The sequence below is a fragment of the Bufo gargarizans genome, chromosome 3 (assembly GCF_014858855.1).
Source record: "Bufo gargarizans isolate SCDJY-AF-19 chromosome 3, ASM1485885v1, whole genome shotgun sequence".
NCBI lineage: Eukaryota > Metazoa > Chordata > Amphibia > Anura > Bufonidae > Bufo > Bufo gargarizans.
This window is the reverse complement of record NC_058082.1, coordinates 554,412,092-554,484,180: the sequence shown is the minus strand read 5'-3', so window position 1 is coordinate 554,484,180 and position 72,089 is coordinate 554,412,092. Positions and strand designations below refer to the sequence as shown.

General features: G+C 43.3%; 1 long non-coding RNA gene across 1 annotated transcript; it reads right to left on the bottom strand.

Annotated features, from left to right (window-relative positions):
- Positions 1-38,186: 38,186 nt before the first annotated feature.
- Positions 38,187-63,651, bottom strand: LOC122932789. The gene is made up of 3 exons (XR_006388343.1): positions 63,479-63,651; positions 42,096-42,188; positions 38,187-38,451 (listed from the first exon to the last, which is right to left on the bottom strand). It is a non-coding gene; the product is annotated as an uncharacterized LOC122932789 (long non-coding RNA).
- Between the last annotated feature and the right edge of the window lie 8,438 nt (positions 63,652-72,089).

The following is a 72,089-nucleotide window of genomic DNA, read 5'->3' as shown; positions in this document are numbered from 1 at the left end:
GACCGGTGTGGCTCTTGGCTTCCAGGCACAACAGCCGCAGCACAGCATGGCAACGTCTCACCTGGCACGTCGAATAGGTTCTGGGAAGCTGGGGGGGTGCAGCGGAAGAGGCTGTAGCAGTGGAAAAGGAGAAGTCAGCCGAAGAGCAGGATGGTGTAGGAGAAGAAGAGGCAGGCCTGCATGCAATCCGTGGCAGTAACACCAAATCCACATGGGTGCCACGGGTTACATGCTTGACAGCCGTCAGAAGGTTCACCCAGTGGGCAGTAAAAGTTATGTACCTTCCCTGGCCGTGTTTGCTAGACCACGTGTCTGTGGTCAGATGTATCTTGGCACCGACACTGTGTGCCAGAGATAGATTCACTTGCCGCTGAACATGGCCATATAGCGCAGGGATGCCCTTCTGGGAGAAATATTTCCTTTCGGGGCCCTTCCATTGCGGTGTGCCAATGGCCACAAATTTTCTAAAGGCCTCCGAGTCCATCAGTTTATATGGCTGTAGTTGGCGGGCTACCAGATCCGACAAGCCGGCGGTCAGCCATTGGGCAAGAGGGTTATCCGGCGTCATCAACTTTTTACGTTTGGACATTTGGGCCACGGAAGCCTGCCTTTTGCCAAATGAACGCAGCGATGGCACGATGGAAGGTGGTGTGGAGGACAAATGGGAGGAGAGAGGACAGCACAGGCTGCAGATGGCAACAGTATTGTCAGCAGCTGACAAGTAAAAATAAGCTGTGGAGCCATGTGCCGGCGTCCAGGGAGAGCAAGATGTGACCGTGCATGGTGGATGGCTCGTTCCAGATACATTTGCAGTCTGCTTTTTGCCTCCTGTGCATTGTAAGTTCTGCCTGCTTCTCCCCCCTATCTGCTGCTCCGTCTCTCCTTCTTAAATATCCTTCCTCTTCCTTTCTTGTGGGCTCCCACGTGACGTCCATCGACACGTCATCATCATCACCTTCTCCACCACTGACATTAGAGATCTCGGAGTAGGCAGCAACAGCGGGGACCACCATCCTTGGGCTGATCTGGGTACTATCATCAGACAGCTGGGTGGCGACCGTTGCTACCTCCTCTTCCTCGTCCGATGCCAAGAATGGCTATGCATTGGTAAGATCTGGAAATTGATAGGAAAATAATTCCTCTGACTCGAGTGGAGGGGCTATGGTGGTGGTGGTGTCTTTGGGGGTGCACACAGCAGAAAGTGAGGAGGGTGCTGATACAGAGGATGAGGAAGGTGCAGAAGCGGAAGGCTGAGTGAGCCACTCAACCAACTCTGGTGTGTCCTTTGACGTAATCGCACGCACCTTCTCCAACTTTCCACTTAGGCTCCAGCCTGGTGCACCTTCCAACCCCTACCACCCCTACGGAATGGTCTGCCTCTTCCTCTGCCTGTCATTTTCAAAATGACCCTGTGACAAAGTCCCTAGAGAAGAGCAGTATTTGTGGAAACAGGTATATAGAACCCCTTAATGAGTATTTGCTGGAAGCAGGTATATCAAGCCCCTTAATCAGTTTATTTTGGGGCAACAACAAGTATATCACACCTGTTGCAATTAGTTCTTCCAATAGCGTCTGTCCCTCTGTATAGCTGCGGTATCTCAGCAGAACCGCACACAACTGCTGCACAATACAAATGCACTATATAGAAATTATATTATAGGTATATCACACCCCTGCCTCAATCAGTGCTTTTTTGGGGCAACAGGTATATCACACCAGTTGCAATTAGTTGTTCCAGTAGAGTTTGTCCCTCTGTATAGCTGCAGTATCTCAGCCGAACCGCACACAAATGCTGCACATGCACTATATATAAATGATATTATAGGTAAATCACACCAGTTGCAATTAGTTATTCCAATAACGTTTGTCCCTCTATCTGGCTGCGGCATCGCAGCAGAACCGCACACAACTGCTGCACAAAACAATTGCACTATAATATACTTTCTATGTTAGAAAGTATAATATAAGTATATTGCACCCCTCTGTGTATCACACCTATCGATAGCACACCTATACTAGTCCTTAAAAGGACTTTTGTGGCCCTATTAGCTAGCGTTTGGTGTCCCTAACAGCCTGTCCCTGCTCCACACAGCAGCCTCTCCCTATACTGGCAAAACACAGAATGTAAAATGGCGGCCAGATCGGGTTCTGTTATAGGGTGGGGGGGTGTCCATGTGCTGAAACATCTCAATTGGCTGTCCTGTCCCACCTGATGGATGTGTCATGGGTCAAAGTTCGGCACAATGCAAAAGAATATGGTGCCGGTGGACATCGCCATATGTTCGCCTGTTCGGCGAACCGCAAATGAGCAAAGTTCACCGCGAAACGACCGCCGGGCGAACAGCAAGGCCATCTGTAATGGAGACTCAATGGTCCTTTTTATGACAGCAATTCTCTATAGACTTTAGCGCCACAAAAATTTTGTGGCCTGGCCCTGGCTGGCACCTAATCCAGGGCTGGCTTTTCTGTTAGCTATCCCATTTTGCCTCCTCTCTCTGCTGGATAGGTTTAAACAGTCTGATCTGTTTCTAGAATGTTCCTCCTCTCTATATAGAGAAGATAGGGAAGAAAAACTAACGAACCAGCACCTCCATAATAAGTAAATTTGAGAGCGCAGGTGCACGCTACCTTGGCTGAAACACAATTGGATTAGTAGAACTACAGGTAACAGCACACTGCTAGTCAATTGCACAAAGATATAAGCAAACACTGAAAAAATAATGGTGGCTTGGTGGCCATACTTACTGCAAGTGCAGTTAGAAGCTCTTTGCGCATATACAGACGTGGACAAAATTGTTGGTACCCTTTGGTCAATGAAAGAAAAAGTCACAATGGTCACAGAAATAACTTTAATCTGACAAAAGTAATAATAAATTAAAATTCTATAAATGTTAACCAATGAAAGTCAGACATTGTTTTTCAACCATGCTTCAACAGAATTATGTAAAAAAATAAACTCATGAAACAGGCATGGACAAAAATGATGGTACCCCTAACTTAATATTTTGTTGCGCAACCTTTTGAGGCAATCACTGCAATCAAACGCTTCCTGTAACTGTCAATGAGACATCTGCACCTCTCAGCAGGTATTTTGGCCCACTCCTCATGAGCAAACTGCTCCAGTTGTGTCCGGTTTGAAGGGTGCCTTTTCCAGACTGCATGTTTCAGCTCCTTCCAAAGATGCTCAATAGGATTGAGGTCAGGGCTCATAGAAGGCCACTTTAGAATAGTCCAATTTTTTCCTCTTAGCCATTCTTGGGTGTTTTTAGCGGTGTGTTTTGGGTCATTGTCCTGTTGCAAGACCCATGACCTGCGACTGAGACCAAGCTTTCTGACACTGGCTAGTACATTTCTCTCTAGAATTCCTTGATAGTCTTGAGATTTCATTGTACCCTGCACAGATTCAAGACACCCTGTGCCAGACGCAGCAAAGCAGCCCCAGAACATAACAGAGCCTCCTCCATGTTTCACAGTAGGGACAGTGTTCTTTTCTTGATATGCTTCATTTTTTCGTCTGTGAACATACAGCTGATGTGCCTTGGCAAAAACTTCGATTTTTGTCTCATCTGTCCACAGGACATTCTCCCAGAAGCTTTGTGGCTTGTCAACATGTAGTTTGGCATATTCCAGTCTTGCTTTTTTATGATTCGTTTTCAACAATGGTGTCCTCCTTGGTCGTCTCCCATGTAGTCCACTTTGGCTCAAACAACGACGGATGGTGCGATCTGACACTGATGTTCCTTGAGCATGAAGTTCACCTTGAATCTCTTTAGAAGTCTTTCTAGGCTCTTTTGTTACCATTCGGATTATCCGTCTCTTAGATTTGTCATCAATTTTCCTCCTGCGGCCACGTCCAGGGAGGTTGGCTACAGTCCCATGGATCTTAAACTTATGAATAATATGTGCAACTGTACTCACAGGAACATCTAGTTGCTTGGAGATGGTCTTATAGCCTTTACCTTTAACATGCTTGTCTATAATTTTCTTTCTGATCTCTTGAGACAGCTCTTTCCTTTGCTTCCTCTGGTCCATGTCGAGTGTGGTACACACCATATCACCAAACAACACAGTGATTACCTGGAGCCATATATATAGGCCCAATGGCTGATTACAAGGTTGTAGACACCTGTGATGCTAATTAGTGGACACACCTTGAATTAACATGTCCCTTTGGTCACATTATGTTCTGTGTTTTCTAGGGGTACCATCATTTTTGTCCATGCCTGTTTCATGAGTTTATTTTTTTACATAATTCTGTTGAAGCATGGTTGAAAAACAATGTCTGACTTTCATTGGTTAACATTTATAGAATTTTAATTTATTATTACTTTTGTCAGATTAAAGTTATTTCTGTGACCATTGTGACTTTTTCTTTCATTGACCAAAGGGTACCAACAATTTTGTCCACGTCTGTAATTGATCAATACATATGTCGAGCCCATCTACCAGACGTCAAGGTGGCTTCTAATCAGATGGGTCCTAATCTAACCCATCTGATTAGAAGCCACCTTGACGTCTGGTAGATGGGCTCGACATATGTATTGATCAATTATATGCGCAAAGAGCTTCTAACTGCACTTGCAGTAAGTATGGCCACCAAGCCGCCAAAATTTTTTCAGTGTTTGCTTATATCTTTGTGCAATTGACTAGCAGTGTGCTGTTACCTGTAGTTCTACTAATCCTATATAGAGAAGATGACACCAGCCCCATCTAGTGGTGGCTGTGAATATGGCCTATTAATACCTTGTGCATACATATACATGTATATGCATGTTATATGTGAACAAATCCCAACCCATGAACTATAAGTGAATAAGTCACTTCCCCAGAGCTATAAAGGAATAAGTCACTTCCCCAGAGATATAGGTGACCAAATCACCACCCCTGAGCTATAGGTGACCAAATCACCACCCCTGAGCTATAGGTGACCAAATCACCACCCCTGAGCTATAGGTGACCAAATCACCACCCCTGAGCTATAGGTGACCAAATCACCACCTCTTAGCTATAAGTGAACACCTCACCACCCCTGAATAAGTCATAACTCATGAACTATAAGTCAACAAGTCACCATTCCAGGGCACACTGTCAGCATTACTATATAACATGGTAGCAATTGTAATTATAGCGCTTTTTATTCAAAACCAATTTTTACCTTTTTTTCCCACTACAAATGAGCAGAAAAACATAATTAACAATGTTTGCAGATCAGTTCATTCTTATTCCTCAAAGAAGATGTGGATTATTAAAGTACAACACATGAAGCTAGCTGTAAGAAGCCAGCAAGTAGGTATAACCTGCAGAAATGACCCTGACACAAGATTCTACATTCACTTCTATAGAAATATGCAAAGCAGATGCCACCGCTCCATGAATAAATAAAGCACACGTTACTTTATTAAAGTGATTCAGCTCATAATTAAATGTATATTCTCTTCTCCAACAAGTCTTTTTTATTACGTCCACTTTCCTGCCAACTATCATCATCGATCCATTATTTTACATAAATGTATAATAATAAAGGCTTAGGGTCCCAGTGCCAGACTATATTATAGAGCATTGAGGAAACCTTCTGCCGGATCCTTCTAAAGGGGCTGTCAGCTTCTCACAAACTATTTTCAGATTTGGGGTCTCTGTTGCCGATAGCAAAATGCTACTGTTGGGACAAAAAATCACCACCCCTGAGCTATAGGTGAGCAAATCACCACCCCTGAGCTATAGGTGAGCAAATCACCACCCCTGAGCTATAGGTGAGCAAATCACCACCCCTGAGCTATGGGTGAGCAAATCACCACCCCTGAGCTATAGGTGAGCAAATCACCACCCCTGAACTATGGGTGAGCAAATCACCCCCCCTGAACTATGGGTGAGCAAATCACCACCCCTGAGCTATAGGTGAGCAAATCACCAACCCTGAACTATAGGTGAGCAAATCACCACCCCTGAGCTATAGGTGAGCAAATCACCACCCCTGAGCTATAGGTGAGCAAATCACCACCCCTGAGCTATAGGTGAGCAAATCACCACCCCTGAGCTATGGGTGAGCAAATCACCACCCCTGAGCTATAGGTGAGCAAATCCCCAACCCTGAGCTATAGGTGAGCAAATCGCCACCCCTGAGCTATAGGTGAGCAAATCGCCACCCCTGAGCTATAGGTGAGCAAATCGCCACCCCTGAGCTATAGGTGAGCAAATCACCACCCCTGAGCTATGGGTGAGCAAATCACCAACCCTGAGCTATAGGTGAGCAAATCCCCACCCCTGAGCTATAGGTGAGCAAATCACCACCCCTGAGCTATAGGTGAGCAAATCACCACTCCTGTGCTATAGGTGAGCAAATCACCACTCCTGAGCTATAGGTGAGCAAATCACCACTCCTGAGATATAGGTGAGCAAATCAACACTCCTGAGCTATAGGTGAGCAAATCAACACCCCTGAACTATAGGTGAGCAAATCACCACCCCTGAGCTATAGGTGAGAAAATCACCACCCCTGAGCTATAGGTGAGCAAATCACCAACCCTGAGCTATAGGTGAGCAAATCAGCACCCCTGAGCTATAGGTGAGCAAATCACCACCCCTGAGCTATAGGTGAGCAAATCACCACCCCTGAGCTATAAGTGAGCAAATCACCACCCCTGAGCTATAGGTGAGCAAATCACCACCGCTGAGCTATAGGTGAGCAAATCACCACCCCTGAGCTATAGGTGAGCAAATCACCAACCCTGAGCTATAGGTGAGCAAATCACCAACCCTGAGCTATAGGTTAGCAAATCACCACCCCTGAGCTATAGGTGAGCAAATCACCAACCCTGAGCTATAGGTGAGCAAATCACCACCCCTGAGCTATAGGTGAGCAAATCACCACCCCTTAGCTATAAGTGAGCAAATCACCACCCCTTAGCTATAAGTGAGCAAATCACCACCCCTGAGCTATAGGTGAGCAAATCACCAACCCTGAGCTATAAGTGAGCAAATCACCACCCCTGAGCTATAGGTGAGCAAATCACCACCCCTGAGCTATAGGTGAGCAAATCACCAACCCTGAGCTATAGGTGAGCAAATCACCAACCCTGAGCTATAGGTGAGCAAATCACCAACCCTGAGCTATAGGTGAGCAAATTAACACCCCTGAGCTATAGGTGAGCAAATCACCACCCTTGAGCTATAGGTGAGAAAATCACCACCCCTGAGCTATAGGTGATCAAATCACCAACCCTGAGCTATAGGTGAGCAAATCAACACCCCCTGAGCTATAGGTGAGCAAATCAACACCCCTGAGCTATAGGTGAACAAATCACCACCACTGAGCTATAGGTGAGCAAATCACCACCCCTGAGCTATAGGTGAGCAAATCACCACCCCTGAGCTATAGGTGAGCAAATCACCAACCCTGAGCTATAGGTGAGCAAATCAACACCCCCTGAGCTATAGGTGAGCAAATCAACACCCCTGAGCTATAGGTGAACAAATCACCACCACTGAGCTATAGGTGAGCAAATCACCACCCCTGAGCTATAGGTGAGCAAATCAACAACCCTGAGCTATAGGTGAGCAAATCAACAACCCTGAGCTATAGGTGAGCAAATCGCCACCCCTGAGATATAGGTGAGCAAATCACCAACCCTGAGCTATAGGTGAGCAAATCACCAACCCTGAGCTATAGGTGAGCAAATCACCAACCCTGAGCTATAGGTGAGAAAATCACCACCCCTGATCTATAGGTGAGCAAATCACCAACCCTGAGCTATAGGTGAGCAAATCACCACCCCTGAGCTATAGGTGAGCAAATCACCAACCCTGAGCTATAGGTCAGCAAATCACCAACCCTGAGCTATAGGTGATGGATGACGTGATGACGTAGTGGACGTCGCGCTCCCGGCTTTCCGCGCTGCTCAGCTACCCCGCTGCCGCTTCGATTATGCTGGCGTCTCCGTCCCGAATCCTCCAACCACCCTCTCTGTGACCGTGACCGTGTGATCAGCGTTGCTGAGCCGTGGCGCTGTTGCCTTTTGCCCAAGCCTCTCACGCTGCTGCTATCGACTGCTGGGTTCGGATGTGGGGGCTGCCTCCGGCTCTTTGCCGATTCTGCCATTCCTGATTCTGCCGCTCCTGCTGCTCCTGCCTCCTTCCTTGCCCTCCATGTCGCTGTGAACAGTTTGCTGTCTGGAGGTTTTTTTTTCCTTTACCCCCGTGGAGTGTGCCTCCGGTTCCTGCCTGATCTGCTACCCCCCTTTTGGTGTCAGTGAGTAACCTCTGTGTTCCCCCTACCTGTGTTCCCCCTACCTGATGGTTTGTTGGAGAAGACGATAAGCTTCTCTCCTTGATTCGTTATGTTTCCTTTTTGATGTCATAGTGACTAACCTCCCTACGACTGCTGATTCCAAGAGATTGACTAAGTTGCATATGAGTACAAGAAAGTGAACTTTAAAGTTTAAAGTATAGGGTGGAGAAGGGAAAAAAAAAAAAAAAAGAGGAGAAAAAGTATAAAGAAGAGTGGACACAAAAAAAAAAAAAAAAGAAAAAAAAAAAAAAGGGGGGAGTGAAAAAAAAAAAAAAAGAGGAAAAATAAAAAGAAGAAAAAAAGAACCAAGAAGAAGGCACTATAAAAAAAAAAAAAAGGAAAGGGGGATAAGGAAAAAGGAAAAAAGAAAAAGAAAAGGAACTAAAAAAAAAAAAAAAAAGAGAAAGAAGGAGAGCAAAGAAGAAAGAGATATATACATAAAGGAGAGAAGGAGGCGGAATAAGGGGAAAAAAAAACAAATAAATATACTAAAAAAAAAAAAAAAAAAATATTTAAAAAAAAATAAATAAAATTAATAAAAAGGAATAAAGAGGAATAAGATATGGGCCCTAAAGCCTTTAGGCGTTCGACCGATCTATCACGTCAGAAACATGGGTCCAAAACTGTTGAACCAACAAAACTGGACCAGTTCCTGAAGTCCCCAAGGGTCAATACGAGGGGCGGACAAAAGGAATTTTTTGAAAAAAAAAATTATGAATCAGAGGTAACTGAGCTAGAAATACAAAAAGGCGCTAGATACCCTGAAGAGGAAGACGGAATAATGGGGGAAGCTATCCCTAATGACAACTCTTCCCCGCTGGAAGAAATACTCCTAGCGGTTAAACAGAACGGGGATTTAATACAGGTGGTTACAACCCAACTTGGATTTATTCAAGTTGATGTGGGACTAATAAAAGATGAATTGTCCAAAATGCGAGACAGAGTCAACACCCTTGAAAGTTCCGTCACCCTTATACAGAATGAATCCAAAAAAATAAATACGGAAGTTTCTACACTTAAAGCGGAATATAATCTCTTGAAGAAAAAGGTAGTGGACCTTGAGGATAGGTCACGAAGATACAACGTGAGAATAATAGGGATTCCAGAGGGTGAGGAAGAGAAAAATCCAACTGAATTTGTACAGAAATTAATTCTTGAGAACTTTGGTAAAGAGTCATTTTCTCCTCTTTTTATGATCGAAAGAGCTCATCGGGTCCCAGGAGGAAAACCAATTCCAGGGAGACAACCTCGGACAATCCTTGCTAAGTCATTGACTACAGGGGACAGAGATGTCCTCCTGAGAAGGGCGAGGGAATCCTCACCGGTTGTGTATAATGGGATTAGACTGGCCTTTTTTCCTGATTTTTCGAAAGAAATACAAGAAAAGAGACGCACATTTATGACTGTTAAAAAGAAGCTAAGAGAAAGGGATATTAAATATTCTCTTATATTCCCGGCCAAATTGCGGATTGTTTTTGAAGATAAAACCCTTTTTTTTGATACCTCAGAAGAAGCCGTGGATTGGCTTGAGCGAAACAATCGTTGACTCAATTGGGTTATGATCTGACAGGAATAATTAGTATTATAAGGGGCTTATACCCCTAAATGTAGTTTTCTTTGCTTCTTAATGGCGGTGTGGGGGTGGCTGAGTGGGGGGAGGGTCGAGGGTTGGTCATAGGAAAGAAATCTACTACAATATGTGGTGGATTGCCTGTGGGAGGGGGGTGGGGGGGGGGTTGGGGGGGAGGGGGGGGGGGTTGGGCTGTGGTGCGTCAAAGTAGGTAGGGTTTCCCTTATTTTAGTTTTTTTTGTCTTGTTCTTCCTCTTTCTCCGGTTTTTCCATCTGACCACTGTTAATGACGCTGACTAGAATTCTTGCTTGGAATATACGTGGTCTGGGAGATAGAGGTAAGAGACAAGCGATTTTTGATTTAACTCAGGCCCACTTACCAGCAATAATTTGCTTGTTAGAAACCCACCTTACTGAGGAGAATACTAGAGTGCTCGACAGGGGATGGGCTGCGCACACGTTCCATTCCACCCTCTCCAATTACTCGAGAGGTGTCACGGTGTTGATACACAGACTTATTGATTTCGTTTGTGAGGCATCCTCTGTTGACCAACAGGGGAGATTTATTTTCCTATATTGTAGGATAGGGGGGAAGATATGTATCTTGGCTTTTGTCTATATCCCACCGCCGTTTTCTCTCTCGGTTCTTAACTCTCTTCTACTATTCATGGACAAATGGCCAGAATGTCCAACACTGATTATGGGTGACTTTAACTGTGTCATCGATCCTCTCTGTGACAGGGTTTCTATGAGAGCTAGGAGTGACAGTCCGCTCCGGGGGTCCCCCCTGGCACGGTTCTGCATGGAGACTGGATTTGAGGATGCTTGGGAACATCTGAGACAGGGGAAAAGGGCTTTTTCATGCTCTAGCAAAGCAGGTAAATCATTGTCCAGAATAGATCTTGTATTGATTAATAGTAAATATGTGAAACTCATAAAGCGAATGAAATATGAAACAAGGTCAATATCAGATCATTCTCCGATACTAATTGAACTATGTCTATCTCAGGAAAGATATATACCAAAATCTCCCTTTAGATTAAATCCCTATTGGTTATCAGTTATAAAGACACATGAAGCAATTCGAAATGATATAGGCCGATTCTGGGATATTAATTATGGTTCAGCAAAAATTCAAGTAGTATGGGATACCTATAAGGCGTATATGAGGGGATTGATGGTTAGTAATATCGCGAACCTTAGAAAGGAATATGGAAAAAAACAGAAAAATCTAGAAGAACACGTAGTGTTGGCGACAGAATCCTTCCATATGCACAAGACGGAGAAGAATAGGGAAAATATGCAAAGAGCCACACAAATATATGCTAAGTTTTTATTGGATAAGGCCCAACAGAACCTTTTTTTTAAGGGGCAAAAATACTTTACAGAGTCAGGGCGACCTGGTAAACTCCTCGCTAGAGTAATCTCCAATCAACAATCTAAAAAACATATAGATAAGGTCCGATTGAGTGATGGTAGGATAGTCACTTCACAGGGCCCGGTGGAGAAGGCCTTTCTTGACTATTTTGTTGATCTGTATAAAGCGGATTCCAACATTACAGATGATAAGATAGATCTCTATTTAGATAGGATCAAGTTTCCAACTATTACTGAGATGCAAAAGAAAGCACTAGAATTGGAGGTCTCAATTCAGGAACTTGAGGGAGCTATTAAACTATGCTCAACTAACTCCACCCCTGGCTCAGACGGGCTTCCATATGAATTCTATAAGAAATATGAGGACTGCATTCTTCCCAGACTGTTGGAGGTCTTTGCTGAATCATCAGAGGAGGGGATGCTTCCAGACTCAATGATGGAGGCCATAATAATATTAATTCCAAAAAAAGGCAAGGACCCTTTAGATTTAGAATCCTATAGACCAATTTCACTGCTTAATGCAGATGTTAAGCTTCTTGCGAGGGTCCTGGCTACAAGGCTCTCTAGGGTCATTTCCTCCATTGTCCATCCTGATCAGAGCGGCTTTATACAAAATAAGGGTACACACCATAATCTACACCGACTCTTTTCTAATATCCAGGCCCCGGGGGGGACTGCCCGCTCCATCCTGTCATTGGATGCCTCTAAGGCCTTTGACAGGGTGGAGTGGCGCTTCCTCTGGAAGGTTCTTGCTAAGATGGGCTTTGGGGAAAAATTTATACGTATTCTTAGGTTGCTGTATAGATCCCCAAGGGCAAAACTGAGTCTCAATGGAATTCTGAGTAGTAGTATTGATTTAAACAGAGGCACCCGACAGGGTTGCCCACTATCTCCCCTTGCGTTGGCCATCAGGCAGGATGACCAGATTAAAGGATTTGGTACCCTGGGAACACAGGACCGCATCTCATTATATGCAGATGATGTCCTGTTTTTTATAGACCATACGGAAACCATTCTTCCTAGGATTATTCAAATGGTTAACGCATTTGGTGAAGTATCTGGTCTCCGAATAAACTGGGCAAAAACTGGTCTGCTCCCAATAGATCCCCTGCCACAAAAGGAGGTTCCTGCTACACAGTTGGATATCGTTGATACTATTCAATACTTGGGTTTGACTATATCGCCTCGGGTTGAAAATTTTGTACAACTCAATCTGATCCCCATAATGGTAAAGATCAGAGCTAAAATAGGAATCTGGTTGAAACTTCCCCTATCCAGAGCTGATCGAGTTTCACTAGTTAAAATGGTGATATTACCACAATTTCTTTACGTGCTCAGGAATACACCTATTTGGATACAAGACAAACATTTTAAACTCATGGAAAGAATAATTAATGATTTAATATGGGGAAGAAAGCGAGTGCGAATTAAGCTGGAATACTTGTATAAATCAGTGGAGTGGGGGGGTTTAAATCTCCCCTACTTTAAAGGGTATTTTATTGCAGCCCAGCTATTGAGGTGCTATGAATCAGAGGACAGTGCACTCCTGGGGAAGTTGGTAACTAGCCACGCTCATAACAATATTTTTACCTTGTTGGAATCCGGGCTTTTGAAGAGCTACGAGCAAGGCTATAAAGAGACTATAAATCTACTCCTGAAAGTGTGGGGTACAACTAGGACATGGTTGAAGGTTAGGGGTTCACTCATATTTACGCCTCTTTGGCATAATTTCTATTTACAAAGGTTAGATGACATTGCAGCTGACACATTTTGGCAGAAGAATAAAATATTATATATTTCACAGGTAGTTAAAGATAGAGAAATTAAACCCTTTTACAGAAATGACACATAATATAAGAAATCTCTCATGGTTTAGGTATTTTCAATTGCGATCTGTACTATCCAGTTTGGACGATAAACGTCTGCTGGATATAGATAATTTATCTTTTCTGAATGATTGGGTAGGGGGTACACCTCTTAGAACTAAGATGTCCAATATATATAAGTTATTAATTAAGGCACGGTTTAGCGATACACAATCACCAGGACAAAAAGCATGGGAAGCGGACTGCCCGCATTTGCGAGTAGAAGGGTGGGAGAATATTTTTGGGAATCTGACTTCAGTATCCCAGAACTTTAACCATGTCCTAATACAATTTTACATTTCCCATAGACTATACATTACCCCCCTATGGATGAATAAATGCGGGTTGAGAGCCACGTCCAACTGCCCCAAATGTGATATTGTAGGAGCAGACTTCCTCCACATGATTTGGACTTGTCCAGAACTTGTAAAATACTGGAATAGCATTAATAATTGTATTATTCATAAACTAAAAATTCGAATTCCTTTTGAACTACACGTATTCGTGCTTAACGACTTTTCCAAATTAAAAAATCACAAGTATCAAAAGATCTTTCTGAGCAGAATATTGATGTTGGCTAGAGTTCTGATCAGTCGGACCTGGTTTGCTCGATCCACTCCAGATATAAATATATGGATAAATTTAACCGATAAGGTAAAAAACTACGAGGAAATTATATATAAATGGAGGGAAGTTGAGGACCAGTGGAATGGGATATGGGGTGGCTGGAAGATTGACTAACTGAGGTCATGTTGGGTTGTTTATGGGGGTCCTACTTTGACGCACCACAGATTAGGGGGGAGGGAGGGGAGGGTTTTTTCTAAATGCAACCAAAAGATGAACTGACTATATTTATATTTATCTACATTTGGTTGGGTCACTAAGAATTGAGGGGTTGTGAAAAAATTTGCTGTCAATGTTTTGTAATTTTCCCAATAAATTTTTTTTGGAACAAAAAAAAAAAACCCTGAGCTATAGGTCAGCAGATCACCAACCCTGAGCTATAGGTGAGAAAATCACCACCCCTGAGCTATAGGTGAGCAAATCACCAACCCTGAGCTATAGGTGAGCAAATCACCACCCCTGGGCTATAGGTGAATAAGTCACAACCCAGTGCCAGACTATATTATAGAATACTGAGGAAACCTGCTGGATCCTTCTAAAGGGGCTGTCATCTTCTCACAATCTATTTTCAGATTTGGGGTCTCTGTTGCCCTAAGCTGATAGGAAAATGGGGTAGGGGGTGCTATTTCTGGGACATAAATATCAATGTCTTATATCCCTGCAGGTATAAATATAACACAGCACTTAATGGGCGTCCATTATATTCCATAAATGCTCCGGTAGTCCCATGGTGACCAATGCTGTGTCAAAAGTGGGCTCTTCATTTAGGACAAAAAAAGGTTTTTTTTGTGCAGTGGACTCATCTGAAAGGAGTTGTCTAAAACATTCTCATAAATGTGTATGTGCATGCAAATTATAGCAAAATCTAAACTATATTTGATACATTTGCAAGATTGCCCAGGAGTCTCTTGGCAGAGCAAGAAAGTTACCTGCAAAAGCTACCACTAGGGGGAGCTTACTGCACTATATTGCTTCCATTGATAGGAGTTGAATGAATATGTATAGTAAGCGGTGAGCTCCCCCTTGTGGCAGAAGCAGGTATACAGAATTTTATCATTATATGCTTGCATAAAAGAATGCATTATCTGGGTCAATCCGCTAGGACTATTGTGTATGGGGGCAATCTATTGGCACCGTTGAAGTGGTTTTCCAGCCATATAAAAATGTGTCAGTGGTCTGCCAATGGTTTGAAAAATAAAATAGATTATACTCACCTCACTAATCCCCTGCCACAGCTGTTCCGATGGTGCCTGGTACCCACTACACTCCATTTCCCGCTCTTGCCACAACGCAGCAGGTAATGGCTGAGAATAGCGGTCAGGCAATCACTGACTGAGTCAGGTCATTGCTGCAGCTGGGGCATGTATAGAGTATCACACTGAACATCAGCATCACAGGATAACCCAAAAATAATTAATCCCATGTAGAGCTAGCAGTGCATGTACATCAGAATGACCGCACAGTTTGTAACTTATCATCACTGATAGTATGATACACTGGACCTGGTGAGAAAATTGCCTATGGTGGGTGCATAACACTGTAGCCACAGCTAGGTCCTCTTGCCTATGGTAAGCCCGTCTATCATATATAGTGCTAGATGGAGGTTTTGCCTTTACAGTACATGCCCCAGCTCTGCTGCGCAGCAGTATTTGTCCGGCTGATTCTCAGCATATTTGTCGGGTCGCAGCAGGATCTCCACCGGTCCCCATTATAGTAAAAGGGGCCAACGAAAATTCAGGTAGCATCTGACAATGGCGGATCCAGAGAGCTCTGGTAGGCTGTTCCTTGCTGGATCTTTTTAACGCTAGTTTAAAACTAACCTTATATGTTGGAGAAGTTGCCTAAGGCTAGGTTCACATCGACGTTTCATTTTCCATTCTTCTGATCCGTCATAACAGAAAACACAAAAAGAATACTTTATTTTGAGCATCTGTTATGCTTATTTTGCATCTGTTTTAGCCATTTCCATCTGAGATCCCTTTTTTTACACAGACAAAAAGTCCTTCACAAAGTACCGTATTTTTCGCCCCATAAGACGCATTTCCCCCCCAAAAAAAGTGTGTGTGGGGGGAGGAATTCCCCTGCGTCTTATGGGGTGAATACTAATGAGCGCTTTCATTATAGAAGCGCTTATTAGTACCGGAGGACCAGGAAGCGGTGAAGGCTCTGTACTCACCGCTTCCTGGTCCTCGGCTGTCGGCTGTGCAGTGGCTGCGCACAGCGTGAGGGCGCTCGTGGCCTCACGCTGTGCGCGTCGGTTCACAGCATAGCCGCCAGCAGGAGGGAGACAGAGCGCGGGCGGTGAGGAGCGGTGGCGTCCAGGAGCAGGAGAGGTAAGTGATTTATTTATTTTAACATGAGGCTGGGGGCCCATCTGAGACAATGAAGGCTAACATGAAAGGCAATGGGGGCTGCTGGGGCCAAAATGAGAGACAATGGGGGCTACAGAGGGCTGCTAAAAGAGGCAATGAGGGCTGATATAAGGCAATGGTGGCTGCTGGGGGCCAATATGAGAGGCAATGAGGGCTGATATAAGGCAATGGAGGCCAATATGAGAGGCAATGGGGGCTACTGAGGGCTGATACAAGGCAATGGGGGCTGCTGGGGGCCAAAATAAGAGGCAATGAGGGCTGATATAAGGCAATGGGGGTTGCTGGGGGCCAATATGAGAGGCAATGAGGGCTGATATAGGGCAATGGAGGCCAATATGAGAGGCAATGGGGGCTACTGAGGGCTGATATGAGGCAATGAAGGCTGCTGGGGGCTAATATGAGAGGCAGTGTGGGCTTATATGAGTTCTAATTGGGGTCTGAGGTCTGATTGGGGGTCATTAACATTGGGGTCTGAGCTGAGGTCTAATTGGGGGTCTGATCTGAGGTCTTGTTGGGGTCTTATTAACATTGGAGGTCTTATTGGGGCTGTTATCTGGGGTCTGATCTGAGGTCTAATGAAAAATATTTTTTTCTTATTGTCCTCCTCTAAAACCTAGGTGCGTCTTATGGGCCGGTGCATCTTATAGGGCGAAAAATACGGTACTTTTTTTCCGTCTAAAATAACAGATTTTTTCCGTCTAAAATAACAGATAAAACGGATGCAAAATATGAATAACTGAGCATAACGTAGGCTCAAAATAAAGGATCCATTTTTTTAATGTTTTGTTTTCTGTTCTTCTGATGGATCAGTGATGTGAACCCCACCTAATTCTGTTTGGTCCCCCCATCTTTGGAGCATGATGGGTTTTGCACACAGTAGAGAGCAAGAAAAGTAGTTTTGACAACCTGCTTCATTGAAACATGGTCTTGGGATGAAAGGTGGGAAGTTTGGGGGCATCGCTGTAAAAGGGGAGAGGACTGCAGCCGTGGCTGGCGCCAAGACCAATAGTGGGGAGTAGCCCCGGGAACATACAACTTCCAACGTGCACAGCCAGGATATGATGGGAGTTATATCAACATGGAAAAAATGCAGCATGACCTATCCTAAATGCCATGCATTTCAGACAACCCATAGCCTGATTGATTTATACTGAAGCTTTTATCCATGTAAGAAAATCTTCATTCTGTTGCAGCGCTGGGATTCTTGTCTGTTGGGTCATCTGTCTTTTGCTGGCAGAACTTTTGTCTAATTCAGCTTGGCATCTTCAGATCATTACCGAGCCTGCCCACAACAATCTATAGAGGAGGAACGAGCATATGGTATACAGGGCTGCCATGTCGGATACTTTACTGTCATATGTTACCTTTTATATACAATGTATCCAATAAATGATCAGTTTGTATCAAGGTACATGTAGCGTTCATCGTCCTGACCTCAAAAAAAAATCACCGCCCCCTCTTATCAGACGTCTTATTACTCCGGAAGCCCTAAATGCCCTTGGAAAACAAGCACAACATAAGTCCTCTAATTAAATTATCTGGATGGGAGCTCTTGGTATGTATTACAGAATTGTTGCTTGTTGGTTGGCAGTGGAACTCAAATTGTGTGTTCTACCTTCTGTCACAAATCTCTTCACATCCAAGAACGACACTGTACATTATTGGCTCAACATATGGTGGAATCTCACTGGCAACCATGAGGCCAAATCAATTAAACATGAAAGTACTGTATATGTAATAAACACCTCGGATACATGGCGCTTCACCTGTAGCCATCACACAATAGGCGGTGACCTCCATCACGGGTGACGAGGACTTGGGCGGCTCTTATGTCACCGCCACTTGCAGCTTTTAAGCAGCTGTTCGTGTATAAAGATATGTAAAAGAAACAGAGGGCGGATAGCAGATGGCGCGAGCAGCAATAACATTTGAGGAAATCTGCATATGGATACAACATAGAGATACATATATCATTAAATATATTAAATGTATATATTTTCTAATACTGAGCAGTAAGATATCTGTGCAGCTTGTTTGATGATGTTCACAAAATCTCAAATACAGCAATTCTGTAAAAATAGTAAAAAAAAGGCGAAAAAAGTAATGGAGCTTAATTTATTTTAATTTCTTCATTTGTTTCTGAAATGAATATCAATGTTGATTGGCTTTCATAGATAGAGTTAGAAAGACACGGGAGGGGGGAGTAGATAGATAGATATGAGATAGATAGATAGATATGAGATAGATAGATAGATAGATAGATAGATATGAGATAGATAGATATGAGATAGATAGATAGATATGAGATAGATAGATAGATAATAGATAGATAGATAATAGATAGATAGATATGAGATAGATAGATAGATATGAGATAGATAGGGGATAGATAGATAGATAGATAGATAGATATGAGATAGATAGATAGATAGATAGATAGGGGATAGATAGATAGATAGATAGATAGATATGAGATAGATAGATAGATAGATAGATAGATAGATATGAGATAGATAGATATGAGATAGATAGATAGATATGAGATAGATAGATAGATAATAGATAGATAGATATGAGATAGATAGATATGAGATAGATAGATATGAGATAGATAGATATGAGATAGATAGATAGATATGAGATAGATAGGGGATAGATAGATAGATAGATAGATAGATAGATATGAGATAGATAGATAGATAGATAGATAGATATGAGATAGATAGATAGATATGAGATAGATAGATAGGAGAAAGATAGATAGATATGAGATAGATAGATAGATAGATAGATAGACAGATAGATAGATAGATATGAGATAGATAGATAGATAGATAATAGATAGATAGATATGAGATAGATAGATAGATAGATAGATAGATATGAGATAGATAGATAGATAGATAGATAGATATGAGATAGATAGATAGATAGATAGATAGATAGATATGAGATAGATAGATATGAGATAGATGGATAGATAGATATGATATAGCAAATAGATAGATAGATAGATATGAGATAGATAGATAGATAGATAGATAGATAGATGATAGATAGATAGATGATAGATAGATAGATGGATAGATAGATATATAGATATGAGATAGATAGATAATAGATAGATAGATAGATAGATAGATAGATAGAAGATGAGAGGTAATGTTCGGTGGATTGACAGTCACCGCCCTGTGTAGCAGAGAACCTGAGCAGGATACAGAGTGTTCTGGAGCGGCGTCTTGCGTCAGCAGAGGACATTCTGTCTCTGACTCCCCCTGTTTATTTATGCATTACATCCATTTGTACTTAGTGATTAAAAATATTCTCCTCATCTTTGTTTTAATTAATACATTCACAGCAGGGTTATGAGAGAGAGAGAATCTAAAAAATAATGAACTGATGTTTTTGGTCTGCACATAGTCCCAGGGACAATATGTGTGATTCTGTCATTACCTAATGTATTCTGCTTGACGCATATTTAATCCCTTTGCTTTCTGTCTAATGCTGCAATGATTTACCAAGGATACGACTGGTTTAGGCTACTTTCACACTAGCGGCACGGACCTCCGGCAGGCTGTTCCGTCGGGTAAACAGCCTGTCGGATCCGTCCTGCCGCTAGTGACCGTGTGCCCCCGGACTGCTGCTCCGTCTCCATTGACTATACTGTGGACGGGTGCGGAGTTCCGGCAGAGGCACGGCGAGAGGCTGCGGAAATAAAACTACGACATGTCCGACATTTATTCCGGCAGGACGGATCCGACAGGCTGTTCACCCGACGGAACAGCCTGCCGGAGGTCCGTGCCGCTAGTGTGAAAGTAGCCTTACACGAGCGCCATGCCCCGTAGCTGTGCCTTGGATGGACAATAAAACCACTACCTGTGCTCTGCAGTGATATCTGTATACAGCTGGACTGGAGGAGAAGTTAACTACTTCCTCCTTCACTGAATTCCTCTTACCATCATATGTTACATAGAATACATACAATGTAAGCTCCTAGGCTCATGAAGCACATAGAATACATACAATGTAAGCTCCTAGGTTCATACATTACATAGAAAACATACAATGTAACCTTCTAGGTTCATACATTACATAGAAAACATACAATGTAACCTTCTAGGCTCTTATGTTATATAGAATACATACAATGTAACCTTCTAGGCTCTTATGTTATATAGAATACATACAATGTAACCTTCTAGGCCCTTATGTTATATAGAATACATACAATGTAACCTTCTAGGCCCTTATGTTATATAGAATACATACAATGTAACCTTCTAGGCCCTTATGTTATATAGAATACATACAATGTAACCTTCTAGGCCCTTATGTTATATAGAATACATACAATGTAACCTTCTAGGCCCTTATGTTATATAAAATACATACAATGTAACCTTCTAGGCCCTTATGTTATATAGAATACATACAATGTAACCTTCTAGGCCCTTATGTTATATAGAATACATACAATGTAACCTTCTAGGCTCTTATGTTATATAGAATACATACAATGTAACCTTCTAGGCCCTTATGTTATATAGAATACATACAATGTAACCTTCTAGGCCCTTATGTTATATAGAATACATACAATGTAACCTTCTAGGCTCTTATGTTATATAGAATACATACAATGTAACCTTCTAGGCCCTTATGTTATATAGAATACATACAATGTAACCTTCTAGGCTCTTATGTTATATAGAATACATACAATGTAACCTTCTAGGCTCTTATGTTATATAGAATACATACAATGTAACCTTCTAGGCCCTTATGTTATATAGAATACATACAATGTAACCTTCTAGGCTCTTATGTTATATAAAATACATACAATGTAACCTTCTAGGCCCTTATGTTATATAGAATACATACAATGTAACCTTCTAGGCCCCTATGTTATATAGAATACATACAATGTAACCTTCTAGGCCCTTATGTTATATAGAATACATACAATGTAACCTTCTAGGCTCTTATGTTATATAGAATACATACAATGTAACCTTCTAGGCCCTTATGTTATATAGAATACATACAATGTAACCTTCTAGGCTCTTATGTTATATAAAATACATACAATGTAACCTTCTAGGCCCTTATGTTATATAGAATACATACAATGTAACCTTCTAGGCCCTTATGTTATATAGAATACATACAATGTAACCTTCTAGGCCCTATGTTATATAGAATACATACAATGTAACCTTCTAGGCCCTTATGTTATATAGAATACATACAATGTAACCTTCTAGGCCCTTATGTTATATAGAATACATACAATGTAACCTTCTAGGCCCCTATGTTATATAGAATACATACAATGTAACCTTCTAGGCCCTTATGTTATATAGAATACATACAATGTAACCTTCTAGGCCCTTATGTTATATAGAATACATACAATGTAACCTTCTAGGCCCCTATGTTATATAGAATACATACAATGTAACCTTCTAGGCTCTTATGTTATATAGAATACATACAATGTAACCTTCTAGGCCCTTATGTTATATAGAATACATACAATGTAACCTTCTAGGCCCTTATGTTATATAGAATACATACAATGTAACCTTCTAGGCTCTTATGTTATATAGAATACATACAATGTAACCTTCTAGGCCCTTATGTTATATAGAATACATACAATGTAACCTTCTAGGCCCTTATGTTATATAGAATACATACAATGTAACCTTCTAGGCCCTTATGTTATATAGAATACATACAATGTAACCTTCTAGGCCCTTATGTTATATAGAATACATACAATGTAACCTTCTAGGCTCTTATGTTATATAGAATACATACAATGTAACCTTCTAGGCCCTTATGTTATATAGAATACATACAATGTAACCTTCTAGGCCCTTATGTTATATAGAATACATACAATGTAACCTTCTAGGCCCTTATGTTATTGTAATGACCGGCAACACACACAGGGAGGAAAACAGGGAAAGCCCTGCACAAGGGAGAGGGAAAGGTGGTGACCCCTAACTCACCTTGCAGCTGGTACCTGCCTGCCCTGACGTCCAGTGGCGACTCTAGGAACAATATATAGGGGGGGCACAAAGATACCACAGTCAAAAATGGGGGGGCAAAAACAAAATAAGTATATAGAAATAAGATTACAAAATACGAGAGAGTATTGCGGTCTGCAGGGATACAGTTATAATAAAACAATTTACTTACAAAAGAAGCTATTGAGTCATCTGCTGTGCCGTCCTCTGCTTGCTTCCACGGATTCGTTCCCCTTCTTTCTGTCTCTCGTCAGTGCACAGGCGCACTGTTATGGTGGATCTGTGGAAGACACACTGTTATGGGGGATCTGTGGATGGCACATTATGCCTCTCATTAGCCCTCATTATGCCTCTCATCACTCCCATATCAGCCCCCATATCAGCCCTTATGCCTCATTAGCCCCCATTATAAGCCCTTATGCCCCATTAGCCCCCATTATGCCTCATTAGCCCCCATTATGCCTCATTAGCCCACATTATGCCTCTAATTAGCCCCATTATGCCTATAATTAGCCCCCATTATGCCTATAATTAGCTCCATATGCCTTCAATTAGCCCCCATATGCCTCCTATTAGCCCCCATATGCCTCCTATTAGCCCCATATGCCTCCTATTAGCCCCCATATGCCTCCAATTAACCCCATATGCCTCCAATTAGCCCCATAGACCCCATATGCCTCCAATTAGCCCCCATATGCCTCCAATTAGCCCCCATATGCCTCCTATTAGCCCCCAATTAGCCCCTATATGCCTCCAATTAGCCCCTATATGCCTCCAATTAGCCCCCATATGCCTCCTATTAGCCCCCATATGCCTCCAATTAACCCCATATGCCTCCAATTGGCCCTATAGACCCCATATGCCTCCAATTAGCCCCCATATGTCTCCATTTAGCCCCCATATGCCTCCAATTAGCCCCCATATGCCTCCTATTAGCCCCCATATGCCTCAAATTAACCCCATATGCCTCCAATTAGCCCCATAGACCCCATATGCCTCCAATTAGCCCCCAAATGCCTCCAATTAGCCCCCATATGCCTTCAACTAGCCCCATAGACCCAATATGCCTCCAATTAGCCCCCATATGCCTCCTATTAGCCCCATATGCCTCCTATTAGCCCCCATATGCCTCCAAATAGCCCCCATATGCCTCCTATTAGCCCCATATGCCTCCTATTAGCCCCATATGCCTCCTATTATCCCCATATGCCTCCTATTAGCCCCCAAATATGCCTCCAATTAGCCCCCAAATATGCCTCCAAATGCCCCCATATGCCTCCAATTAGCCCCCAAATATGCCTCCAATTAGCCCCCAAATATGCCTCCAATTAGCCCCATATGCCTCCAAATGCCCCCATATGCCTCCTATTAGCCCCCATATGCCTCCTATTAGCCCCCATAATGCCCCCAGCAGCCACATTTTTTATAAAATAAAATAAAAAAACACTTACCTCTCCTGCTCCTGGACGGACGCCGCCTGCCATTTTCTCCCTCCTCAGTCGACTGTGCTCTAAACTGGCGCGCACAGCGTGAGGTCACAGAGCGACCTCACGCTGTGCGCAGCCCTGCACAGCCGACAGCCGAGGACCAGGAAGTGGTGAGTACAGAGCGTTCACCACTTCCTGGTCCTTCTGTACTAATGAGCGCTTCCATAATGGAAGCGCTCATTAGTATTCACTCGGGGGAATCAGCGGGGGGGCACCTGGGGGGGCAAGGAACAACATAGGGGGGGCAATTGCCCCCCCTCGCCCCCCTCTAGCGACGCCACTACTGACGTCCCTAGACGGGTTCCTCACCCGTGCGGCGATCACGTGCCTAAACCCTGGCTTTCCCTGAAATGAGCCCTAGATAATGAACGGGCCGGTGGGATCGCTAGTCCTCACCACTGCACTAAGAGGGAAACACCAGGGAGAGGATAGACAAACACAGACAAACACAAACACCCAGGTGGACGGCAACAATTGTCCACAAAGGTCCAACAGGGATCCGGAGGGTAGCGTTCTAAGGCAACACTCAGAGAACGCAGCAACACAGCTCCAGTGGGTCAGAATAGATGTCCAGGCAGGAAGCTCTATATCTGGCAACCAGAGAAGTGTGAGAGGGGAATATAAGGAGGATTGAGAGTGCTGGACAAGGAACAGCTGAGAGAAGGAGCTACGGATCCCTGAGTGAGCCAAAAGGGTTTGTAAAGCAAACCCAGAAAGCTACAATGAGGAAACTTCCCTATCTTACATAGAGCGTGCAGCCAACCGCTGCGACCTCCTGACCCCGGGTACAACGGAGTCAGGCGTGGCTCTTGACACCCTCGTGACAGTACCCCCCTCTCTACGAGGGGCCTCCGGACACTCAGGACCAGGTCTCTCAGGATGAGAGGCATGAAAAATCCGGACTAGCCTGTCGGCGTTTACCTCAGACGCAGGAACCCACATTCTTTCCTCGGGACCGTAACCTCTCCAGTGCACCAGATATTGGAGAGAGCGGCGGACCCGACGAGAATTAACAATTTTGGATATCTGAAATTCCAAACTACCATCCACGACAACAGGAGGGGGTGGCAGCGGTGACGGTTCTAGAGGTGGAACATATTTTTTGAGTAACGACTTATGAAAGACATTATGGATTTTAAAAGTCTGAGGTAACTCCAGGCGAAAAGCCACGGGGTTGATGATGGCTACAATCTTGTAAGGACCAATAAACCTAGGACCCAGTTTCCAAGAGGGAACCTTCAACTTGATATTCCTTGTAGACAACCACACATAGTCATTCACTCCTAGGTCCGGACCTGGCGACCGTCTCTTATCAGCCATGCATTTGTATTTACCTCCCATATTTTTCAAGTTAGCTTGCACCTTCTGCCATACTGATGAAAGAGATGACGAAAACCGTTCCTCTTCGGGAACCCCAGAAGACCCCCCCTCTTTGAAAGTACAGAATTGGGGATGAAAACCATATGCACCAAGAAAAGGTGACTTGCCAGTGGATTCCTGACGGCGATTATTTATGGCAAACTCAGCTAACGGTAAATATGACGACCACAACTCTTGGTTTTCAGACACAAAACATCTTAGATATGTCTCCAGGTTTTGGTTGGTACGCTCAGTCTGTCCATTCGACTGAGGATGGAAAGCTGAGGAAAAGGACAAGTGAACCCCTAAACGGGAACAAAAAGCTTTCCAAAATTTAGAAATAAACTGGGTTCCCCGGTCCGAAACAACATCGGAGGGGACCCCGTGAAGCTTCACGATCTCACTGACGAATACCTGAGCAAGAGTTTTAGCATTAGGTAGTGCGGGTAACGCAATAAAGTGTGCCATTTTGCTAAACCTGTCCACTACTACCAAAATCACTGTTTTACCCGCAGACAAAGGTAAGTCAGTGATAAAATCCATAGACAGATGTGTCCATGGTCTATTGGGAATGACGAGTGGTAATAGAGACCCTGCAGGACGTGTATGTGAAACTTTTGCGCGCGCACAGGTAGAACAAGAAGACACAAAATCCAATACATCCTGACGCAACCTTGGCCACCAAAAACGACGAGACAATAGCTCTAAGGTTGCTTTACTACCCGGGTGCCCAGCAAGTGCCGAATTATGATGTTCCTTTAATAATTCGAGACGTAGGTTCAACGGTACAAACAACTTCTCTGAAGGGCAAGAGACCGGGGCGTCCCCCTGGGCCTCTAACACCTTTCCCTCTAGAGCAGAGTGTACCGCAGAGACAACTACTCCTCTTTGTAGAATGGGTACCGGATCACTCACATTACCCCCTCCAGGGAAACAACGAGATAGTGCATCAGCCTTGGTATTCTTTACCCCAGGACGATAGGTAATCACAAAGTTAAACCTGGTAAAAAATAGCGACCACCTAGCCTGTCTAGGGGTGAGACGCTTAGCTGATTCGAGGTACAGCAGATTTTTGTGGTCCGTAAACACAGTGACGGGGTGGACTGCCCCCTCTAAAAAGTGACGCCACTCCTCAAACGCAAGTTTAATAGCTAACAGTTCCCTATTGCCAATATCGTAGTTCTGTTCCGCTGCAGATAGTTTTTTAGAAAAGAAAGCACAAGGACGCCATTTGCCAGGAGACGGACCCTGAGACAGCACAGCCCCCACTCCCACCTCTGACGCATCGACTTCAACAATAAAAGGCTGGGAGACATCAGGTTGGACTAGTACAGGTGCCGAGGTAAACCTCTCTTTTAGAGAGGAAAAAGCAACTTTAGCGGCGTCAGACCATTTAGAAAAATCAGTCCCCTTCCTAGTCATGTCAGTAAGGGGTTTTACGATCACCGAATAATTTTTAATGAATTTCCTATAGAAATTCGCAAAGCCCAAGAACCGTTGTAGTGCTTTGAGGTTCTCAGGAAGATCCCAATCCAAAATTGCCTGGACCTTCCTAGGATCCATACGGAAACCTGACGCAGATAAATAATAACCTAGGAATTGTATCTCCTGAACGGCAAAAACACATTTTTCAATTTTAGCATATAATTCATTCGTCCGTAGGACCTGCAGTACTTGTCTGACATGCTCCTCATGTGTTTTCAGATCAGACGAATAAATTAAGATATCATCTAGGTATATTACCACAAACCTGCCGATTAGATGACTAAAAATGTCATTAACGAAATGTTGAAAGACGGCAGGAGCATTGGTCAGGCCGAAAGGCATAACTAGATTTTCATAATGCCCCTCAGGGGTGTTAAAAGCTGTCTTCCACTCATCCCCCTCCTTGATACGAATCAGATTGTAGGCCCCCCTAAGATCGAGTTTGGAGAACCACCTAGCACCCGCAATCTGGTTAAACAGGTCAGGAATGAGAGGAAGAGGGTATGGGTCTCGGATGGTTATCCGATTTAATTCACGAAAATCTAGGCAAGGACGCAGGCCCCCATCTTTCTTTTTAACAAAGAAAAACCCTGCAGCCACGGGTGAAGAAGAGGGTCTGATGTGTCCCTTAGCCAAGCTCTCGGAGATATAATCCTTCATGGCTTGTCTCTCTGGACCTGAAAGATTATATAACCTGGTCTTGGGTAATTTTGCGCCGGGAATGAGGTTAACCAGGCAATCATAAGGACGATGAGGTGGTAACTTCTGACAACCCTTTTCAGAAAAAACGTCCTCAAAGTCCGAAACAAATGTAGGTAGGGTAGTTATGGAGGCAACTAAGCAATTGCTATTTAAGCAATTTTCTCTGCACGGCTCACTCCACTCCAATATCTCCCTGGCCTGCCAATCCACCACTGGATTGTGCGCTACCAACCAGGGTAGGCCCAGCACCACCGGAGTGGGAAGCCCCTCCAGAACATAACATGAAAGCATCTCGTTATGGTGGTCCCCTACCCGAAGGTGTAAATTATGAACGATGTGGGTGAGGTTTCTCTGAGACAGAGGAGCAGAATCTATAGCAAATATGGGAATAGATCTCTGTAACGTACAGAGAGACAAACCCATAGTGCGGGCAAAATGGGCATCTATCAAATTTACCCCTGCTCCACTGTCTAGAAAGAAACAGTCTCTGTCTTATCACCAAAAACAATAACCGCTGGCAACACAAATTGCGATGTACGTATGGAGGAGACGTATACCCCCCGGCTGACATCCTCCACACAGCCTGGGGTTAGTAGTTTTCCGACGGTTTTTTTGTTTCTGAGGAAAGAAGGACAGACGTTAATGAAATGACCCCTCTCCCCACAAAAAAAACAACCCCCACGCCTACGGCGAACCTCAGGAGGACGGACCTGACGAGTAGTTCCTCCTAGCTGCATAGGCTCGTCTATGTCCGTACAGACTAACTGCTGCTTGGGAGGGGTTATCAATGGCTCCGGTTTTTTCAACCTGTCCCTAAGGCGTCTATCTATACGGATAGAAAGGGACATAACTGCATCAAGGGAAAAGGGGGTCTCATACAATGCAAGCGCATCCTTAACCCTTTCGGATAACCCAGAGCAGAACTGACTCCTGAGAGCCGGGTCGTTCCATTGGGTATCCGTAGCCCACCTACGGAAGTCAGAGCAATACTCCTCTACCGGCCGCTCTCCTTGTAGGAGTCTCCGTAATTTTGATTCAGCCAGTGCGACTCGGTCAGGGTCGTCATATATGAGACCCAAGGCCCCGAAAAACTCATCCACTGACCGAAGAGCCTGGGAATCAGTAGGTAAAGAGAACGCCCAGGACTGCGGGTCCCCCTGCAGCAGGGAAATAACAACCCCCACCCGCTGTTCTTCATTACCAGAGGAGTAAGGACGCAGTTTAAAGTATAGTTTACAGGCCTCACGGAACGTCAAAAACTTGTCCCTTCCCCCAGAAAATCTGTCAGGGAGAGGGACCTTGGGTTCCGCAACAACCTGGTTACCAGTAGCAACCGCTGGGCTTGCGGTCTGTTGTAATTGCTGCTGTTGCTGGAGGACCGACGCCTTCAATCCTGCCACCTCCAAAGACAGGCCATGAAATTGTTCGGACAGAGCAGCAATTGGATCCATACTGGATTCTAAGTAGGTAAAAAAATTTTTTTTTTATTTTTTGATTTTTTTTTACCTACACAAAAATAAGGGCCAGATATAATGTAATGACCGGCAACACACACAGGGAGGAAAACAGGGAAAGCCCTGCACAAGGGAGAGGGAAAGGTGGTGACCCCTAACTCACCTTGCAGCTGGTACCTGCCTGCCCTGACGTCCCTAGACGGGTTCCTCACCCGTGCGGCGATCACGTGCCTAAACCCTGGCTTTCCCTGAAATGAGCCCTAGATAATGAACGGGCCGGTGGGATCGCTAGTCCTCACCACTGCACTAAGAGGGAAACACCAGGGAGAGGACAGACAAACACAGACAAACACAAACACCCAGGTGGACGGCAACAATTGTCCACAAAGGTCCAACAGGGATCCGGAGGGTAGCGTTCTAAGGCAACACTCAGAGAACGCAGCAACACAGCTCCAGTGGGTCAGAATAGATGTCCAGGCAGGAAGCTCTATATCTGGCAACCAGAGAAGTGTGAGAGGGGAATATAAGGAGGATTGAGAGTGCTGGACAATGAACAGCTAAGAGAAGGAGCTACGGATCCCTGAGTGAGCCAAAAGGGTTTGTAAAGCAAACCCAGAAAGCTACAATGAGGAAACTTCCCTATCTGACATAGAGCGTGCAGCCAACCGCTGCGACCTCCTGACCCCGGGTACAACGGAGTCAGGCGTGGCTCTTGACACCCTCGTGACAGTTATATTGAATACATACAATGTAACCTTCTAGGCCCTTATGTTATATAGAATACATACAATGTAACCTTCTAGGCTTTATGTTATATAGAATACATACAATGTAACCTTCTAGGCTCTTATGTTATATAGAATACATACAATGTAACCTTCTAGGCCCTTATGTTATATAGAATACATACAATGTAACCTTCTAGGCCCTTATGTTATATAGAATACATACAATGTAACCTTCTAGGCTCTTATGTTATATAGAATACATACAATGTAACCTTCTAGGCTCTTATGTTATATAGAATACATACAATGTACCCTTCTAGGCCCTTATGTTATATAGAATACATACAATGTAACCTTCTAGGCTCTTATGTTATATAGAATACATACAATGTAACCTTCTAGGCTCTTATGTTATATAGAATACATACAATGTAACCTTCTAGGCCCTTATGTTATATAGAATACATACAATGTAACCTTCTAGGCTCTTATGTTATATAGAATACATACAATGTAACCTTCTAGGCCCTTATGTTATATAGAATACATACAATGTAACCTTCTAGGCTCTTATGTTATATAGAATACATACAATGTAACCTTCTAGGCTCTTATGTTATATAGAATACATACAATGTAACCTTCTAGGCTCTTATGTTATATAGAATACATACAATGTAACCTTCTAGGCTCTTATGTTATATAGAATACATACAATGTAACCTTCTAGGCTCTTATGTTATATAGAATACATACAATGTAACCTTCTAGGCCCTTATGTTATATAGAATACATACAATGTAACCTTCTAGGCCCTTATGTTATATAGAATACATACAATGTAACCTTCTAGGCTCTTATGTTATATAGAATACATACAATGTAACCTTCTAGGCCCTTATGTTATATAGAATACATACAATGTAACCTTCTAGGCTTTTATGTTATATAGAATACATACAATGTAACCTTCTAGGCTCTTATGTTATATAGAATACATACAATGTAACCTTCTAGGCCCTTATGTTATATAGAATACATACAATGTAACCTTCTAGGCTCTTATGTTATATAGAATACATACAATGTAACCTTCTAGGCCCTTATGTTATATAGAATACATACAATGTAACCTTCTAGGCCCTTATGTTATATAGAATACATACAATGTAACCTTCTAGGCTCTTATGTTATATAGAATACATACAATGTAACCTTCTAGGCTCTTATGTTATATAGAATACATACAATGTAACCTTCTAGGCTCTTATGTTATATAGAATACATACAATGTAACCTTCTAGGCCCTTATGTTATATAGAATACATACAATGTAACCTTCTAGGCCCTTATGTTATATAGAATACATACAATGTAACCTTCTAGGCTTTTATGTTATATAGAATACATACAATGTAACCTTCTAGGCTCTTATGTTATATAGAATACATACAATGTAACCTTCTAGGCCCTTATGTTATATAGAATACATACAATGTAACCTTCTAGGCTCTTATGTTATATAGAATACATACAATGTAACCTTCTAGGCTCTTATGTTATATAGAATACATACAATGTAACCTTCTAGGCCCTTATGTTATATAGAATACATACAATGTAACCTTCTAGGCCCTTATGTTATATAGAATACATACAATGTAACCTTCTAGGCTCTTATGTTATATAGAATACATACAATGTAACCTTCTAGGCTCTTATGTTATATAGAATACATACAATGTAACCTTCTAGGCCCTTATGTTATATAGAATACATACAATGTAACCTTCTAGGCCCTTATGTTATATAGAATACATACAATGTAACCTTCTAGGCTCTTATGTTATATAGAATACATACAATGTAACCTTCTAGGCCCTTATGTTATATAGAATACATACAATGTAACCTTCTAGGCCCTTATGTTATATAGAATACATACAATGTAACCTTCTAGGCCCTTATGTTATATAGAATACATACAATGTAACCTTCTAGGCTCTTATGTTATATAGAATACATACAATGTAACCTTCTAGGCCCTTATGTTATATAGAATACATACAATGTAACCTTCTAGGCTCTTATGTTATATAGAATACATACAATGTAACCTTCTAGGCCCTTATAAATCTTAGTGTTCAGCGAAGCTTGCTTCGCTTCTGTCAAACCTTTGTCTGATTGCTGTATGAAGATCCATCTCCGTAAAGCATTTAAATCTATAGGCACCAGCAAGATAACATTTCTTATCTCTCAAGTCGCGCGACTTCGTTGAATAACTTCGACCATCGATTTTATTACTTGAAAACCATTTAAAAACTTGAAATCTGAAGTTGGCTTCGTTACCAGCTGGTACCTCGCTACCAAAGCCGACTTTGGATTCAAGTTTTAAAATGGTTTTTAAGTTTAAAAATCGTAGTCTGAAGTTATTCACCGAAGTCTTGCGAGATTTCGAAGATAACTAATTTTACTTCTCCGGAGCCCATGCATTTGGATTCTGTACGGAGATGGATCTCCGTACAGCATTCAAACGAAGTTTTGACCAAAGCATCCGAAGCTTGCTTCACTCAACATTACTTATGATACATAGAATACATACAATGTAACCTTCTAGGCTTATATGTCACATAGGATACGTACAATGTAACCTTCTAGGCTTATATGTCACATAGGATACGTACAATGTAACCTTCTAGGCTTATACCTTACATAGCATACATGCAACGTAACCTTGTAGGCCCATACCTTACATAGAATACATACAATGTAACCTTCTAGGCTTATACATTACATAGAATACATGCAATGTAACCTTCTAGGCCCATACCTTACATATAATACATGCAATGTAGCCTTCTAGGCCTATATGTTACATAGAATACATACAATGTAGCCTTCTAGGTTCATATGTCACGTAGGATACATACAATGTAACCTTCTAGGACCATACGTTACATAGAATACATACAATGTAACCTTCTAGGCCCATACCTTACATAGAATACATACACTGTTACCTTTTAGGCTTATACATTACATTGAATACATACACCGTTACCTTCTAGGCCCATACGTTACATAAAATACATACACTGGTACCTTCTAGGCCCATACCTTACATAGAATACATACAATGTAACCTTCTAGGCCCATACGTTACATAGAACACATACACTGTTACCTTCTAGGTCCATACCTTACATAGAATACATACAATGTAACCTTCTAGGCCTATACATTACATAGAATACATACAATGTAACCTTCTAGGCCCATACCTTACATAGAATACATACAATGTAACCTTCTAGGCCCATACGTTACATAGAATACATACACTGTTACCTTCTCAGCTCATGCAGCACATGGGATATACACAATGTAACCTTTTAGGCTCATACATTACATAGAATACATACAATGTTACCTTCTAGGCTCTTATGTTACATAGAATACATACACTGTTACCTTCTCAGCTCATGCAGCACATGGGATATACACAATGTAACCTTTTAGGCTCATACATTACATAGAATACATACAATGTTACCTTCTAGGCTCTTATGTTACATAGAATACATACACTGTTACCTTCTCAGCTCATGCAGCACATGGGATATACACAATGTAACCTTTTAGGCTCATACATTACATAGAATACATACAATGTAACCTTCTAGGCTATGAGAGGTTGTAGGTAAGAGGAAGATTCTCTCTCACTATGACTGACTGTCAGGCAGACCTGATGAGGGTGACAGAAAACAATGCCCTTATAACAGTGTTCTACACAGTGCCACCAGCTATAGTGCCTAGCTGAAGTAGCTGTGCCAGCTAAGATGCCCCATGACAGTGCCCATTTCAGTCTCCCCATAGCAGAGGTATTCCTAGTCAGTGGTGGACTTTACCGCCATGTGAACCAAGCAAATGCTTGGGGCCCCAGAGATCAAGGGCCATAAGAATTTGGCTTAAAAAAATGACTAAAGGGGTGGACACATCTCCCGTGCAGAAGGTTCAATTGCACAGGAACCTAGGGAAGCCCTTTCCCTGCTGTAGAGCAGTACCAGAAGTGCCCAGGCTGCACTGCTAAGCTGAGAGTGCGGCTTAGAGGGCCAACGGGGACACAGCAGTGCGAAGGAAGCCCCAGATATAACTTTGCCGGGGGCCCTAAAAATGCCAAATCCACCCAAGTCAGCAGACAAAAATCAGAAACAATACACTGCTGAGGTCAATACCAGGAGAGTCCACTAAACCTAAATGACACCAAGCCAGAGTCATCACCATCAGAATCCCATATAGCAGGGATGGCCAACTTGTGGCCCTCCAGCTGTTGCAAAACTACAACTCTCAGCATGCCCAGACAGCCTACGGCTATCAGCCTACAGCAGGGCATGGTGGGAATTGTAGTTTTACAACAGCTGGAGGGCCGCAGGTTGGCCAGCCCTGCCATATAGTATAGTATAGTACAGTGAGAACTTCTACTCCATAATTGCGGCTTTATGACAGTTGCGTCTTGAGGAAGTCCGCAGGATCTAGATTGGTGAATACCAACAGTTATTGCCATTACAGCGGAGCGTTTGGATTTTAGGACCCAGAAGACGCTCTCTGCCTCCATCACGTGGGATGCCACGAGGAGACGGCTGGACCGCGTGGGACGCCGAGCAGGTCCTGGCAGCTCAAAGAGGAGGAACAACTCCAAGACGGCACAGGATAATCACGAAAGACCACAGCCAGTATACGAGCGGAGTGGTAAAGCACAAATACGCAAGATTACATATTTGTTCCATCCAGCTGGGTGACTGTATTCTTATTCATGTGGCGGGCACATAGCCCGCAAAATGGACAAGAATAGGACACGTTCTATTTTATTTATTTTTTTAAGGTCAATGTTGTTGCGTTTTTTTTTTTTTTTGCTATGTCACCCTTTTCAATGAAAGGATGAGTTCTGCTGAAAATCTGCATCTGCAAGTACACATCAAAAACCACATAAAAACCATTAAAAAAGTGATAAATATTGCAGATTTATGTGCTGTTTGGGTGCAGATTTCATGCAGATTTTCTGCACATAAATCTGCACCGTGAGCAGGCGCCCCACATCTGACAGCAATCTGCATCTTGTGCATGTGAAGAGGATATCAACAATCAGGTCCATAAGCATCAAAACATTTCTGGCAGATTTTTGGAAAAGAAAGGGCTGAGGATTAACCCCCATATAATACGATGGTACTGCACAAGCAGCACCACATCAGCAGCAAATCCACTGCAGATCTCTCAGGCAGGCTCGTGTGTTTGCTGCAAAATACACAGAGACTATTAGGTTATGAACAAACCCTTAGGCCCCTTTCACACGGGCGAGTATTCCGCACGGGTGCAATGTGTGAGGTGAACGCACTGCACCCGCACTGAATCCGGACCCATTCATTTCTATGGGGCTGTGCACATGAGCGGTGATTTTCATGCATCACTTGTGCGTTGCGTGAAAATCGCAGCATGTTCCATTTTGTGCGTTTTCCATGCAATGCGGCCCCATAGAAGTGAATGGGGCTGCGTGAAAATCGCAAGCATCCGCAAGCAAGTGTGAATGCGGTGCGATTTTCACGCACGGTTGCTAGGAGACGATCGGGATGGAGACCCGATCATTATTATTTTCCCTTATAACATGGTTATAAGGGAAAATAATAGCATTCTTAATACAGAATGCATGGTACAATAGCGCTGGAGGGGTTAAAAAAATAAATAAATAATTTAACTCACCTTAATCCACTTGTTCGCGCAGCCGGCATCTCTTCTGTCTTCTTCTTTGCTGTGCACAGGAAAAGGACCTTTGATGATGTCACTGCGCTCATCACATGGTTCGTCACATGATCCATCACCATGGTAAAAGATCATATGATGGACCATGTGATGAGCGCAGTGACGTCATCAAAGGTCCTATTCCTCAAAGAAGAAGACAGAAGAGAAGCCGGCTGCGAACAAGTGGATTAAGGTGAGTTAAATTATTTATTTATTTTTAACCCCTCCAGCGCTATTGTACTATGCATTCTGTATTAAAAATGCTATTATTTTCCCTTATAACCATGTTATAAGGGAAAATAACACAATCTACACAACACCTAACCCAAACCCGAACTTCTGTGAAGAAGTTAGGGTTTGGGTATCAAACATGCCGATTTTTCTCACGCGCGTGCAAAACGCATTACAATGTTTTGCACTCGCGCAGAAAAATTGAGCATTTTCCCACGACGCACCCGCATCTTATCCGGGCCAAAAACATGACGCCCATCTGAAAGAAGCCTAAAGGCACATTCACACGGGATGGGAACGACAAGAACTATTTGATAGGTAAACTCACCTGTGGTGCAGAGTTTTAGATGTGCGTCATGTCAATTTATGTTGCAGATTTTTCCTTTTGACTTCAACAAAGAAGGAAAAAGCTCCAATTAATCCGTAATAAAATGTTTTGCTGTGGATCCTCGCGGATCTACAGGAAAATCCAGAACTGTGGAATTCTAAACCATTGACTTTTTAAATGTTTTTGAAAATTCCACACAATCTGGTGCTAATCTGCTGATGCAGATTTCCCTAGTGATATTTTCCACCGCAAATCCGTCCCTTTTGGACAATGCCCACTACAAAAAAAAAAATTTGCATTGCTATCTATAGTGCTCCTATACCTGTGCCACCATGGCAGAGAAATAAAGTGCCCCATAACCGTGCCAATCACAGTGCAGTCAGTGCCTCCATAACAGACTCAGCAACTGGCTCATAAGTTGCAAATTCTGTGACTTTTGTATGGGGCCCAAAACAGTTACTATTGGTTACATCAGACATAAATTATAGCTCATATCTACACCAGCTTCCAAACATTCGCTTTTCCTGTAAAATAACATTTATTGCATTGCCATATTCTAACACCCATAACTTTTTCATATTTCTGTCTACAGAGCTGTTCTTTTTTGCAGGTGAGCTGTATTTTTTATTAAAACCATTTGGTGATATGTAAGACTTTTATAACTTTTTATGACATTTTTTGGGGGGGAGGTGAAGAAACCAAAAAATTTTGCCAATTCACATTTTCACCATTCACCATACGCGATAAATAATTTCCTATTTTATTAGTTTGGGCATTTTTGGACCTCGCTTTAGATGCTGCAATGGATGGAATCTGAGGGGTTAAATCATGTCCACGATCAGAGTTTTCTCTGATCATGGACACTGCCGGTGGGTGTTTGCTTGTGTAAAACAACAGGCACCCGCTATGTATATTGCCCATTAAGCTCCTGAGTAGGGTTGTCACGATACCAACATTTTGATTCGATACTATAAAAAAGTATTGCGATACTCGATACCATGCGAAAAAAATAAATCACCAAAAAAGTCACGCGCATTCCGCATTTTATGGAACGTCCGGCCTATAATAAAACAGTCCAATCCTATTTTTTGGGGGGACAAGGTGCCAAAAAAATGGCGAATCGCGCGTTTTTTTTTCTGTTACGGAGTTCACCACATAGGAGATATTTTTTTATATTTTAATAGTTAATAGTTTGCACTTTTTTGGGTGTGGCGATATGTAATATGTTTGTTTATTTATTTATTGTTTATATGTTTTATATGTAAAATTGGGAAAGGGGGTGATTTAAACTAATAACTATTTCCCCCCTTAGGGGCTAGAACCTGGGATCTTTTGTCCTTGTCCTATTTACCCTGTTAGATCTCTATTAGGGTGACTAGGACTTTACACTCTCCCTGCTGCCCTGGGCTTTGTGCACACAGCAGCGGGGAGACTACCATGGAGGGCTTCAGTAGCGTCCTGGCTGCCATGGTAACTGATCGGAGCCCCGCGATTACACTGCTGGGGCTCCGATCACAACTGCCACCAATGAAGAGGGGGGGAGGGGACACTGTGGCCACTGCCACCAATGATTATAATACTGGGGGGGTTGGGGGAGGGCGCACTGCTCCACCAATGAAGACGAGGGACCATTTAATACAAATACAGGAGGCGGGTGCCGGCAGCAGAAACACAGGGCGCTGCGATCAGCGGCAGTTAACCCTTCAGGTGCCACACCCACCTCCTGTATTTGTATTAATGGGTTAGTTATCATCAATGGTGGCGCAGTGGCCACAGCCCCTCTTCCTCCCGTCTCTCTTCTTATTGGCAGCAGCAGCAGAGGGGGGGAGGGAGAGAGAGACTCCTTCTCCCCGTGCTGCTGAGGAGAACATGGAGTGTGCTGAGAGCAGCGCGCGCTATGTTCTCTGATACTAGGCTGTGCAGTATCGGTAATTGTCAAATCCCAGTATCGAATCGATACCGGTACAAAAGTATCGATTGGGTATCGATAATTCGATACCCGGTGCAACCCTACTCCTGAGGGCACCATCTTTATAGACCCACCATGTCGGGAAGGATTTACACACTTAAGGCTACAGCACACACATGTCAAGGGGGGGCAGGTACTGATATGAGTGATACAGCGCTACAGAATATACAGGTGAAACTTGAAAAATTTGAATATCGTGCAAAGTTATGATATATGAGATAGATTCATTACAGGCAGTGAGATATTTCAAGCCTTTATTTGGTATAATTTGGATGATTATGGCTTACAGCTTATGAAACCCCAAAGTCTCAATCTTGGGTCCCCTTTGCTATGGACTAATTAGCTGACTAGAGTGCGACACTTTGAGCCTAGAATATTGAACCTTTTCACAATATTATAATTTTAAGTTGCATTACTGAAATAAATGAACTTTTGCACGATATTCAAATTTTTGAGTTTCACCTGTATAGGTGCTATAGAAATGAATAAAATAACTCAGAAACAGGTTGAACTCAAACATCTCCTAACCTCACTTTCTATGGCCTCCGGGATTTTTTTTTTGGAGCACCCATATCACGGTAACCCCCCATAGATGTCAACTGGTAGAAATTCAGGGATGTAAATGCTGCACTACATGATCCCGCCAGTAGATGGAGCACTATGACTATCCATGGTGAGAACAGAGCCGGATTCTTGGACTGTGACTTTTGAAACGTCATGAAATCTGCACCTGTGTTCACCGAACTTCATATTCCACCTTCAAGTTCTCAACCATCCACAAGTCACTGTCAAAATACATAAAATTGAAACATTATTGATTAAAATGTTTTTATACAGTGTTGCTTAGGCTACTTTCACACTTGGGTTGTTAACTCCGGTATTGAAATCCGGCAGAGGATCTCAATACCGGAATTAAACGGATCCGTTTTGATTTTGCACATCAGGATGTATCTGTCCCGTTAGGATGTGGTTGTGTGAAATAAAAAAAAAATGAGGATCAGTCACTAAATACATTGAAAGTCAATGATGATGGATCAGTTTTTTTAGGCTCCTAGGCTGTTTTCAGTGATATCTGTTTTTTTTCCATTTTCATGACAGTTTGCAGCAGTTTTGTGTTCAGAACGCAAGACATCCTGATGCATCCTGAACGGATCTCTTTCCATTCGGAATGCATGGGGACTACACAGAAACGTTTTTCATACCATGCAGGGGTGAGTTTGGTAACCACATGGCCCATGCAAATACATGTGGCCTCCAGACACCATGGCTCTCCTAACGGCACACAGCTGAATACATTGATGAAGCAGGCAGCCGGCAGCTCCGCCATTCACCCAGCGACCGGTGGTCTGGCGCTGGCAGGTGCAGTGAAGTGATGTCATCAGGCCGGCTGTGCCGGACAGACCAGAGGACATCTACACTGAGAGATCTGCTGTTTGTCATGGGAATGTGGGCTAGGTGTGGAGAAGAAAGGGGCACCAGGTAGTGTTGGTGGGCATAAGGGGGTGTCAATGTGTGAGAGACAACATAATGCGCCATTATTTTGTGTTGAGGCGCATAAAGGGGCATCATAATATGTTGGGGGCACAAGGATGGATTATTCTCAGTTGGGGCACATAAGGGGGCATTGCTGGGTTGTAGGCACATAGGGGGCATCATAGTGTGTGAGGGGCACATAAGGAGGCATCATTTTGTGTTATGGGCATATAAGGGGCATCATATCATGGGAGGGGCATTTAAAGAGGCCTTATCCTGTGTTGGGGAATGTTAGGGGGCATTATTGGGTTGCGGGCACATAGGGGGCATCATATTGTGTGAAGGGCACAAATATAAGGCATTATTGTGTTGTGGGCAAATATGGGGCATCATATTGTGTGAAGGGCACAAATATAAGGCATTATTGTGTTGTGGGCACATATGGGGCATCATATTGTGTGAAGGGCACAAATATAAGGCATTATTGTGTTGTGGGCAAATATGGAGCATCATATTGTGTGAAGGGCACAAATATAAGGCATTATTGTGTTGTGGGCACATATGGGGCATCATATTGTGTGAAGGGAACAAATATAAGGCATTATTGTGTTGTGGGCAAATATGGGGCATCATATTGTGTGAAGGGCACAAATATAAGGCATTATTGTGTTGTGGGCACATATGGGGCATCATATTGTGTGAAGGGCACAAATATAAGGCATTATTGTGTTGTGGGCAAATATGGAGCATCATATTGTGTGAAGGGCACAAATATAAGGCATTATTGTGTTGTGGGCAAATATGGGGCATCATATTGTGTGAAGGGCACAAATACAAGGCATTATTGTGTTGTGGGCAAATATGGGGCATCATATTGTGTGAAGGGCACAAATATAAGGCATTATTGTGTTGTGGGCACATATGAGACATCATATCATATAAGGAGGCATTTTTCTGTGTTGGGGCACATAAGGGTGCATTATCGTGTTGTGGGCACATAGGGGGCATCATATTGAGTGAGGGGCACATAAGAAGGCATTATTCCATTTTGGGGCACATAAGGGGCATCATATTGAGTGAGGAGCACATAAGGGGGCATTATTCCATTTTGGGGCACATAAGGGGGCATTATACTGTGGGAGAGCACAATAACGACAGTGTTATGGGGCAGAACTTACCTGTGAGAAAGGGGCCCCTGACATAACTCTGCTTGAGGCCACGGAAATGCCAAATCCATCCCTGCCTATGTAAATTGTGGCCACAAGAGCTTGCATTCTAATGGGGGCCAATGGTAGAAATAGCATAAAACATTGTAACCACCCATAAGAACTTCTTACCCTTCCAAGACCAATAAATGGCGGGTAAGCAGTGTGCAGCATTCTCCCCCTGCCGGTGCACACTCTTCCCTCCTGCTACTGTCAGTGATATACCATTGTCTGTCTAGTCCCCAGCATCAAATTTGATTTGGCCACTTTGGGTATGTTTTAAGTTTGTTTCTTTTTTTAATCTAAAAATCTTCCAAATCTCTTCTATAAACTTATCTGGTGCAATCCTGTCTGCCACCACTAGAGGCATAAGGTATTACTGAGTGCAATGTATATTCCGCACACAGGAAGCTCCCGAGCTCCCCCTAGTGGCAACTTGAAGGCAAAAAAAATTTGGGGAATTGATGGCTGCCTGTATGTATCTAAGGAATTAATGATGGACCTAAAAACCAAATGTGCTTCTTTGCTCATACATTGTATCTAAACGCATTTTGATGGTCCCATTGACTGCATGGTAAGGCTGTCTAATCTCACTTGTTGGTCCTAGACAATGGCTGCAGACGCAGCAGACCGCACACAACATGTAAAGTGCATGCAACGGGTCACACAGACCATAAAGAGCTGCGTGGACATATTATTAGTGCTCTGCCCTGTCTGCATTAGATAAAGAGCATCTTTAGCTAATCCGGTTGAGTATATTTATGCTACCCCTTTATATACCGCAGGTATTAGTCACAGAGGAGCAGGGCGTGCGCGGGACCATCAAATCTTCGTCTTTGTATTCATGAACATGAGTTCATTTCATTCTCCCTTAAAGCGTTTTCAGGTTAAATCTCTCCTGTAAACATTAGCAATCTGCTTTGTGAAAATACATCCTACACAAAACACGTTCCTCCTCTATATGCAGAAACACACGGAACCGCAGAGCGCTCACCTCTGGCTGCAATCCAAGGTTTTAGAGAATTTAAAAGGGATTCAATAGTAGATGTGGATGTATGTAGCTCTCTAATATATCTTATTAGTAGATAATCTGATATCACATTTTTCTCTGCCTGTAGGATATTGTAACAGGGCAAACAGACAAGGAGGGGTAGGGGGGAGATGCAGCTGCAGTTTCTTTCTGTCTATAAGACTGCTGTAAGGGAGAGACGGGAACAGAGGTGGGGAGGCATCTGCTTAACTAAAGAAAAGACGGCTATGATAGGACATCAACAGGAGCCCGCGCACTCCACAGGTATGGTGAGATAATTTAACCCCTTCCCGATGTGCACTGTACATGCACAGCGCTGTAGGTAGTTCACACTCATCACCATACAAGTACACTGCATGGATGCCCCCGGCTCAGGACGTCCACCTGGCACCCTGCAGGAGAGCTAGAGATGACCTGGTATAACTAGACATCCTGGATCCATACACAGAGGTGATACCATTACAGGCAGGATTATAATGACAGATAAGCAGATAACTGCAGGAAAGTGATCTGTGCAGACCAAGAAGTGGTGACTATTATTAGGCTTAGTGGCCAGTGCGAAAAGTGCAAGATTTTATGGCTTTTGTTTAAATACAGATATTGACATCCAACAACGCAAGTGTAAAAGTAGCCTTAGACTCCTTATGCCTACTAGGTGATCTGTACAAGAGGAAATACTTTCCCTGTGTAAAAAAAAAAAAAAAGTTACAAAATCCCATACCTCACCGATCCACTGCCATTCCTATGCTAGTCCGGTCCGCCACTGATCTAAACTTTCACGCATCTCTTGACACAAGTGGAGACCAATGGTGACCTAAAAAAAAAAAATCACAGTTTTTCTGAAAACAATTAGCAAAACAGGGCTAAACTGGTCATGATGAGACTTGTAGTTCTCTTATCACTATTGTGATGTTCTGCAGTAGCTGAGGTGTATAATAGGCATTGTTCACATCTGCGGTAGTGACATTCGCTGTTCTGCTCTGTCATAGGCGCACAACAGCAAAAATCACGGTAGTGCCAAAACAGGCGCATTCGAACATGAGGGGCTCAATTCAGAATCTTGCTATGGGGCCAAATTATTTGTATGTACTCCCCTGACTATGTCATTTACAGAAGCTGTCAAAATGCAAAAAGCACAAAAAGATACAAAGTAAAATAAATCATTTAGTGAAAATAATTGTTTCTCGCTTCGTCATGTTTCGTCACAGCCCTCGACAAGTTCAGTTTCTACTGCAACATATGACTATGTTACTATAACGATGGTACTTTTCAGATCCAATCATCCCCACCCCGACACATCAAGCACTCACATTAGTTCCATTAACACAAAAAAATTCATGGCTTAATCAAAAACATCTGCTTAGAATGTCCATGTTAACGGAAATGTGAAAATTAGCCAACGTTGATAGCACAAGCATAACAGGTGGCGGTTTTCGTTATTTTTTATTTCATTTTTTCATTTTTAGTTTGTAGTTTATGTTTTTTTTTTTTTTTTTTTCCTGGCACATGATGATACCACAATCCTCACTCGCTGCTTGTGCCCAGTTTTATTTCCACCTGGAGTATGAAGCCTTTTTCCCCCCACAGACGAGTCTCTATATCATAGCTCGCGCATACTACTGACAGCGAAAAGACAGTAGGCGGATTCATTCGGCACATCTGTTTGTTGTGTGTAAAAGCGTCTCTCTCAAGTGTAAACTGTAAAGGGGTTGTGGGTGTGTGGGCGTTCTATATATTTACTGCAATGTATGCCTCAAAATGTTACTGGCAAGAAGCGTATTCTACAGCGACAACGCAAGACGTTGCTCGCTTAATGCAGAGACACATTGCATTGAAAGCTACAGCTATACGGTAACATTTCTGTAACACTGTATCAATTTGACTAGATATTAACCGGTTATCAGATATTCTGCATTATCAGATGCCAGTATGGAACATGTATAAAAATGGTGGAGAGAGTTCAAAATATAATGCTCACACAAAATATGTTACTGTAATATGGTGTTGTTTTTAATTAGAATATTTCATTTTAATTCTTCGGTTTTGGGATTGTGCTGTACGAGAGATCTGGATTAACAGAATTTCTGAATTATCAGATGCCAAATCAAAAGTGTTTTACTATTTCTGATAAATATATAGGTTAATCAGTAGGAGATATATACAGATAACACAGTAATAGATAAATATGGAAAGGTAAGAGATAGATAGATAGATCTGAGATAGATAGATAGATAGATAGATAGATAGATAGATAGATATGAGATACATAGATAGATATTAGATAGATATGGAGAAAAAGATATCAAATAGCTAGGTATGTAATAGGAGATAATAGATAATTTATATATACAGTGCCATGAAAAGGTATTCATACCCCTAGAACTTTTCCACATTTTTTCATGTTACACTCACAAACTTAAATGTATTTTATTGAGATTTTATGTGATAGACCCCCCCAAAAAAATTTGGAAAGTGAGTATTGAATTTGTATACTTTGTAGGACCACCTTTCACCAATTACAGCTGCAGTCTTTTGGGGTTATGTCTCTACCAGATTTGCACATCTAGAGGCTGAATCTTTGGGTCATTCTTCTTTGCAGAAGAACTTGCGCTCAGTCTGATTGGATGGAGATTGTCTTCGAACCTAAATTTTCAAATCTTGCCAATGGGATTTAGGTCTGGACTGTGACTGGGCCATTCTAACACATGAATATGCTTTAACCCCTTAAGGACACAGGGCGTACAGGTACGCCCTTGTGCCCTGGTACTTAAGGACACAGGGCGTACATGTACGCCCTGTGCATTTTCAATCACCGCCGCGCGGCCGGCGGCGATCGGAACCCCGTGCCTGCTCAAAACATTGAGCAGGCACTTGGGGCAAATGCGTCGGGGGGTCCGGTGACCCCCCCATGTATGCGATCGCAAAAAACCGCAGGTCAATTCAGACCTGCGGTTTTCTGCGTTTCCGGGTTATTCGGGTCTCTGAAGACCCGATAACCCGGAACAGGATGGTGATGGTGGTGTGATTTCACTCCACCAATCACCATCCAGCGATCCTGAGTGGTGATGGTGACATCACCACTCAGGATCGCTTTCTGATTGGTCAGGGGGCGGTGCGGCGGCAGATTCAAAAGAGGCAGGCGCCCCTCTCCTCCTCCTTTTGTGTTCCAGCGCCGGAGGAGAGAGGAGCTGCCTGCTTGTGTCCACCATCGCTGCCAGCACCCCTGATCTGTGCCCCCAGGACCCGATCTGTGCCCCAGCACCCCATCAGGTACATAGGGACAGCTAGGGAAAGTTTGGGATAGGCAGGGAAAAAAAAGGGAAAGTTAGTTTTTTTTTACTTTTTATTGCATCACCCTAGTTAGGGTGTCTGGGGTCCACAGCACAGCTGTGTGACCCTAGACCCCCCAGGGGTGCTGCCACTTGCCCCCCTCCCCCTGCCACTTGCCCCCCCCCCCCCCCACCTTTTTTGGGGTGCTTTTTTTTTTTTTTTGAGTTCGCTGACTGTGACCGGCACTTAGCGTCCGGCCACTGTAAGCGCATCGCACACCCCACCGCTGATCAACTTCGGACGGTTGATCAGCAGTTTTGAATTTTTTTTCCTCACTTTTTTGCCCTTTTTTTTAGTTAGTTTTATTTATTTTTTTCTGTTAGTTTTAGGGTGAGTTCGTGAACACCCGTGCCCCCTCACACACGCACACCAAATAAAGAGTTACACACACGCACATATACACGCAGACACACACTCCCCTATGGCCCGCCGGACGTTCTCGGCCGAGGAGGCATACGCCCAGCTTGCCTCCGAGTCCGAGAGTCCCAGTGAGGATGAGGATGACCCCACATTCCTGTTGTCATCCGCATCCTCCTCATCATCTAGCGATGATGATGAGCCCCCAAGGCGGCGGAGACGCCGCCAGGCGGAGCAAGGGGACCGCCATGTTAGGGACCCTGTGGCCCACACTAGTACGAGCAGCTCTGGGGCTCGTACTGGTTTCCCGGCCCACCAGTTAAATCCACCGGAGCACCCTGCCGGTGAACTTGTCTGGTGTAGCCCAGAGCGATACGAGCCCGTGATTCCTGATTTTGTAGGCCAATCAGGAATCCAGATTTCCACAGTGGGCTACACTGAATATGACTTTTTTTGTCATTTTTTCAGTGACTCACTGGTAAATCTGATGGTGGAGCAGACGAATCTGTACGCCCAACAGTTCGTCGCTCAACACCCGGGCTCCTTTTTGGCCAGGCCCGGTGGCTGGACGCCGGTCAGTGCAGCCGAAATGAGGACATTTTGGGGCCTCGTGCTGCATATGGGCCTGGTCAAGAAACCCAGTGCCAGGCTGTACTGGAGTGGGGACGTCCTATATCAGACCCCACTTTACAGTACGGTTATGACACGCTCCCGGTTTGAGGCCATCAGGAAATGTCTGCATTATTCCGATAATGCAGCATGTCCACCCCGAGGTGATCCTGCCCATGACCGTCTGTACAAGATACGGCCGGTCATCGATCACGTTGGGGCCAAATTCATGGAGGCCTATGTACCTGGAAGGGAGGTCGTGGTTGATGAGTCTCTCATTGCGTTCAAGGGGAGACTCATTTTCCGCCAGTATGTGCCTTCCAAGCGGGCGAGGTATGGCGTGAAGCTATACAAAATTTGTGAGAGTACCTCAGGGTACACTTACAAATTTCGTGTGTACGAGGGGCGAGATTCCCGGATTCAACCACCAGAATGTCCCCCCACTCTGGGTGTTACCGGGAAACTCGTGTGGGACCTTATGTACCCACTGCTGGATAAGGGTTACCACTTGTACGTGGATAACTTTTATACCAGTATCCCCTTGTTCCAGTCCCTTGCCGCCAGATCCACGTCCGCTTGTGGGACCGTGCGGAAAAATCAACGCGGCCTCCCTGCCCACCCCCTCCAGGTACCCATCCCCAGGGGTGAGACCCGTGCCCTTACCACTGGAAACCTGTTGCTGGTCAGGTATAAGGACAAGAGGGATGTCCTTATGCTGTCCACAATTCATGGTAACGGCATCACCCCTGTCCCTGTGCGAGGTACCGCGGCAACGGTCCTCAAGCCCGATTGTATCGTCGCCTACAATCGGTATATGGGAGGAGTTGATCTCTCGGATCAAGTCCTCAAGCCATATAACGCCATGCGCAAAACCCGGGCATGGTACAAAAAAGTTGCGGTCTACTTGGTGCAGGTTGCCATGTACAACTCTTTTGTACTATCCCGAAGCGCTGGCAGCACAGGGACATTCCTCCAGTTCTATGAGGCAGTCCTCAAGGCCCTGATCTTTTCGGACCGGGAAAGAGCAGGCCGGAGTACCTCGGGAACTGTAGGCGCCCGGATCGTCCCTGGCCAACACTTTCCAGGTGTGGTCCCCCATACTGGAAAGAAGGGACGAACCCAAAAAAAGTGCAGAGTGTGTCGCAGGAGGGGGATACGGAAGGACACGACTACTCAGTGCGACACATGCCCCGATCATCCGGGCCTCTGCATTGACGGTTGCTTCAGGGAGTATCACACTTCCATGGAGTACTAAATTTATATCCCAATTTAGGACTGACATGGGATAAAAAAAAAAAATGGTTCTCAGACTTGAGACACCCAAAAAAACTAAAATAATTTATTAAAAGTAGACATAGGTATTGCCGCGTCTGTAATAATCTCCTCTATAAAAATGCCCCATGACCTAACCCCCCAGATTAAGGCTGCTTTCACACTAGCGTTCGGTATTCCGTTCGTGAGCTCCGTTTGAAGGAGCTCACGAGCGGACCCGAACGCAGCCGTCCAGCCCTGATGCAGTCTGAATGGAGGCGGATCCGCTCAGACTGCATCAGTCTGGCGGCGTTCAGCCTCCGCTCCGCTCGCCTCCGCACGGACAGGCGGACAGCTGAACGCTGCTTGCAGCGTTCGGGTGTCCGCCTGGCCGTGCGGAGGCGTGCGGATCCGTACGGATCCGTCCAGACTTTCAATGTAAGTCAATGGGGACGGATCCGTTTGAAGATGCCACAATGTGGCTCAATCTTCAAGCGGATCCGTCCCCCATTGACTTTACATTGAAAGTCTGGACGGATCCGTACTAGGCTATTTTCACACTTAGCTTTTTTTTGCTAAAATAATGCAGACGGATCCGTACTGAACGGAGCCTCCGTCTGCATTATTATGGGCGGATCCGTTCTGAACGGATCCGCCCGAACGCTAGTGTGAAAGTAGCCTAACACGGTCCAGAAAAAAAAAAAAGGTGCAAAAAAAGTTTTTTTTGTCACCTTACATAATAAAAAGCAAGCGATCAAAAAGTCATATAGCCCCCAAATTAGTGCCAATACAACCGTCATCTCATCCCGCAAAAAATGAGCCCCCACATAAGATAATCAGATAAAAAAAAAAATTGAAAATGACTCTTAGACTTTAGAGATACAAATTTTTTTTTAGGGTATCAAAAAGGATAATATAGTCTAAAACCTAAATTATTGTAAAAAAAAAGTTGACTTATTAGGTATCGCCACGTCCGTAAGAATCTCCTCTATAAAAATACCCCATGACCCAACCCCCCAGATTAACACAGTAAAAAAAAAAAAAAAAAAATAGGTGCAAAAAATTTTTTTTTGTCACCTTACATAACAAAAAGTTTCATAGCAAGCGATCAAAAAGTCATATAGCCCCCAAAATAGTGCCAATAAAACCGTCCGCTCATCCCGCAAAAAATGAGCCCCCACATAAGATAATTGGCTAAAAGAAAATAAAAAAAATTACACTTAGACTTTAGAGATACCCAAAAAAAAAAGTTGTATCAAAAAAGATAATATAGTCAAAAACCTAAATAATTGTAAAAAAAAGTAGACTTATTAGATATTGCCGCGTCCGTAAGAATCTCCTCTATAACAATATCCCATGACCTAACTACCCAGATTAACACGGTTAAAAAAAAAACAAAAAAACGGTGCCAAAACCGCTATTTTTGGCACTTTTCCATTTCAGTCCGTTTTTTCCGGTAAGAAAACAAGGGTTAACAACCAAACAAAAGTTAAAATTTATTACCCTGATACTGCAGTTTACAGAAACGCCACATTTGTGGTCGTAAACTGCTGTATCCGTAAAAGGGAGGCTGCAAAAGGAAAGGACCGACATGGTTTCTGGAAGGCCGATTTTGATGGCCTTTTTTATTGACACCATATCCCTTTTGAAGCCCCCCTGATGCCCCCCTAGAGTAAAAACTCCCTAAAATTGACCCCATCTAAGAAACTACACCCCTCAAGGTATTCAAAAATGATTATACAAACTTTATTAACCCTTTAGGTGTTCCTCAACAGTTAATGGCAAATGGAGATGAAATATCAGAATTTCAATTTTTGGTAACCTTACCTCACAAAAATGTAATATAGAGCAACCAAAAATTATATTTACCCTAAAAATACTCCCCCAAAAAATGCCACCTTATCCCGTAGTTTCCAAAATGGGGTCACTTTTAGGGAGTTTCGACTCCAGGGGTGCATCAGGGGGGTTGAAACAGGACACGGTGTAAATAAACCGGTCCATAAAAATCAGCCCTCCAAAAACCAAACGGCGCACCTTTCACTCTACGCCCCGCTGTGTGGCCGTACAGTAGTGTACGGCCACATATTGGGTATTTCTGTAAACGGCAGAGTCAGGGTAATAAAGATACAGTCTTGTTTGGCTGTTAACCCTTGCTTTGTTAGTAGAAAACATGGGTTAAAATGGAAAATAAGGCAAAAAAATGAAATTTTCCAATTTCATCCCCATTTGCCAATAACTCTTGCGCAACACCTAAAGGGTTAACGACGAATGTAAAATCAGTTTTGAATACCTTGAGGGGTGTAGTTTCTTAGATGGGGTCACTTTTAGGGAGTTTCTACTCTAGGGGTGCATCAGGGGTCTTCAAATGGGACATGGTGTAAATAAACCAGTCCATAAAAATCAGCCCTCCAAAAACCAAACGGCGCACCTTTCACTCTATGCCCCGCTGTGTGGCCGTACAGTAGTTTACGGCCACATATTGGGTGTTTCTGTAAACGGCAGAGTCAGGGTAATAAAGATACAGTCTTGTTTGGCTGTTAACCCTTGATTTGTTAGTGGAAAAAATGGGTTAAAATGGAAAATTAGACAAAAAAATGAAATTTGCAAATTTCATCCCCATTTGCCAATAACTCTTGCGCAACACCTAAAGGGTTAACGACGAATGTAAAATCAGTTTTGAATACCTTGAGGGGTGTAGTTTCTTAGATGGGGTCACTTTTAGGGAGTTTCTACTCTAGGGGTGCATCAGGGGTCTTCAAATGGGACATGGTGTAAATAAACCAGTCCATAAAAATCAGCCCTCCAAAAACCAAACGGCGCACCTTTCACTCTACGCCCCGCTGTGTGGCCGTACAGTAGTGTACGGCCACATATTGGGTATTTCTGTAAACGGCAGAGTCAGGGTAATAAAGATACAGTCTTGTTTGGCTGTTAACCCTTGCTTTGTTAGTAGAAAACATGGGTTAAAATGGAAAATAAGGCAAAAAAATGAAATTTTCCAATTTCATCCCCATTTGCCAATAACTCTTGCGCAACACCTAAAGGGTTAACGACGAATGTAAAATCAGTTTTGAATACCTTGAGGGGTGTAGTTTCTTAGATGGGGTCACTTTTAGGGAGTTTCTACTCTAGGGGTGCATCAGGGGTCTTCAAATGGGACATGGTGTAAATAAACCAGTCCATAAAAATCAGCCCTCCAAAAACCAAACGGCGCACCTTTCACTCTATGCCCCGCTGTGTGGCCGTACAGTAGTTTACGGCCACATATTGGGTGTTTCTGTAAACGGCAGAGTCAGGGTAATAAAGATACAGTCTTGTTTGGCTGTTAACCCTTGCTTTGTTAGTGGAAAAAATGGGTTAAAATAAAAAATTTGACAAAAAAAAGAAATTCTCAAATTTCATCCCCATTTGCCAATAACTCTTGTGCAACACCTAAAGGGTTAACAACGTATGTAAAATCAGTTTTGAATACCTTGAGGGGTGTAGTTTCTTAGATGGGGTCATTTTTGGGTGGTTTCTATTATGTAAGCCTCGCAAAGTGACTTCAGACCTGAACTGGTCCCTAAAAATGTCGTTTTTGTAAATTGCTGAAAAATTTCAAGATTTGCTTCTAAACTTCTAAGCCTTATAACATCCCCAAAAAATAAAATATCATTCCCAAAACAATTCAAACATAAAGTAGACATATGGGGAATGTAAAGTCATCACAATTTTTGGGGGTATTACTATGTATTACAGAAGTAGAGAAACTGAAACTTTGAAATTTGCTAATTTTTCCAAAAATTTGTTAAATTAGGTATTTTTTGGTGCAAAAAAAAATATTTTTTTGACTTCATTTCACCAGTGTCATGAAGTACAATATGTGACGAAAAAACAATCTCAGAACGGCCTGGATAAGTCAAAGCGTTTTAAAGTTATGAGCACTTAAAGTGACACTGGTCAGATTTGCAAAAAATGGCCTGGTCCTAAGGTGTAAAAAGGCTGTGTCCCTAAGGGGTTAAAGGGAACCTGTCACCGAGATTTTGTGTATAGAACTGAGGACATAGGTTGCTAGATGGCCGCTAGCACATCCGCAATACCCAGTCCCCATAGCTCTGTGTGCTTTTATTGTGTAAAAAAACCGATTTGATACATATGCAAATTAACATAAAAGAGTCATATTTTCAAGCTCTGACTCATCTCAGGTTAATTTGCATATGTATCAAATCAGTTTTTTTACACAATAAAAGCACACAGAGCTATGGGGACTGGGTATTGTGGATGTGCTAGCGGCCATCTAGCAACCCATGTCCTCAGCTCTATACCCAAAATCCAGGTGACAAGTTCCCTTTAAATATGCTTTGATCTAAAGCCTTCCATTGTAGCTCTGGCAGAATGTTTTGGGTCGTTGTCCTGCTGGAAGGTGAACCTCCGCCCCGGTCTCAAGTCTCTTGCAGCCTCTACCAGGTTTTCCTCCAGGATTGCCCTGTATTTAGCTCCATCCATCTTCCCATCACCTCTGACCAGCTTCCCTGTCCCTGCTGTAGAAAAGCCTCCCCACAGCATGATGCTGCCACCACCATGTCTCACAGTGAGGATGATATGTTCAGGGTGATGTGCAGTGTCAGTTTTCTCACACATAGTGTTTTGCATTTAGGCCAAAAAGTTCCACTTTTTCACTGGTCTCATCTGGCCAGAGCCCTTTCTTCCAGATGTTTTCTGTGTCCTCTACATGGCTTGTGGCAAACTGCAAATGGGACATCTTATGACTGCTTTCAAAAATCTTCCTTCTTGCCACGTGGAGTACATGACTAATAGTTGTCCTGTGGACAGATTCAGCCACCTGAGCTCTGCAGCTCCTCCAGAGTGACCATGGGCCTCTCGGTTGCTTCTCTAATTAGTGCTCGATTTGCCTGGGCTGTCAGTTTAGGTGGACGGCCGTGTCTTGGTAGGTTTGCAGTTGTACCATAGTCCTTCCATTTTCTGATGATGGATTGAACAATGCTCCCTGAGATTTTCAGAGCTTAGGATTTTTTTTATAACCTAACTCTGCTTTACACTTCCCAACAACTTTATCCCTGACCTGTCTGGTGTGTTCCTTGGTTTTCATGATGCTGTTTGATTACTAATGTTCTCTAACAAACCTCTGAGGCCTTCACATAGCAGCTGTAGTTATACTAATTTCTGCATGCGACTGGTCACACAGAATTTATATTTAGGGGTATCACAGTACAGGGGGATAAAGACAAATACACACCACACTTTTCATATTTGTATTTATTTAAAAAAATTGAAAACCATGTATAATTTTCTTTTAACTTCACACATACTACTTTGTGTTGGTAAATCATATAAAATCCCAATAAAATACATTTAAGTTTGTGGGTGTAACGTGAAAAAATTTGGAAAAGTTCAAGTGTATGTATGAATTCCTTTTCAAGGCACTGTATATATACAGGCGATAGATAGATAGATAGATAGATAGAGTGGGGATTCGCTCTGGTAGACAGGTTATCGGACGCAGTATAGAGGCAATAACAAAGTCTTTAACTTAAACAGTTCAGTGTTTATTTGCACATTAAGTGACAAAAAAAAAAAAACAGTTTCCAGAAAAAACTATTGATTCTGGTGTTCGTTTACACCAGGCAGTAACGCAAAAGTCCTTGTATAAAGCAGAATCCATGTGCTTTCACACAAACAAGGTAGCAGGCCTTAGTCCCGGCCCAAACTCCCAGGCCCCAACAGAGACTGGCAACGCTCCACTGTCAGAGAGGAGTAATCCACCCCACCTGACAGTGCTGCCTGTGTTTTATATCCCAAACCAAGACCCGGCCTGGAACGTGGGGTGTAGCCACCCACCCATTACTTTGACTACTCCCAATAGGAGCCGTCCCGGGTTAGCTTTGCAGCCATACTAAAACAGCTGAAGTGTCAGACTTCAATCTGCAAAACTGACACTTTGAGAAAAACCGGCTCTTACCTCACCGAGGCCAGGAACCTCAGTGACACGTACTGACCATCAATGACGACCCCTTGTTCCTTCCTACAATAGATATAGATAGATAGAGGCATATAGCTGATAAATATTTAATTGGTAGGAGATAGATTAATCCTGACCAAATTCCAAACTATATTTTCTGAAATGCAGCCCTCTCTTTTGTGTATTCATAGTGATACAAGGTGAACCATCCTCGGCTTCATCTTACTCGAGGTGAGTTTGGGAGGTGAGCCTGGCTGCTTCGGGTGTAGATGCAGTCTAAGACAGTACACCTCGCTTCATTGTGCATGTGCAGTAAAGTGAGGTGCACAGTCCTCGGCTTCCACCACAAAGCGTGCATGCACCTCCGTTATTTAACTACATAATGCAGAAATTGGCGGAGGTGACAGCAGCATCTTTAGAAAACTAAGTCCTGGCAACATAAGAACATGTTGGTGCTGGTTCCCCTCCATCCTCAATTTACTATGAATAGACTAAACACTTGTTGCCTCTTATATTCAAGTCGCCTGTTCTGACTTCTTGGATAAGAGATCCCTTGTGGCATCTACTAATGAGAGCCAACACAGTGCCCATAGAGAACTACTACACAACCTGAGCCTAACTGCGTAGTTACTGTATAAATGTCAATCTTCACTGTAGTTCTAGAATTCTATTCCTGAACAATAAATCTCTTGATGAACGTAGGTCCGCACTAAATAGGAGAGTGTTTTGTCCTATTAATAAAACATGAGCCATGGGGATTGAGGTTACTGAATTACACTTCATGCATCGATCCATATTGTTTATTATATTTAGACGCAGATTAATAGGGGTGCAGTTGGCCGGTGTAATGGACTTTCTTAATCCAAGTCTGTTCTGGTTCTTTTACAGGCATCAGAAGCATAAAAAAACGACCCAGGATCCTCTTCCCTACAAGATAAATTAACAATAGTCAAGATAACAAATGAAGGACACTTTCTTCTGCCCTGCAGGGTTCACGAGACCACGATCTAAATAGATTTGTAAGAGACGGAAACCTGCATTGGACAATTCTGTGATTTTATAATGGCGACAGCAATGATAGAAACTGCAGTGATCAGAGCAGCACTCGGTTACAGCACGCCGGATGGAGAAACACACGGACTGCTCCTCGGCATTCTACGCGCTGGAGAATATTTTGGAACCTTAGTGCGTATGATCTAGGATAGGTTTCTCCTTGCATTATGGTGGACCTATATTTGGGAAGGGGGTATAGGGAGTTCTCAATGACAGTGGCTATCACTGCGCTCTTATAGCAGCTGGGCATTTGGGTTCTAGGTGACCTCTGCATGTGCTGTCTACCCTGTGATTATATGGGCTTCCTACAGTCTTCTGTCATACCATGAAACAGAACCAGCTTTCTATTAAATTGGCCACAGTTGGAATATTTCCAGGATGTAATGTTAGTAAATACAGTTCTGCTGCAGAACATCTTGGTGCTGAAGTCTTTTTTTATTCAAAATGTATCCATTTGCTATAGACTTCTCCTGCTGTTTTAATCTGTGTTTGTCTAATGCAAGATCTTGATTGAGGGGCTGTGGTGCTTCAGTCTCTTGGGCAGGACATGGCGATCACTCACCCTCATCTCCTCTCTCGGCAGGCACAGTGCAATAGCCACCTGTTTAAATTACTGGGTGGAAGGTCCTAGAAGGGCTCTAGTGAAGCTACACCGTCTGCAGTTATGAATCTGTCAGAGGTTCTTGAGCAGCTTCACTCACATGCAGTGAAGAAAAAACAGGTCTGGTACAGGACTTTCATCAAACATATCATTCTTGCTATCCTCATTGGCGTATGCCTAAATATTAACAGAAAGATACTACACAGGGTGGAGACCTACAAGGCATGCAGTATGAAATCAGTGTCGGGATCTCTCACCTTTAGGTGTTGTGTGACCATATATTAGAGCATATATTTAATGAGGATGTTGCCAGTGATTGACCGTGAGTGCTCTCCTCTTCTGGGATCTTGAGAATCAGAAGACTAGACAGGAATCTACATTGAAAAGAAAAAAGGCATTCACCTGGCACAAACCTCTTCATATGGATAAAGAAGCTCTAGAAATTCTTCTAGATGTTTAAAGCTTTACTGATTGCCTCACAAAACAAAGCAGGTCTGTACTTCTACTTCATGTCGAAAATAGACGTATACATCTTTGTAGACCTGAAGAAGTTCAAAGAATCCCGTTTTCACTTGATCCATATGCCTCGAATTGACCTGAAGAAGTGAAAAGTACCTCAAAACACGTAGCTTTGTTGAGACCCATGCATACTTGTTTAAAGACCATGCATTAGTTTCTGGAGCTTTTTTATCCAGACTAGGGTTGCATCAGACAAGTCTGACATTTCTTTTGGAACTGGATTCATTTCTAGTAGTCTGCTTTAAAGTCTTAGGCTTAGTTCCCAGATACCAGTTGTGTATGGCCATTTTTTAAGAATGTAGTTTTTTTTTCTGTCCAGCGCAGGGAGACATCCAGCATGGATACCACCAAACCCAAAAATGTTGATTAGCTCTGACATCATAAAGATTAATTATCTTGAGGTTCTTCTAATGTTCATTTTGTGTTTTCTCACAATTTTCAAGATCTCTGCTTTCTGATGTGGATAAAAGTTGGATTACTGGGCGACCAGCATGATAACTAGTAGAAGCGTGGCAAGAAGGAGCTTATATGGAGCAGAGGTTAGACATACAACTCTGTGGGATTTACAGAAAGAACCGAAAGGTATTTAAGTTCTTTGCAACTTTTTACAAAAATTTTTTCTAAGATGATGAATCTACAGTATAGTAGTCAAATATACACTACGTGCAGAATTATTAGGCAAATGAGTATTTTCACCACATCATCCTCTTTATGCATGTTGTCTTACTCCAAGCTGTATAGGCTCGAAAGCCTACTACCAATTAAGCATATTAGGTGATGTGCATCTCTGTAATGAGAAGGGGTGTGGTCTAATGACATCAACACCCTATATCAGGTGTGCATAATTATTAGGCAACTTCCTTTCCTTTGGCAAAATGGGTCAAAAGAAGGACTTGACAGGCTCAGAAAAGTCAAAAATAGTGAGATATCTTGCAGAGGGATGCAGCACTCTTAAAATTGCAAAGCTTCTGAAGCGTGATCATCGAACAATCAAGCGTTTCATTCAAAATAGTCAACAGGGTCGCAAGAAGCGTGTGGAAAAACCAAGGCGCAAAATAACTGCCCATGAACTGAGAAAAGTCAAGCGTGCAGCTGCCAAGATGCCACTTGCCACCAGTTTGGCCATATTTCAGAGCTGCAACATCACTGGAGTGCCCAAAAGCACAAGGTGTGCAATACTCAGAGACATGGCCAAGGTAAGAAAGGCTGAAAGACGACCACCACTGAACAAGACACACAAGCTGAAACGTCAAGACTGGGCCAAGAAATATCTCAAGACTGATTTTTCTAAGGTTTTATGGACTGATGAAATGAGAGTGAGTCTTGATGGGCCAGATGGCTGGATTGGTAAAGGGAAGAGAGCTCCAGTCCGACTCAGACGCCAGCAAGGTGGAGGTGGAGTACTGGTTTGGGCTGGTATCATCAAAGATGAGCTTGTGGGGCCTTTTTGGGTTGAGGATGGAGTCAAGCTCAACTCCCAGTCCTACTGCCAGTTTCTGGAAGACACCTTCTTCAAGCAGTGGTACAGAAAGAAGTCTGCAAGGTAAGAAAAACATGATTTTCATGCAGGACAATGCTCCATCACACGCGTCCAAGTACTCCACAGCGTGGCTGGCAAGAAAGGGTATAAAAGAAGAAAATCTAATGACATGGCCTCCTTGTTCACCTGATCTGAACCCCATTGAGAACCTGTGGTCCATCATCAAATGTGAGATTTACAAGGAGGGAAAACAGTACACCTCTCTGAACAGTGTCTGGGAGGCTGTGGTTGCTGCTGCACGCAATGTTGATGGTGAACAGATCAAAACACTGACAGAATCCATGGATGGCAGGCTTTTGAGTGTCCTTGCAAAGAAAGGTGGCTATATTGGTCACTGATTTGTTTTTGTTTTGTTTTTGAATGTCAGAAATGTATATTTGTGAATGTTGAGATGTTATATTGGTTTCACTGGTAAAAATAAATAATTGAAATGGGTATATATTTGTTTTTTGTTAAGTTGCCTAATAATTATGTACAGTAATAGTCACCTGCACACACAGATATCCCCCTAAAATAGCTAAAACTAAAAACAAACTAAAAACTACTTCCAAAAATATTCAGCTTTGATATTAATGAGTTTTTTGGGTTCATTGAGAACATGGTTGTTGTTCAATAATAAAATTAATCCTCAAAAATACAACTTGCCTAATAATTCTGCACTCCCTGTATTGTTACAAGGGTCCAGGACCTATGATATAAAACCTATGAATCAGGGCCACCAACATTCTCTTAATATTATATGCATTCAAGTCCATGACAAGTTTCTTAGGATCTTCATGAATTCTGTGTTTTCATCTATCACGTTGCTCTTTGTTCTCCTCCCTCCCAGCTCTTCCAAACAGACTTGCCATTTTCAATCAGCTGGGTTGTCACAATCCATCCTGTGACCTTGCATTCGTTTCTCCCAGCATAGATTTTGCTAATGGTACAGGTGATCTCAGTATAGACTGGGCAGCACTGGAACCTCAAGTGAAATCTGCAGGCGATTTCCTAATGAAAAGCGTTCACGATCGAGTTCATTTTAGTGGATTTTCTCAGAACCTTGAAGATGTCTCCAACTCGGGAAGGTTGTTGGACATGCAGAAAGTATGAGACTCATTGAACATATTCTAGTTGAAGAGTCGATAGTCTCTACACTAAACCTCTGTGGTCTTCAGTGGTCATTTTTGCTTGAAGTGGAACAATGGGATTGATTTGGTCAAGGATCCACTTGTTGGCTTTCTCTGCAATTCACGAGCTTTTCAAAAAACGTTGCCAAAACCGAAGTTCAAAGACACGTCCCTCTTTCGTTGTCCAGATTTCACATACCATAGCCTGGACAATTGTAATCTTTGTTTTTTAGAGACACGTCATTACATTTGAAGGTTGTGGTACCAGTTTTTGATCTCATCTTCTTAGGAGAGAATACAGTGCTGTATTCTGGAGATAACCGCCGCTTCTGCCAATTCATGAGCCTGGTCCGAGACGTGCGAAATTCTAAACTTCTCACTTTGAAGCGCTACAACTACGTGACATGTAAGACGTATGGCGATGGTGTGTACCGGCCACTTGAAACGCAACCACTAACAGTTCCCATAGCTTGATGTCATGTTCTGCGTCTTTGTTTCAATAAAAATATTTGTTTGTTTCATTTCATACAAGTGTCTCTTGTTATTGTGCTTTGATGTCAGGGCGCTTTCTGGCTTCGCTTATAGTGGTTTGGCAATTTTGCTGCATCTGGAGCTAGATTTTGGTGTTTATATATTGTGCACTGTAAGAATTACAAAAATAAGTAGGGCTAAACTTTTCAAATTTTCCAAACCGTTTGATTGTAATGTAAGATTGTGTGTTTTTAATTAAAACTAAGAATATACAAAAAGTAAAACTGCATTACTTGTTATAAAGTAGATCAAACTGCAAATGAATTAATGCAAGAGAAAACTTAATAATGGCAACTACTATATACTACTGAAAATGCTGCAGTTGTGACCCCCGGCCTTTACTATTCTGGTCACCTGACCTGGTCGCCCGGTACTTGGCTGAGCCGCCTTCCTCTGTTATGTCAGCCTGTCGGACCTGTTCTGTCCCTCTGCTTGCTTATCTTTCTCCGCCCGTAGAACGCACACACAGTCCCTTCAGCTCTTAAAGAACCAGTATGCACCCTAATTGTCCCCATTCGGGTAATTTAGGCACCTTCTCCAGTGTAAAGGTGTCTGAGCAATAGGTTTTCATAGCCTACTATTATGCTGCTAATGTGTCTGTTCTGTTGTCTGCCCAGGTACTGACTTTCTGCCTGTTTCCTGGATTTGTTCCTGGATCAATGTTTCTAGGTGGCAGATCGCTGTATACACGGCACAATCCGCTAGCCAGAAATCGTCGTTTTGGCTGACCCAGTTGCTCTTTCATCAGGTGATCAACACCTCATTCCCACAGCACAGTTATCGGAAACAAGCAGTCCTACCCTGCATTGAAAAGAAACAAGACAAGCACCCAGGTGTGTGTATTGCAAAAATATTCACACAAGGAAAACTCTCTGAAACATCAAAAGAAAGTGAATCTGTACAACAACAAAAAAAAAGGTATATTTTATCACAGCGGCGTGATGGAACTGCCGCCTCTATCTGATGAGGCATTGTGGCCTTCTGTGTAGGGACCCGGGTCCAATAGTTAAGCCACAACATCTACACCTGGATATGAACACATTTTGACAATTTTTTTTTCTTTCCTGATTGAGTAAAATTGCACTTCCAATAACTCAAAGTCTGCCGTTATGAGTGTGACCCACTGCAGGAAGTCACAGAGCAACCCTTTTTCATCTGAAGGACGCCAATTAGACCAATATCCTTACCGAGGCTCAAAGAACATCCTTTCACTTTCTTTCTGACACACAATTATCTCTCAAATGTATGATTATCTTCTGATGGAAAACCCAGAAACCTTCCAGGCGAAGACTCGGAATGACTAACAGAACTGCTTAAAAGTTTAAGTGTCTGTTTTTTAATAAAAAAATTTCATAAAGAAACAGCAAAAAATTTTAAAAAATCTGAATAGGTTTATAATGATAAGGGAAAATTCTGGATCCCAAAAAATAAAAATAAAGTAGAATCTGAATTGAATTGTCATTTACTAAAATATTGCTGCTTATATTTCTAACTGCAAAGCATGATAAGGCATGATTTAGTGTACACATTGGACAATTTTCACCAGAGTATATACTGCCCACTACATCTATTGGCTGTACACCCATCTGAATTTTTTTAAATATATTTCTGACTTTCACACAATATGCAGACTGGTCATACTGGTGGCCACTGCACAAAAATTCTAATTTTGCACAAAAAAAAAAAAAATTTTTTTTTTTTTAAATCTACAAAATATTAAAGCGTACCTGAGTAAAAAAAAAATTGTCTTTGCTTCTTTGTACAATCATAACTGAAGGAACAGGTCTTTTTTGGGCTTCCCCAATATGTTCTCCTTAGCTATATTATTCCCTGTTTCAGCTGCACAGCTAGATGCATTTCACTCATAAGCAAGGGGCATATCACTTCTGTGAAATCTGCTAGCACAGTTCTGCTGTGACATCATTTCCCTTACTTCCCACTATGTTTTTACTTTTTTAATAATGTTTTTGACTTCACACAACATGCAGACTGGTCATATTGGTGGCCATTGCACAAAAATTCAATTTTGCAAAAACGGGCTACTCAAGTCTCAGACATTGGTGGCATATCATTAGGTTATGCCATTAATGCCGGATAGGTGTGGGTCACAGAGCAAGGAGCAGGTCACAGAGATGGGACCCGCACCTATCTGACATCAATGTCTCAGATGGGAATACTTTAATTTCCTCTTCCCATACGATCTTTATTCCGAATCCATAAACGCCAATACCTAAATGCAGGAAATCATTACTAGTGTGATCTAGAACTGTCTTCTATGCAAAAATAGCAAATTTTGAAAAATTTTAACTTTTTTTGACAGCAGATAAGACTGAATCCTTACTTTTCTAGAAGCACTAAATCTGTAAATCAGGGAACAGAGCAGTAGAGCGTACAAAATTCAACACAGTAAGAACTGAACAGGATGGTATGGTTGTAGTGGCAGGCAGCAGTGAAGGTCTGGTTGTAGTGCTAGGCAGTGGAGGTCTGGTCATGGCAGTAGGGAGCAGTAGAGGTCTGGTCCTGGTGGCAGGCAGCAGTGGATATCTGGTTGTGGTGGCAGGCAGCAGTGGACATCTAGTTGTAGTGGCAGGCAGCAGTGGAAGTCTGGTCATGGTGGCAGGCAGCAGTGGAGGTTGAGTCATGGTGGCAAGCAGCAGTGCAGGTCTAGTAGTGGTGGCAAGCAGCAGTGGAGGTCTGGTTGTGGCGGCAGGCAGCAGTGGAGGTCTGGTTGTGGCGGCAAGCAGCAGTGGAAGTCTGGTCAAGGTAGCAGGCAGCAGTGGAGGTTGGGTCATGGTGACAGGAAGCAGTGGAGGTCGGGTTATGGTGGCAGGCAGCAGTAGAGATCTGACTGTGGTAGTAGGCAGAGGTAGAGGTCTGCTCATGGTGGAAGGCAAAAGTGGAGGTCTGGTTGCGGCAGCAGTGAAGGTCAGGTCATGGTGGCAGGCAGCAGTAGAGATCTGATCGTGGTGGCAGGCAGCAGTAGAGGATAGGTCATGTTGGCAGGCAGCAGTGAAGGTCAGTTCATGGTGGCAGCCAGCAGTAGAGATCTGATCGTGGTGGCAGGCAGCAGTGGAGGTCTAGTCGTGGTGACAGGCAGCAGAGGAGGTGACAGTTAAAGATTTAAACTGAGCATGTGCAACCATCACAGTGAGGTGGACGGATACATTTTATTGAATAGCTCAGTGGCTATATTAAATTTTTGATAATATACAATTAAAACATATTCTGATGTTTGATAAGAATTTAGGTGAGATGAGAGTTTACGAGCAGCACTGGGAAGAAGCAGCAGCCGGCAGATGTAGTGAAGACGGCAGACAAAAAGTTGAACATTTTTAATAAAATTCTGTTGGAAAAATTATTTTTAGTCCAAATAAAATGCAATAATTAAAAATATGTTCCCAGGCGTATGCAACAGCCATTAAACCTATCCATTAATAAGAATTTTTTTGTGGTCCATTTTGGAGTCAGTGCGCGGTAAAGTCGTTTCGGACTGACGCTCCACTGGTCAGGTACTTACCTGTTCTTCTCGGGCAGTAATCATTATGGCTATATGCATAAACCCTTACAGGGGTTCCCTTTCCACAGGATAGGAAATAAGTATCTGACCGCTAGGACCCCCCACCAATCATGCTGTATTTTATTAGGCAACATTCGGAATGTGGAATTTTTCCCCCGAGGACGGTGTGCGGTTTTATCTGCAGCTACTGATGCTGCTGTCCCCCCGTTGGGGTGTGGGTCATTGGGGTATAAAACACATAGATATCACTGCATGGAAACAAATGCAGCAGGATACAAAAACAATGCTACATTTTTCTTTTTAGCTACAAATCGTATGTCTGAACTTTTAAAGCAGGTAAAAGACCAACGATCTTGTTTTCACGTGTCATACAGCAGAGGCTGCAGTACCGTGCGTGGCCTGTGGACAAAGTGGAGCCGTTTCTGGCAGAAAGCAGCTTTTTTTATGGTTCCAGAGAGGGACCTTGTCGCCTGCAGCCTGACCTTGGGCCATGTTGTCTGCGTTCAGTTTCGTAAACTGCCTTAACAGGCAAAGCCACTTTTTTCACGTGCCCCGGTGGGCAGCGGCAGGTCGCCCACACCCGCTGTCACATGGAGAGAACGCGCGACCTGCTGCTCCGTTCACTCAGGACCCCCATTCTCATGATCCGTGGGGGTCCAACAGCTGGGAACAAACTCTTTTAAGGGGTGATCCCAATGCAGGATCCGTGGGGTCCGACTGCAGGGACTAGAGGGGAGCAAATTAATCTGGAAGAATCAGGGGCTCCTCTGCTCGACTCCCCCAGACATCTCGCGCCTGCAGTGTTGCTCTAAGCAGCGGCGCAAGCGCAAAGGATCTGCTGCTGCCACCTGAGCAGCTCAGATGCCGACTGTGCATGTGCCAGAAGGCCTCTGTGTACCTAAGCGCGAGCGGCGCATGCACGGTTGGCATCTGCACTGCTGAGGTGGCTGCTACAGATCCTCTGCGCTTGCGCAGAGGTGAGATTGACAGGACGAGGTGAGACGTCTGGCTCTTTGAATGAAGTCGCCATTCGCTCTTCACTCGCTGGGACCCATCGTTGCCAACAGTCCTGAATTTGTAGGGACTATAAAAATGGGCAGGGCTTACATGGCGGTCCCGTTGTTTGGGGGCGCGTTCCGCAGGAGCAGAAGGGTTTATACTTGATAATGGGGTCCCCCAGCAATCACAGAATGGGGGGCCTCGAATGAGACGTAGCGTTCCACTGACTACCACCACATGACCTGTGAATTGTCCTTTTTATTAATATCATAAAGTTTCATGAAATAACAGGGTTTTCTCTGGTAGAAACCTCCAGATCACACATAGTGGGAAATCTGGACCATTCCCCCCAAAAAATTCCTGTCAGGATAAAAGCGCGGGAAATATTTGGCTCATTTACACAGTGTCCTGCCGGGGGTCGGCCGCTAGGGGGAGTCCTGCTGCTCGGCCGCACATCCTCTCCGCTCTCCTGACCTCATCCACCTGCCGGGGCTCCAGACTGCTCTCCCACCTCCCCGCTGCTCCTGTCAGCCGCACTATTCCATAGGCTGACCGTCCTCGCTGCGTCACTGGAACGAAAGCCTCCCATTGGTCCGTTCGGCTGTCCGTCATCCCAAGGGGTCATTTCAGTTTACGGGGCAGTAAATAAATAAATAAGTCTCCGAAAATTAGAAATGCGTAGAGCGTAATAAAAAACAACAACACAGGAACAGTCTGGGACACACTAACCTGCTGGGTACGTAAGTGGGCGGGGCTGACAATGATCGATGTGCCATCAAACCAATGACTCGTCAGAAACACCCAGAAGCTTCAAAGCCGGCTAGTGACGCAGCTCGGAGACACGGGCCTGGACACGTGATGTCGCTGTATGTAAATGAACCATCAGCAGGCAACCAGTGTCGCACGAATCCAAAAAAACGAGTGTCACTCCCGACTAATCAGAAACAGACAGTTTAACTCTCCGCCCCACCAAGATTAAGCGGCTTCCTAATCAACCAATCGCAGCCTCCTTAAACACAAACTTGCTGGAAGAGAACCAATGGCAAAGGAGGATTTTATTAAGAGAGGCGTGGCTCTAGCGAGGAGCACTCGATTTGTTTTTGGGCGTAGCCTGGACGCGCGTGTGGCTCGGCGCCACTCCCTGATTGTCAAGCCCTTCAACCAATCACCGCGTGAGGTAGCGGGCGACTGGCCAATGGCGGGCGGCGGCGGGACCGGCTGAGGGAATTTCGGGTGACAGCTGACAGAGGAATGGAGGATTTGGTGAGCGGGGCCGAGGAGGAGGACACTGCGGGAGCCGAGCGCAGGTAATCACCTCATGACTGACCGCGGCACGGAAGGTGAGGGGGTGCGCGCCGTGTGGGGAAACCGCCGCTGAGGAAAGGGGTGTGGAGCCCGGAGACCCCTCCTCTCTGTCCTCCCTCCTCATGGAGCCCACTCCCCCAGTGTCCCTACATGACTCCTCAGCCCTGTCACTGCCCGGCCGCCAGCTGCGGCTCCGCTCTATGCAGTAACCTATAGGAGCTGTGACAATATCCAGGGATCTCAACTCTCCCGGAGGTTCAGGGAGTCTCCCGCTATTAGATAGCGGCTCCCTGACACCCGCATGTGAGACAATATCTCCCGGAAAGGTTTATCTCAGTCAGATAGCAGAGCAGAGAGATAAGAGAAGTGACAGGACAGAGTTTAGATTACAGGTTGAATTAACCCTTTAGGGTCAAATTGGCTTCTCAAGGAGATATATATGTTAAAGGCATCCCTTCTGTCTCATTCAGTAGCTATATAACTATTGAAAGAGATGCATTTTTTTTTTTAAATACATTTACACATTTAACCCTCCATTTTAATTATATTATTTACCCCAGTGTTAAATTCACACCCCCTGGATGCTTTAATCATATATATAAATATGATAATTTGGGGCAGGGTAATGAGCCCGGTCCTCCACACCATTGAGAAAAGTGTGCAGATACTTCATATGTTTGGAAAATGTAATAAAAAGTTCGTGAAAAAAAAACCTCCCTGAAATGAGAAGTGCACCTCCCTGAAATGAGTTTTTGCAGGTTGGGATGTCTGCAATATCTGCTCTGTATAATAATGTACAGGACCTGTGACAGTATCTACACTGTATAATAATGTATAGGAGCTGTGACAATATCTACTCTGTATAATATCTACACTGTACAATAATGTATAGGAGCTGTAATATCTACACCATATAATATCTACTCTGTACAATAATGTACAGGAGCTGTAATAATATCTACAGTATATAATCTATAGGAGCTGTGATAATATCTACACTGTATAATATCTACTCTGTACAATAATGTATAGGAGCTGTGATATCTACACTATATAATATGTGACAATATCTGCTCTGTATAATAATCTACACTGTACAATAATGTATATGAGCTATAATAACATACAGGAGCTGGGATAATATCTATACTGTATAATAACCTACAGGAGCTGTGACAATATCTGCTCTGTATAATAATCTACAGGAGCTGTGACAGTATCTGCTCTGTATAATAATCTATAGGAGCTGTGATAATATCTACTCTGTATAATATGTGATAATATCTACACTGTACAATAATCTATAGGAGCTGTAATATCTACACCATATAACCTATAGGAGCTGTGACAATATCTGCTCTGTATAATAATGTACAGGAGCTGTGATTATATCTGCACTGTATAATATCTACACTGTACAATAATGTATAGGAGCTGTGACAATATCTGCTCTGTATAATATGTGATAATATCTACACTGTACAATAATCTATAGGAGCTGTAATATCTACACCATATAATATCTACTCTGTACAATAATGTACAGGAGCTGTAATAATATCTACAGTATATAATCTATAGGAGCTGTGATAATATCTACACTGTATAATATCTACACTGTACAATAATGTATAGGAGCTGTGATATCTACACCATATAACCTATAGGAGCTGTGACAATATCTACACTGTACAATAATCTATAGGAGCTGTAATATCTACACTATATAATATGTGATAATATCTACACTGTACAATAATCTATAGGAGCTGTAATATCTACACCATATAACCTACAGGAGCTGTGACAATATCTACACTGTATAATCATCTATAGGAGCTGTGATAATATCTACACTATATAATAATCTATAGGAGCTGTGACAATATCTGCTCTGTATAATAATGTACAGGAGCTGTGATAATATCTACACTGTATAATATCTACACTGTACAATAATGTATAGGAGCTGTGATATCTACACCATATAACCTACAGGAGCTGTGACAATATCTACACTGTACAATAATGTATAGGAGCTGTGATATCTACACTGTATAATAATCTATAGGAGCTGTGATATCTACAGTATATAATCTATAGGAGCTGTGATAATATCTACACTGTATAATAACCTACAGGAGCTGTGATAATATCTGCTCTGTATAATAATGTATAGGAGCTGTGATAATATCTACACTGTATAATAATCTATAGGAGCTGTGATAATATCTACACTATATAATAATCTACAGGAGCTGTGATTATATCTACACTGTATAATCTACAGGAGCCATAATATCTACACTATATAATAATCTATAGGAGCTGTGATAATATCTACAGGAGCTGTGATATCTACACCGTATAATAATCTATAGGAGCTGTGATAATATCTACACCGTATAATAATCTATAGGAGCTGTGATAATATCTACACCGTATAATAATCTATAGGAGCTGTGATAATAGCTACACTATATAATAATCTATAGGAGCTGTGATAATAGCTACACTATATAATAAGCTATAGGAGCTGTGATAATACACTATATAATCGATAGGAGCTGTGATATCTACATTATAGAATATCTACACTGTATAATAATATCTACACTATATAATAATGTATAGGAGCCGTGATAATATCTACACTATATAATAATCTACAGGAGCTGTGATCGCTGAAGAACCTGCACTGATTGTATAGAATTGTCTACACCTCATAATAATCTACACTGTCTAATATCTATATTGTATAATATCTATATTGTCTAATATCTACACTGTATATTAGGGCTGCACGATATGGGAATTTTGTGCGATTGCGATTAGGGCCCTAAAAATTGCGATAACGGTATGCGATGCGATATTTTAAGGGAATTGTGCTAGAGGTCTATTTGCTTGGATTTTCAAGGCAAAAGTACACACAGATTACTGATAATGCTGAAATGTAGTTATGCTTAACTCAAGAACTGAAATGCAGTGTTTTTCAAAATAAAATATCTTTTACTAAATTAAATAACATATTTGCATTACTGCAAAAGTACAAAATACAAAACTTGCCATTTTCTTAATAGCGCTGCACAGAACAGATAAATAAAAGAACATTTGTTCATTAAAATAACGACTTGCCTCCAGCCGCTCCTCCCTCCCCGCACTGTAACTGATGTATCGCCGGCCGCGCTGTGCAGCATAGCGGCCGGCGATACATCCGGGTCAACCACGTAAAAAGTCAACCATCGCTTTATAAGGCGCACTGCCATTTCCCCCCACTTTTGGGGGGGGGGGGAGTTTGTCTTATAAAGCGAAAAATATGGTAATATAATTGCAGCATTATTATATATATGTATGATTATATTATACCACAATGTGAATTGCCTGTCTATCACCGCACATTACAGGTTCTCCCACTTGTCGCTGCATTTTTTTAATAGGGCGAATGTGCGCATTATTACCCTAATATTATAATCGCTGGTGAATATTATTATTACACTTATAGGCTCGAGTGCGTGATATTATTATACTAATTTACACTAAATATTATAATTATTACACTATTATTCTGATCACCGGTGCATGTTATTATTGCACTAATAGTCTACAATGCACATTATCATATTATAATACAGTTTGTATTATTAATCACAGTATTATAATCCCCCGTTCGTTATTACAATATTATCTACGGTGCAGATTATTACACTAGAATTATAATAAAGTAAATAGCACTTTTTTATTCCACTATTTTTCTGATCCACGGTGCCTGTTATCACACTTATAGTCTACAGTGCAGGGTATTATTACACTATTATAATACTCTCCATAGTTATGGCGCTGTTCACACAGTATTGTGCGTGATATCTCCCGTATTATTACACTATTGTGTCCGGTGCCAGTGATGACTGCCAATGATTTACACCACGACGATGATGATGATGATTACTCGCTGTATAATCAGGTTCGCTGCGATCTATGTGTGTGTTGTTACCGTTATCCGTAGCGGGCTCTCCATCTCACATCATTCTTATTATTGAGGTTCTTTTGCACATTTTTTAGCATTTTGTGCTGCGTGGTATTAGGCTGTGTTCACACTTGCACAGGAGGCGCCGTCACCTCCTCCCACACATTTAATTAGCACTGACGCCAAAACCAGCAGAACCCCAGCTCCCCTTTTATAGGTCAGTGGGGTTCGTTGCCTCAGGGCTTCTGTTATGCTAAATAAAAAAGCATTATGTGAACAGGGGCTTAACCTGTTGTTTGATTTGCTTTGTCCCGGGGCCTAGTATTATAACGGTTGTACGTCCTCAGGTGTACACGGTGCTGTGGCAGGGGGTCATTAGTCCGCTGACCGCTCCACCTTCTATTATTGCTTATTATTAATGAATAAATCACAGAGACTCCACTAATGACCCCCCGCGGACACAGACCCCATTCTGCCTGATGATGATAATAATTATAATGTACGGCACGGGAGGATCTGCCAGATAATAATGATGATATTGGGATGATCTGCGCGCCCTCTGGAGCACATTATTCATATCACTTACAAGGACACATATTATTCTGTGTGACGGAGTCACCGACCCAGATACACCTTATTATTGTCCTGGGCATGCGGTGTACATTATTACTGTTATTACTACCTGGCACTCTGATACTCACAAGGACACTCTGTATCCTTTATAATCAAGTCAGTGACCCCGTCATCGCTCTAATTAGCAGAGTCGTGCCGCACATCCTCCACTTTTTTATAATTAATTATTTAAATGTATTATTTTTATTATTATTATTCATGTTACATCTGATATGTACAAATCAGAAACATTAAACCAAAAGAGTATCCCCGATGCATCTATATACCCTCCAACCCTACAACTGTATGCAATCAAAAGGGTATGTTTTATGGTAGTGATTGGCAAACACATGAGTTACATCCTGTATTATACTCCAGAGCTGCACTCGCTATTCTGCTGGTGCAGTCACTGTGTACATACATTACTTATCCCGTACTGACCCTGAGTTACATCCTGTATTATACTCCAGAGCTGCACTCGCTATTCTGCTGGTGCAGTCACTGTGTACATACATTACTTATCCTGTACTAATCCTGAGTTACATCCTGTATTATACTCCAGAGCTGCACTCACTATTCTGCTGGTGCAGTCACTGTGTACATACATTACTTATCCTGTACTGATCCTGAGTTTTACATCCTGTATTATACTCCAGAGCTGCACTCACTATTCTGCTGGTGCAGTCACTGTGTGCATACATTACTTATCCTGCACTGATCCTGAGTTACATCCTGTATTATACTCCAGAGCTGCACTCACTATTCTGCTGGTGCAGTCACTGTGTGCATACATTACTTATCCTGTACTGAACCAGAGTTACATCCTGTATTACTAAGGGTCCATTCACACGTCTGCAAATGGGTCCACATCCGTTCCGCACCCATTCATGTTCTATGGGGACGGAATGGATGCGGACAGCACACTGTGTGCTGTCCGCGGAGCGTGGCCCTGATCTTCGGGTCCGCAGCTCCGCAAAAGATAGAACATGTCCTATTCTTGTCCGCAGCGGACAAGAATTGTCATTTCTATAGGGGTACTGGGCGGGTGTGTTGCGGGTCCGCAACACACCACGGACGTGTGAATGTAGCCTTATCCTGTACTGATCCTGAGTTACATCCTGTATAATACTCCAGAGCTGCACTCACTATTTGTTGTTTTGCTGATCTTCTGTAAGGCCTCATGCACACGACAGTATTTTTTCACGGTCCGCAAAACGGGGTTCTGTGTCCGTTTTTTTTCTTCCATGTGGGTCTTCCATGATTTTTTGGAGGATCACCAGACATGGCCGTGCGGAGCCAAACGGATCCGTCCTGAATTACAATGCAAGTCAATGGGGACGGATCCGTTTGACGTTGACACAATATGGTGCAATTGCAAACGGATCCGCCCCCCCCATTGACTTTCAATGTAAAGTCAGGAGTCCCTATCTGAGTTTTCTCCAATCCGATGGTATATTTTAACTTTAAGCGTCCCCATCACCATGGGAACGCCTCTATGTTAGAATATACCATCGGATTTGAGTTACATCGTGAAAACTCAGATCCGACAGTATATTCTAACACAGTGGTGATGGGGATGCTTCAAGTTAGAATTTACTAGGAACTGTGTACATGACTGCTGCCTGGCAGCATCCGATCTCTTACAGGGGGCTGTGATCCGCACAATTAACCCCTCAGGTGCCGCACCTGAGGGGTTAATTGTGCATATCATAGCCCCCTGTAAGAGATCAGGTGCTGCCAGGCAGCAGGGGGCCAGACCCCCCCTCCCTTCCCTGTATTGAATTCATTGTTGGCCAGTGCGGCCCCCTCCGGCCCTCCTTCCCCTGTATTAAATTAATTGGTGGCCAGTGCGGCCCCCCCCTCCCTCCTTCCCCAGTATTAAATTCATTGGTGGCCAGTGCGGCCCCCCCCTCCCTCCCCTGTATTAAATTGACTGGTGGCCAGTGCGGCTCCCCTCCCTCCCCAGTATTAAATTCATTGGTGGCCAGTGCGGCCTCCCCCCCCCCCCCCCCCCCCGATCATTGGTGGCAGCGGAGAGTTCCGATCGGAGTCCCAGTTTAATTGCTGGGGCTCCGACCGGTAACCATGGCAACCATGACGCTACTGCAGTTCTGGCTGCCATGGTTACTTAGCAATTTTAGAAGCATCATACTTACCTGCGCTGTCTGTGACCGGCCGGGAGCTCCTCCTACTGGTAAGTGAAAGGTCTGTGCTATAAGCAATGCGCCGCACTGACCTTTCACTTACCAGTAGGAGGAGCGCCCGGCCAGTCACAGACAGCGCAGGTAAGTATAATGCTTCTAAAATTTCTAAGTAACCATGGCAGCCAGAACTGCAGTAGCGTCCTGGTTGCCATGGTTACCGATCGGAGCCCCAGCAATTAAACTGGGACTCCGATCGGAGAGGGGAGGCCGCACTGGCCACCAATGAATTTTATACTGGGGAGGGAGGGGGGGCCGCACTGGCCACCAATGAATTAAAAACTGGGGCGGGAGGGGGGTCTGCTGCCTGGCAGCACCTGAACTCTTACAGGGGACTATGATACGCACAATTAACCCCTCAGGTGCGGCACCTGAAGGGTTAATTGTGCGGATCACAGCCCCATGTAAGAGATCGGATGCTACCAGGCAGCAGGGGGCAGTTATGTACACAGGTCATAGTGTATTCTAAGGCCTCTTTCACACTTGCGTTGTCCGGATCCGGCGTGTACTCCACTTGCCGGAACTACACGCCGGATCCGGAAAAATGCAAGTGAACTGAAAGCATTTGAAGACTGATCTGTCTTCAAAATGCTTTTAGTGTTACTATGGCAGCCAGGACGCTATTAAAGTCCTGGTTGCCATAGTAGGAGCGGGGAGCGGTATACTTACAGTCCGTGCGGCTTCCGGGGCGCTCCAGAGTGACGTCAGAGCGCCCCATGCGCATGGATGACGTGCCATGCGATCACGTCATCCATGCGTGTGGGGCGCCCTGACGTCACTCTGGAGCGCCCCGGGAGCCGCACGGACGGTAAGTATGCTGCTCCCCCGCTCCCCGCTACACTTTACCATGGCTGCCAGGACTTTAGCGTCTTGGCAGCCATGGTAACCATTCAGAAAAAGCTAAACGTCGGATCCGGCAATGCGCCGAAACGACGTTCAGCTTAAGTCCGGATCAATGACTTTCAATGGGCATTAATTCCGCATCCGACCTTGCGGCAAGTCTTCAGGATTTTTGGCCGGAGCAAAAAGCGCAGCAGCCAAAAAACATTCCGTTCCAGAACTGAAGACATCCTGATGCATCCTGAACGGATTTCACTCCATTCAGAATGCATTAGGATAAAACTGATCAGGATTCTTCCGGCATAGAGCCCCGACGACGGAACTCTATGCCGGAAGAAAAGAACGCAGGTGTTAAAGAGCCCTAACTTGAAGCGTCCCCATCACTATGGGAACGCCTCTGTGTTAGAATATACTGTCG